This window comes from Triticum urartu, chromosome 1A, assembly GCF_056163025.1.
Source record: "Triticum urartu cultivar PI428250 chromosome 1A, HENAU_Tu73, whole genome shotgun sequence".
NCBI lineage: Eukaryota > Viridiplantae > Streptophyta > Magnoliopsida > Poales > Poaceae > Triticum > Triticum urartu.
Genome location: NC_141873.1, coordinates 463499317 through 463571405, shown reverse-complemented (window position 1 = coordinate 463571405; position 72089 = coordinate 463499317).

The following is a 72089-nucleotide window of genomic DNA, read 5'->3' as shown; positions in this document are numbered from 1 at the left end:
TTGAAGTTCCCCTTCTTCCCTTTACCTTTTTACTTGAAACTAGTGGTCTTGCCAACCATCAACACTTGATGCTTTTTCTTGATTTCTAGCTTCGCCGATCTCAGCATCGCGAAGAACTTGGGAATTGTTTCCGTTATCCCTTGCATATTATAGTTCATCACAAAGTTCTAGTAACTTGGTGATAATGACCAGAGAACTCTGTCAATCACTATCTTATCTGGAAGATTAACTCCCACTTGATTCAAGTGATTGTAGTACTCAGACATTCTGAACACATGCTCACTAGCTGCGTGCTCTATTCTCCTCCATCTTGTAGACAAAGTGTTGTCAGAGGTCTCCTACCTCTCTACACGGGCATGAGTCTGAAATACCAGTTTCAACTCTTGGAACATCTTATATGCTCTGTGGTGTTCAAAACATTTTTTAAATCCCAGTTCTGAGCCGTAAAACATGGTGCACTAAACTATCAAGTAGTCATCATACCGAGCTTTGCCAAACGTTCATAACGTCTGCATCTGCTCCTGCAATAGGTCCGTCACCTGGCGGTGCATCAAGGACATAATCCTTCTGTGCAGCAATGAGGATAATCCTCAGGTCACGGACCTAGTCCGCATCATTGCTACTATCATCTTTCAACTTATTTTTCTCAAGGAACGCATTAAAATTCAATGGAACAATAGCACAGGCCATCTATCTACAACAACATAGACATGCAAAATACTATCAGGTACTAAGTTCATGATAAATTAAAGTTCAATTAATCAAATTACTTAAGAACTCCCACTTAGACAGACATCCCTCTAATCATCTAAGTGATCACGCGATCCATATCAACTAAACCATGTCCGATCATCACGTGAGATGAGTAGTTTTCAATGGTGAACATCACTATGTTGATCATATTTACTATATGATTCATGCTCGACCTTTCGGTCTCAGTGTTCTGCCATATCTGCATATGCTAGGCTCGTAAAGTTTAACCCGAGTATTCCGCGTGTGCAAAACTTGCTTGCACCCGTTGTATGTGAACGTAGAGCTTATCACACCCGATCATCACGTGGTGTCTCGGCACGACGAACTTTCGCAACGGTGCATACTCAGGAAGAACACTTATACCTTGAAATTTAGTGAGAGATCATCTTATAATGCTACCTTCGATCTAAGCAAAATAAGATGCATAAAAGATAAACATCACATGCAATCAATATAAGTGATATGATATGGCCATCATCATCTCGTGCCTTTGATCTCCATCTCCAAAGCACTGTCATGATCACCATCGTCACCGGCTTGACACATTAATCTCCATTGAAGTATCGTTGTCGTCTCGCCAACTATTGCTTCTACGACTATTGATACGTCTCCAATGTATCAATAATTTTTGATTCCTCCAAGCTATTATATTATCTATTTTGGATGTTAATGGGCTTTATTTTACACTTTTATATCATTTTTGGGACTAACCTACTAACCGGAGGCCCAGCCCAAATTGTTGGTTTTTGCCTATTTTAGGGTTTCGAAGAAAAGGAATATCAAATAGAGTCCGAACGGAATAAAACCTTCAGGAACGTGATTTTCTCAACAAACGTGATCCAGGAGACTTGGAGTGGGCGTCAAGAAACAAGGGAGGAAGGCAAGGGGCGTGCCTACCCCCCTGGGCGCGCCCTCCACCCTCGTGGGCCCTCCGTTGCTCCACCAACGTACTTCTTCCTCCTATATATATCCACGTACCCCCCAAACATCCAGGAGCACCACGAAAACCTAATTCCACCGCCGCAACCTTCTGTACTCGAGAGATCCCATCTCGGGGCCTTTTTCGGAGCTCCGCCGGAGGGGGCATTGATCACGGAGGGCCTCTATATTAACCCCATGGCCTCTCCGGTGATGTGTGAGTAGTTTACTTCAGACCTACGGGTCCATAGTTATTAGCTAGATGGCTTCTTCTCTCTCTTTGGATCTCAATACAAGGTTCTCCTTGTCTTCTTGGATATCTATTCGATGTAATCTTCTTTTGCGGTGTGTTTGTCGAGATCCGATGAATTGTGGGTTTATGATCCAGATTATCTATGAACAATATTTGATTCTCCTCTGAATTCTTTAATGTATGATAGGTTTATCTTTGCAAGTCTCTTCGAATTATCAGTTTGGTTTGGCCTACTAGATTGATATTTCTTGCAATGGGAGAAGTGCTTAGCTTTTGGTTCAATCTTGCGGTGTTTGATCCTAGTGACAGAAAGGGAACCGACACGTATTGTATTGTTGCCATCGAGGATAAAAATATGGGGTTTATATCATATTGCATGAGTTTATCCCTCTATATCATGTCATCTTCCTTAAAGCATTACTCTGTTCTTATGAACTTAATACTCTAGATGCATGCTGGATAGCGGTCGATGTGTGGAGTAATAGTAGTAGATGCAGAATCGTTTCGGTTTACTTGTCGCGGACGTGATGCCTATATACATGATCATACCTAGATATTCTCATAACTATGCTCAATTCTATCAATTGCTCGACAGTAATTCGTTTACCCACCGTAATACTTATGCTCTTGAGAGAAGCCACTAGTGAAACCTATGGCCCCCGGGTCTATCTTTCATCATATTAATTGTAGCGACTCGACCTCAGACAGTCAAGTCTCTGTGCTTCAGTGTCATCCCTAGATCGGTAATGCTGACACACACAGTACTCGAAGGATTTATAACAGAGTAGCAATCACACACTTATTACATCGACTATCTCAAAAGAGAACTTATTATAGTAAATATGGCTTAAGGCCATCTAATACGATAACAGTGGAAGGCTTGGAAGATAAAGTGAGTCCATCAACTCCAACGGCATAGCTGAGCTGCATGACAACGACCTAACGAACCTTACTCCTCGTCTGAAAAGTCTGCAACATAATACGCTGCAGCCCGAAAACGGGTCAGCACATGGAATATGCTGGCAATATCACACAATAGAGCAAGAACAGAATAATGCTATCACTACATGCATATTTGGCTGGTGGAAAGCTCTATGGTTATAATTTTTGCGAAAAGCCATTTTTTCCTACAATAAAGGAATAAATTTTATTTTAACTATCATGGTGGTTGAAACATCATTGAGAAGGTTCCTCCAACTCAATCCCAATTAAAGTAATTAACAACCCAACAATATTAAATTAGAGTGATGAGATACTTAGGATACTCCAAGTACTAGATATTCAAGATTGTCCATAACCGGGGACACGGCTAACCATGATTAGATTGTACACTCTGCAGAGGTTTGTGCACTTTCCCCCACAAGACTCGATCGCCTCCGCTGGATTTCTCGCACTACATGGTGTTTGAGAAACGGATGATCGAGACACAGTCTTTTAGAAATATTAACTCTTTACTCCGGGCAGACCATACCAAAGCTACATCCCTCTACCTGCTGATCCACCTCTTCAAGAGCTCATGTAACTTAACTATGCTAGAGCACATAATAGCTTGTGGCTGCACGCGGAAGTTTATAGCATGAAAATATCTCAGTTCCCTTTGAGCCTAGGTGGCGGACCTTAGGATGATCACACGGGTACTCCGGGATATCCTAGGACAACACTGGATTCTCCAGGTGCCCGACAAGCAATCCACCCAGATGTGTATTTAAGTTGCCACCTTAAGTTGAACCATTAATTAACAATCTCACATCTGTCATGGATACACTCAAACCCAGTCCACGTCTACGAGCATAGCATAGGAATATAAGCAATACGTAGAAATAACTCCCAAGGTTTGAATATAACAGGGCAATAGGTTCTACCTCATCAACTACTTCCCAACCCACAAGTTAATCACAACCTAATCATGCAGTGTTTGAGGATTGAAACTAATGCATAAAAACTGGGTATGGAAGGAGTATGATCAATGTGTTACTTGTCTTGCTGACGATCCACAAAACCTAGGGACTCGTAGTAGCACGCTTCGCACTCCGGGAATTCTATCGCAAATAGAAAATAGCATATATAAGCAATCAAGCAAAGAAACACGGCTAAATCTCAAATAAGAAGATCTAACCAGAAATTTCAACTTAAGAACTCCGGTTTGCGAAGAGAATCAAATTAAACGGAGCAACGAAACTCAAACTATGAAAGAAACAAGATCCGTTTACTAATCTGGACTAAAGTCAAATTTTACATTACCAAAATCATGTTCAAGTTGGTTAAACAGAAAGAGGGTTTTGAGACGAAGATCTAGGCGCTTGAATCGCCTGATTCCGATAAACGAGCGAAAAGATAAACTAAAATGAAAATCGGATCAGAAATCACGATCGAAAATAATCGCGGAAAAATCCGAGAAAAAGAAAACTGACGAACAGGCTAACGAACGAACGTTCGTTGTCTGTAACTAACGAGTGAAAACCGTTCGTTAAAACGAACGTACGGACGAACGTCCGCTATATAAACTAAACCGAGAAAACTGGTGAACCAATCTAAAAAAATGAACTAGGGTTTCTAAAAAACCGGATCGGTTTTAAAAAAACGAACGACGGTGAGGCGTATACCTCCGGTGAGGTCCGGCGAGGCGGGCTGCGGCGGCGGGGTGCGCGGGCGGCGGCGGCGTGGCAACGGGCCGCGGCGGCGGTAGAGGCAGCGGCGCGGCGCGGGGGAGGAGGCGGCGGCGCTACAGGCGGGGCGGGCAAGCGGCGGGGTTGGTGGCGGGGGGGGCGGTGGCGGGGTATTTAAGGAGGGGGGTTGCTTGGGGGAGGGGGCAAGCGGCGCGGGAAGGTGGAGTCCCGGCCAGACTCGGGGTCGGGGCGGCGGCGGCCTCCTGGTCTCCTAGAGGGAGATGGCGGTGCTGGGCTAGCAGGCCGGCTCGGCTGGGCTTCGGCCCAGTCGGGCGCTGAGAGATTTTTTTTTAAAAAAAATACTTTCACCGGAACTTAAATAAATCCTAGAAAATAAAATAAAAATCTAAAAAATACCAAAACAAATTTTCGCCATCTAAATAAAAGATTTAGAACGAGATGAAGATTAATGCAATTTTGAAAAACATGCAATTTTTCTAATGCAAATAAAATTAGCAATAAAATCAGAATAAAAGCAAATATTTGATTTTAATATTTTTCCTCCAATATTTCAATTATTTTGGAGAAGTCATATTATCTCCTCTCATATATTTTAATATGAAATATTTTCGGAGAGAAAAATAATGAAAATCAATAATCCTTGTTTCAATATTTGATAAAATTCAAATATGAAAACAATGAAATCCCCAACTCTCTCCGAGGGTCCTTGAGTTGCTTAGGATTTCGAGGATCGTGAAACGAAATGCAATAAAATATGATATGCATGAATGATCTATGTATAACATTCCAAATTGAAAATTTGGGATGTTACATTAATCTTCCAATACTTAGTTATTTCCTTTTCCATTTATTTTTACTTTGCATCTTTATTCCTCTTTATCATAAAAATACAAAAAATATTATCTTATCATATCTATCAGATCTCACTCTCGTAAGTGACCGATAAGGGCTTGACAACCCCTTTATCGCGTTGGTTGTGATGTTCTTATTTGTTTGTGTAGGTGTGTGGGACTTGAGCGTGATCTCCTACTAGATTGATACCTTGGTTCTCAAAAACTGAGGGAAATACTTACGCTACTTTGCCGCATCACCCTTTCCTCTTCAAGGGAAAACCAACGCAGTGCTCAAGAGGTAGCAAGAAGGATTTCTGGCGCCGTTGCCGGGGAGATTCGCGCCAAGTCAAGTCAAGATTTGACTCCCACAACGAGTCATTCCTGGCGCCATTACCAAGTCAAAATATACCAAGTACCCATCACAAACTCTTATCCCTTGCATTACATTATTTGCCATTTGCCTCTTGTTTTCCTCTCTCCCACTTCACCCTTGCCATTTTATTCGCCTTCTTTTCCTCTCTCCCTCTCTCTCTGTTCCCCTTCTCTTTTTCTATTTGCCTTCTTTTGCCCGCTTCTTGTTTGCTTGTGTGTTGGATTGCTTGCTTGTCATGATGGCTCAAGATAATACTAAATTGTGTGACTTTGCCAATACCAACAACAATGATTTTCTTAGCACTCCGATTGCACCTCTTACCGATGTTGAATCTTGTGAAATTAATGCTGCTTTGTTGAATCTTGTCATGAAAGATCAATTCGCCGGCCTTCCTAGTGAAGATGCCGCTACCCATCTAAACAACTTTGTTGATTTATGTGATATGCAAAAAAAGAAAGATTTGGATAATGATATTGTTAAATTGAAGCTATTTCCGTTTTCTCTTAGAGATCGTGCTAAAGCTTGGTTTTCGTTTTTGCCTAAAAATAGTATTGATTCATGGAATAAGTGCAAAGATGCTTTTATCTCTAAGTATTTTCCTCCCGCTAAGATCATCTCTCTTAGAAACAATATTATGAATTTTAAGAAACTTGATCATGAACATGTTGCGCAATCCTGGGAGAGGATGAAATTAATGATATGTAATTACCGTACACATGGTTTGAATCTTTGGATGATTATACAAAACTTTTATGCCGGATTGAATTTTGCTTCTAGAAATCTTTTAGATTTGGCCGCGGGAGGCACTTTTATGGAAATAACTTTAGGATAAGCTACTAAACTCCTAGATAATATTATGGTTAATTATTCTCAATGGCACACCAAAAGATCTACTAATAAAAAAATGCATGCGATAGAAGAAATTAATGTTTTGAGTGGAAAGATGGATGAACTTATGAAATTGCTTGATAATAAGAGTGCTCCTACTGATCCTAATGATATGCCTTTGTCCACTTTGATTTATAATAATAATGAATCTATGGATGTGAATTTTGTTGGTCGGAACAATTTTGTTAATAACGCGTATAGAGGTAATTTTAATTCTATGCCGTTTCCTAGTAATTCCTCTAATAATTATGGTAATTCCTACAACAATTCTTATGGAAATTTTAATAATATGCCCTCTTATTTTGAATCTAATATTAAAGAATTTATTACTTCGCAAAAGAATTTCAATGCTTTGATTGAAGAAAAATTGCTTAAGATTGATGAGTTGGCTAGGAACGTTGATAGGATTTCTCTTGATGTTGATTCTTTGAAACTTAGATCTATTCCACCTAAGCATGATATCAATGAGTCTCTCAAAGCCATGATAATTTCCATTAATGAGTGCAAAGAAGGAACCGCTAGGATGAGTGCTAAGAAAGATTGCTTTATAAAAGCGTGTTCTTCTAGTTTTCATGAAAATAAGGATGAAGATCTAAAAGTTATTGATGTGTCCCCTATTAAATCTTTGTTTTTCAATATGAATCTTGATAATGATGGGGCTAAAGATGAGCCACCTTTACCTAGAAGGCGTTCCAAAAATTCGGAGTCTTTAGATCTTGATGCTAAAATTGTTAAAGGTGGGATTGAAGAGGTCAAAACTTTAAATAGTAATGAACCCACTATTTTGGATTTCAAGGAATTTAATTATGATAATTGCTCTTTGATAGATTGTATTTTCTAGTTGCAATCCATGCTAAATTCTCCTCATGCTTATAGTCAAAATAAAGCTTTTACTAAACATAGCGTTGATGCTTTGATGCAATCTTATGAAGAAAAACTTGAGTTGGAAGTTTCTATCCCTAGAAAACTTTATGATGAGTGGGAACCAACAATAAAAATTAAAATTAAAGATCATGAGTGCTATGCTTTGTGTGATTTGGGTGCTAGTGTTTCCATGATTCCAAAAACTTTGTGTGATTTGCTAGGTTTCCGTGATTTTGATGATTGTTCTTTAAACTTGCACCTTGCGGATTCCACTATTAAGAAACCTATGGGAAGAATTAATGAAGTTCTTATTGTTGCAAGTAGGAACTATGTTCCCGTATATTTCATTGTTCTTGATAGAGATTGCAATCCTTCATGTCCTATTATTCTTGGTAGACCTTTCCTTAGAACGGTTGGTGCAATTATTGATATGAAGGAAGGGAATATTAGATTCCAATTTAGTTAAGGAAAGGCATGGAAAACTTCCCTAGAAAGAAAATTAAATTACCATATGAATCTATTATGAGAGCCACCTATGGATTGGCTACCAAAGATGGCAATACCTAGATCTATCTTCGCTTTTATGCCTAGCTAGGGGCGTTAAACGATAGCACTTGTTGGGAGGCAACCCAACTTTATTTTTATTCCTTCCTTTTTGATCATGTTTAGTAATAAATAATTTACCTAGCCTCTGTTTTGGTTGTGTTTTTTTGTTTAATTAGTGTTTATTCCAAGTAGAACCGTTGGGAAGACTTGGGGAAAGTCTTTTTGATCTTGCTGTAAAAAATAGAAACTTTAGCGCTCACGAGAATTGTTGCCATTTTTATTTTGAAGGTGCTATTTAGTTAATTCTGTTGAAGATGATTAATAGATAAATTCCTCACGTCCATAAATTTATTTTAGAATTTTTGGGGTTCCAGAACTTGCGTTAGCTACAGATTACTACAGACTGTTCTATTTTTGGCAGATTCTGTTTTTCTTGTGTTGTTTGCTTATTTTGATGAATCTATGGCTAGTAAAAGAGTTTATAAACCATAGAGAAGTTGGAATACAGTAGGTTTAACACCAATATAAATAAAGAATGAGTTCATTACGGAGCTCACGAGATTTTCTATTTTGAGTTTTGTGTTGTGAAGTTTTCAAGTTTTGGGTAAAGATTTGATGGATTATGGAACAAAGAGTGGCAAGAGCCTGAGCTTGGGGATGCCCATGGCACCCCAAGGTAAAACCAAGGACACCAAAAAGCCTAAGCTTGGGGGTGCCCCAGAAGGCATCCCCTCTTTCGTCTTCGTCTATCAGTAACTTTACTTGGAGCTATATTTTTATTCACCACAAGATATGTGTTTTGCTTGGAGCGTCTTGTATGATTTGACTCTTTGCTTTTTAGTTTACCACAATCATCCTTGCTGTACACACCTTTTGAGAGAGACTCACATGATCTGAAATTTATTAGAGTACTCTATGTGCTTCACTTATATCTTTTGAGCTATATAGTTTTTGCTCTAGTGCTTCACTTATATATTTTAGAGCACGGTGGTGGATTTGTTTTATAGAAACTATTGTTCTCTCATGCTTCACTTATATTATTTTGAGAGTCCTTTAGAACAACATGGCAATAATAAAACTTTCATATAAGTGCATTGAATACTATGAGAAGTTTGGTACTTGATAATTGTTTTGAGATATGGAGATGGTGATATTAGAGTCATGCTAGTTGAGTAGTTATGAATTTGAGAAATACTTGTGTTTAAGTTTGTGATTCCCGTAGCATGCACGTATGGTGAACCGTTATGTGATGAAGTCGGAGCATGTTTATTTATTGATTGTCTTCCTTATGAGTGGCGGTCGGGGACGAGCGATGGTATTTTCCTACCAATCTATCCACCTAGGAGCATGCGCGTAATACTTTGTTTCGATAACTAATAGATTTTTGCAACAAGTATGTGAGTTCTTTATGACTAATGTTGAGTCCATGGATTATACGCATTCTCACCCTTCCACCATTGCTAGCCTCTCTAGCATCGTGCAACTTTCCCTGGTACCATAAAGCCACCATATACCTTCCTCAAAATAGCCACCATACGTACCTATTATGGCATTTCCATAGCCATTCCGAGATATGTTGCCATGCAACTTTCCACCATTCCGTTATTATGACATGCTTCATCATTGTCATATTGCTTGCATGATCATGTAGTTGACATCGTATTTGTGGCAAAGCCACCGTTCATAATTCTTCTTACATGTCACTCATGCATCATTGCACATCCCGGTACACCACCGGAGGCATTCACATAGAGTCATATTTTGTTCTAAGTATTGAGTTGTAATTCTTGAATTGTAAGTAAATAAAGTGTGATGATCATCATTATTAGAGCATTGTCCCAAGTGAGGAAAGGATGATCCAGACTATGATTCCCCCAAAAGTCGGGATGAGACTCCGGATGAAAAAAATAGAAAAGAGGCCAAAAAAAGAAAAGAAAGATGGCCCAAATAAAAAAATGAGAGAAAAAGAGAGAAGGGACAATGTTACTATCCTTTTTCCACACTTGTGCTTCAAAGTAGCACCATGTTCTTCATATAGAGAGTCTCTTATGATATCACTTTCATATACTAGTGGGAATTTTTCATTATAGAACTTGGCTTGTACATTCCAATGATGGGCTTCCTCAAAATGCCCTAGGTCTTCGCGAGCAAGCGAGTTGGATGCACACCCACTTAGTTCCTTTTGAGGTTTCATATACTTATAGCTCTAGTGCATCTGTTGCATGGCTATCCCTACTCACTCACATTGATATCTATTAATGGGCATCTCCATAGCCCGTTGATACACCTAGTTGATGTGAGACTATCTTCTCCTTTTTGTCTTCTCCACAACCACCATTCTATTCCACCATAGTGCTATATCCATGGCTCACGCTCATATATTGCGTGAAGATTGAAAAAGTTTGAGAACATCAAAAGTATGAAACAATTGCTTGGCTTGTCATCGGGGTTGTGCATGATTTAAATATTTTGTGTGGTGAAGATAGAGCATAGCCAGACTATATGATTTTGTAGGGATAACTTTCTTTGGCCATGTTATTTTGAGAAGACATAATTGCTTAGTTAGTATGCTTGAAGTATTATTATTTCTATGTCAATATTAAACTTTTATCTTGAATCTTTTGGATCTGAACATTCATGCCACAATAAATAAAAATTACATTGAGAAATATGTTAGAAAGCATTCCACATCAAAAATTCTTCTTTTATCATTTACCTACTCGAGGACGAGCAGGAATTAAGCTTGGGGATGCTTGATACATCTCCAATGTATCTATAATTTTTTATTGCTCCATGCTATTATATTATCTATTTTGGATATTCATGGGCTTTATTTTACACTTTTATATCATTTTTGGGCTAACCTACTAACCAGAGGCCCAACCTAAATTGTTGTTTTTTTCTATTTTAGGGTTTTGAAGAAAAGGAATATCAAACGGAGTCCAAACGGAATGAAACCTTCGGGAACGTGATTTTCTCAACAAACATGATCCAGGAGACTTGGAGTGGCCGTCAAGAAACAAGGGAGGAAGGCACGAGGCAGGGGGCGTGCCTACCCCCCTGGGCGTGCCCTCCACCCTCGTGGCCCTTCGTTGCTCCACCGACATACTTCTTCCTCCTATATATATCCACGTACCCCCAAACATCCAGGCGCACCACGAAAACCTAATTCCACCGCCACAACCTTCTGTACTCGAGAGATCCCATCTTGGGGCCTTTTCCGGAGCTCCTTCGGAGGGGGCATTGATCACAGAGGGCCTCTACATTAACCCCATGGCCTCTTCGGTGATGTGTGAGTAGTTTACTTCAGACCTACGGGTCCATAGTTATTAGCTAGATGGTTTCTTCTCTCTCTTTGGATCTCAATAAAAAGTTCTCCTTGATCTTCTTGGAGATCTATTCGGTGTAATCTTCTTTTACGGTGTGTTTGTCGAGATCCGATGAATTGTGGGTTTATGATCCAGATTATCTATGAACTATATTTGATTCTCCTCTGAATTATTTTATGTATGATTGGTTTATCTTTGCAAGTCTCCTCGAATTATTAGTTTGGTTTGGCCTACTAGATTGATCTTTCTTGCAATGGAGAAGTGCTTAGCTTTGGGTTCAATCTTGCGGTGTCCGACCCAAGTGACAGAAAGGGAACCGACACGTATTGTATTGTTGCCATCGAGGATAAAAATATGGGGTTTATATCATATTGCATGAGTTTATCCCTCTATATCATGTCATCTTCCTTAAAGCATTACTCTGATCTTATGACATTAATACTCTAGATGCATGCTGGATAGCGGTCGATGTGTGGAGTAATAGTAGTAGATGCAGAATCGTTTCGGTCTACTTGTCACAGACGTAATGCCTATATACATGATCTTACCTAGATATTCTCATAACTATGCTCAATTCTATCAATTGAGCATATAACATCTTTGCGTTCTACTTGTGTTCTACTTTGTGTTCTACTTGAGCATATAACCATGCCCACAACTCCTTTGTGTTCTACTTGTGCATATAACATCTACGCATAAACCTGGCTCGGATGCCACTGTTGGGGAACGCAGTAATTTCAAAAAAAATCCTACGCACACGCAAGATCATGGTGATGCATTACAACAAGAGGGGAGAGTGTCATCCACGTACCCTCATAGACCGTAAGCGGAAGCGTTATGACAACGCGGTTGATGTAGTCGTACGTATTCATGATCGATCGAACCTAGTACCGAACATACGGCACCTCCGCGATCTGCACACGTTTAGCTCGGTGACGTCCCATGAACTCACGATCCAGTAGAGCGTCGCGGGAGAGTTCCGCCAGCACGACGGCGTGATGACAGTGTTGATGAAGCTACCGACACAGGGCTTCGCCTAAGCACCGCTACGATATGACCGAGGTGGATTATGGTGGAGGGGGGCACCGCACACAGCTAAGACATCAATGATCAACTTGTATGTCCATGGGGTCCCCCTGCCCCCGTATATAAAGGAGCAAGGGGGGAGCCCGGCCGGCCCTAAGAGGGTGCGCCAAGAGGAGGAGTCCTCCTCCTAGTGGAGTAGGACTCCCCTTTCCTAGTCCCACTAGGAGGGGTGAAGGAAATATGCCCTAGAGGCAATAATAATGTTATTATTTTATTTCCTTATATCATGATAAATGTTTATTATTCATGCTAGAATTGTATTATCCGGAAACATAATACTTGTGTGAATACATAGACAAACCAAACGTCACTAGTATGCCTCTACTTGACTAGCTCATTAATCAAAGATGGTTATGTTTCCTAACCATAGACATGTGTTGTCATTTCATTAACGGGGTCACATTATTAGGAGAATGATATCATTGACATGACCCATTCCATTAGCTTAGCACCCGATCGTTTAGTATGTTGCTATTGCTTTCTTCATGCCTTATACATGTTCCTATGACTATCAGATTATGCAACTCCCGTTTGCCGGAGGAACACTTTGTGTGCTACCAAACGTCACAACGTAAATGGGTGATTATAAAGGAGCTCTACAGGTGTCTCCAAAGGTACATGTTGGGTTGGCGTATTTCGAGATTAGGATTTGTCACTCCGATTGTCGGAGAGGTATCTCTGGGCCCTCTCGGTAATGCACATCACATAAGCCTTGCAAGCATTTCAATTAATGAGTTAGTTGCGAGATGATGTATTACGAAACGAGTAAAGAGACTTGCCGGTAACGAGATTGAACTAGGTATTGAGATACCGACGATCAAATCTCGGGCAAGTAAAATACCGATGACAAAGGGAACAACGTATGTTGTTATGCGGTCTGACCGATAAAGATCTTCGTAGAATATGTAGGAGCCAATATGAGCATCCAGGGTCCGCTATTGGTTATTGACCGGAGACGTGTCTCGGTCATGTCTACATTGTTCTCGAACCCGTAGGGTCCGCACGCTTAAGGTTTCGATGACAGTTATATTATGAGTTTATGAGTTTTGATGTACCGAAGTTAGTTCGGAGTCCCGAATGTGATCACGGACATAATGAGGAGTCTCGAAATGGTCGAGACATAAAGATTGATATATTAGACGGCTATATTCGGACACCGGAAGTGTTCCGGGTGATTTCGGAGAAAACCGGAGAGCCGAAGGGTTTCTGGAACCCTACCGGGAGAAGTAATGGGCCATATGGGCCTTAGTGGAGAGAGAGAGAGGGCCAGCCAGGGTGGGCCGCGCGCCTCCTCCCCCCTGGTCCGAATTGGACTAGGAGAGGGGGGGCGGCGCCCCCCTTTCCTTCTCCCTCCCCACTTCCTTCCCCCTCCTAGTAGGAGTCCTACTCCTACTAGGAGGAGGACTCCTCCTGGCGCGCCAATAGGGGCCGGCCGGCCTCCTCCCCTTGCTCCTTTATATACGGGGGTAGGGGACACCCCTAGACACACAAGTTGATCCACGTGATCATATTCTTAGCCGTGTGCGGTGCCCCCTTCCACCATAATCCTCGATAATATTGTAGCGGTGCTTAGGCGAAGCCCTGCGACGGTAGTACATCAAGATCGTCACCACGCCGTCGTGCTGACGGAACTCTACCCCGACACTTTGCTGGATCGGAGTCCGGGGATCATCATCGAGCTGAACGTGTGCTAAAACTCGGAGGTGCCGTAGTTTCGGTGCTTGATCGGTCGGGCCGTGAAGACGTACGACTACATCAACCGCATTGTGCTAACGCTTCCGCTGTCGGTCTACAAGGGTACGTAGATCACACTCTCCCCTCTCGTTGCTATGCATCACCATGATCTTGCGTGTGCGTAGGAAAATTTTGAAATTACCACGTTCCCTAACAGTGGCATCCGAGCCTAGGTTTTATGTGTTGATGTTATATGCACGAGTAGTACACAAGTGAGTTGTGGGCGCTATAAGTCATACTGCTTACCAGCATGTCATACTTCGGTTCGGCGGTATTGTTGGACGAAGCGGCCCGGACCGACATTACGCGTACGCTTACGCGAGACCGGTTCTCCCGAAGTGCTTTGCACAAAGGTGGCTAGCGGGTGACAGTTTCTCCAACTTTAGTTGAACCGAGTGTGGCTACGCCCGGTCCTTGTGAAGGTTAAAACAGCACCAACTTGACAAACTATCGTTGTGATTTTGATGCGTAGGTAAGATTGGTTCTTGCTTAAGCCTGTAGCAGCCATGTAAAACTTGCAACAGCAAAGTAGAGGACGTCTAACTTGTTTTTGCAGGGCATGTTGTGATGTGATATGGTCTAGACATGATGCTAAATTTTATTGTATGAGATGATCATGTTTTGTAACCGAGTTATCGGCAACTGGCAGGAGCCATATGGTTGCCGCTTTATTGTATGCAATGCAATTGCGCTGTAATGCTTTACTTTATCACTAAGCGGTAGCGATAGTCGTGGAAGCATAAGATTGGCAAGACGACAACGATGCTACGATGGTGATCAAGGTGTCGCGCCAGTGACGATGGTGATCACGACGGTGCTTCGAAGATGGAGATCACAAGCACAAGATGATGATGGCCATATCATATAACTTATATTGATTGCATGTGATGTTTATCTTTTATGCATCTTATCTTGCTTTGATTGACGGTAGCATTTTAAGATGATCTCTCACTAATTATCCTGAAGTGTTCTCCCTGAGTATGCACCGTTGCGAAAGTTCTTCGTGCTGAGACACCACGTGATGATCGGGTGTGATAGGCTCTACGTTCAAATACAACGGGTGCAAAACAGTTGCACACGCAGAATACTCAGGTTATACTTGACGAGCCAAGCATATACAGATATGGCCTCGGAACACGAAGACCGAAAGGTCGAGCGTGAATCATATAGTAGATATGATCAACATAGCGATGTTCACCAATGAAACTACTCCATCTCACGTGATGATCGGACATGGTTTAGTTGATTTGGATCACGTTATCACTTAGAGGATTAGAGGGATGTCTATCTAAGTGGGAGTTCTTTAGTAATATGATTAATTGAACCTAAATTTATCATGAACTTAGTACCTGATAGTATCTTGCTTGTTTATGTTTGATTGTAGATAGATGGCCCGTGTTGTTGTTCCGTTGAATTTTAATGCGTTCCTTGAGAAAGCAAAGTTGAAAGATGATGGTAGCAATTACACGGACTGGGTCCGTAACTTGAGGATTATCCTCATTGCTGCACAGAAGAATTACATCCTGGAAGCACCGCTGGGTGCCAGGCTTGCTGCTGGAGCAACACCAGATGTTATGAACGTCTGGCAGAGCAAAGTTGATGACTACTCGATAGTTCAGTGTGCCATGCTTTACGGCTTAGAATCGGGACTTCAACGACATTTTGAACGTCATGGAGCATATGAGATGTTCCAGGAGTTGAAGTTAATATTTCAAGCAAATGCCCGGATTGAGAGATATGAAGTCTCCAATAAGTTCTATAGCTGCAAGATGGAGGAGAACAGTTCTGTCAGTGAGCATATACTCAAAATGTCTGGGTATAATAATCACTTGATTCAATTGGGAGTTAGTCTTCCAGATGATTGCGTCATTGACAGAATTCTCCAATCACTGCCACCAAGCTACAAGAGCTTCGTGATGAACTATAATATGCAAGGGATGAATAAGACTATTCCCGAGCTCTTTGCAATGCTGAAAGTTGTGAAGGTAGAAATCAAAAAGGAGCATCAAGTGTTGATGGTCAATAAGACCACTAGTTTCAAGAAAAAGGGCAAAGGGAAGAAGAAGGGGAACTTCAAAAAGAACAGCAAGCAAGTTGCTACTCAAGAGAAGAAACCCAAACCTGGACCTAAGCCTGAAACTGAGTGCTTCTACTGCAAGCAGACTGGTCACTGGAAGCGGAACTGCCCCAAGTATTTGGCGGATAAGAAGGATGGCAAGGTGAACAAAGGTATATGTGATATACATGTTATTGATGTGTATCTTACTAATGCTCGCAGTAGCACCTGGGTATTTGATACTGGTTCTGTTGCTAACATTTGCAACTCGAAACAGGGACTACCGATTAAGCGAAGATTGGCTAAGGACGAGGTGACGATGCGCGTGGGAAATGGTTCCAAAGTCGATGTGATCGCAGTTGGCACGCTACCTCTACATCTACCTTCGGGATTAGTATTAGACCTAAATAATTGTTATTTGGTGCCAGCGTTAAGCATGAACATTATATCTGGATCTTGTTTGATGCGGGACGGTTATTCATTTAAATCAGAGAATAATGGTTGTTCTATTTATATGAGTAATATCTTTTATGGTCATGCACCCTTAAAGAGTGGTCTATTCTTATTAAATCTCGATAGTAGTGACACACATATTCATAATGTTGAAACCAAAAGATGTAGAGTTGATAATGATAGTGCAACTTATTTGTGGCACTGCCGTTTGGGTCATATCGGTGTAAAGCGCATGAAGAAACTTCATACTGATGGGCTTTTGGAACCACTTGATTATGAATCGCTTGGTACTTGCGAACCGTGCCTTATGGGTAAGATGAAAAAAACACCGTTCTCCGGTACTATGGAGAGAGCAACAGATTTGTTGGAAATCATACATACAGATGTATGTGGTCCGATGAATGTTGAGGCTCGTGGCGGATATCGTTATTTTCTCACCTTCACAGATGACTTAAGCAGATATGGGTATATCTACTTAATGAAACATAAGTCTGAAACATTTGAAAAGTTCAAAGAATTTCAGAGTGAAGTTGAAAATCATCGTAACAAGAAAATAAAATTCCTGCGATCTGATCGTGGAGGAGAATATTTGAGTTACGAGTTTGGTGTACATTTGAAACAATGCGGAATAGTTTCGCAACTCACGCCACCTAGAACACCACAGTGTAATGGTGTGTCCGAACGTCGTAATCGTACTTTACTAGATATGGTGCGATCTATGATGTCTCTTACTGATTTACCGCTATCGTTTTGGGGTTATGCTCTAGAGACGGCCGCATTCACGTTAAATAGGGCACCATCAAAATCCGTTGAGACGACGCCTTATGAACTATGGTTTGGCAAGAAACCAAAGTTGTCGTTTCTGAAAGTTTGGGGTTGCGATGCTTATGTGAAAAAGCTTCAACCTGATAAGCTCGAACCCAAATCGGAGAAATGTGTCTTCATAGGATATCCAAAGGAAACTATTGGATACACCTTCTATCACAGATCCGAAGGAAAGACTTTTGTTGCTAAATTCAGAAACTTTCTAAAGAAGGAGTTTCTCTCGAAAGAAGTGAGTGGGAGGAAAGTAGAACTTGATGAGGTAACTGTACCTGCTCCATTATTGGAAAGTAGTACATCACAGAAACCAGTTTCTGTGACCCCTACACCAATTAGTGAGGAAGCTAATGATGATGATCATGAAGCTTCAGAACAAGATACTACTGAACCTCGTAGATCAACCAGAGTAAGATCCGCACCAGAGTGGTACGGTAATCATGTTCTGGAAGTCATGCTACTAGATCATGATAAACCTACGAACTATGGAGAAGCGATGGTGAGCCCAGATTCCGCAAAATGGCTTGAAGCCATGAAATCTGAGATGGGATCCATGTATGAGAACAAAGTATGGACTTTGGTTGACTTGCCCAATGATCGGCAAGCAATTGAGAATAAATGGATCTTTAAGAAGAAGACTGACGCTGACGGTAATGTTACTGTCTACAAAGCTCTACTTGTCACAAAAGGTTTTCGACAAGTTCAAGGGATTGACTACGATGAGACCTTCTCACCCGTAGCGATGCTTAAGTCTGTCCGAATCATGTTAGCAATTGCCGCATTTTATGATTATGAAATTTGGCAAATGGATGTCAAAACTGATTCCTGAATGGATTTTTGCAAGAAGAGTTGTATATGATGCAACCGGAAGGTTTTGTCGATCCAAAGGGAGCTAACAAAGTGTGCAAGCTCCAGCGATCCATTTATGGACTGGTGCAAGCCTCTCGGAGTTGGAATAAACGCTTTGATAATGTGATCAAAGCATTTGGTTTTGTATAGACTTTTGGAGAAGCCTGTATTTACAAGAAAGTGAGTGGGAGCTCTGTAGCATTTCTGATATTATATGTAGATGACATATTACTAATCGGAAATGATATAGAATTTCTGGATAGCATAAAGGGATACTTGAATAAGAGTTTTTCAATGAAAGACCTCGGTGAAGCTGCTTACATATTGGGCATTAAGATCTATAGAGACAGATCAATACGCTTAATTGGACTTTCACAAAGCACATACCTTGACAAAGTTATGAAAAAGTTCAAAATGGATGAAGCAAAGAAAGGATTCTTGCCTGTGTTACAAGGTGTGAAATTGAGTAAGACTCAATGCCCAACCAATGCAGAAGATAGAGAGACAATGAAAGATGTTCCCTATGCTTCAGCCATAGGCTCTATCATGTATGCAATGCTGTGTACCGGACCTGATGTGTGTCTTGCTATAAGTCTAGCAGGAAGGTACCAAAGTAATCCAGGAGTGGATCACTGGACAACGGTCAAGAACATCTTGAAATACCTGAAAAGGACTAAGGATATGTTTCTCATATATGGAGGTGACAAAGAGCTCATCGTAAATGGTTACGTTGATGCAAGCTTTGACACTGATCCGGACGATTCTAAATCGCAAACCGGATACCTGTTTACATTAAATGGTGGAGCTGTCAGTTGGTGCAGTTCTAAACAAAGCGTTGTGGCGGGATCTACATGTGAAGCGGAGTACATAGCTGCGTCGGAAGCAGCAAACGAAGGAGTCTGGATGAAGGAGTTCATATCCGATCTAGGAGTCATACCTAGTGCCTCGGTGAAGGAAATATGCCCTAGAGGCAATAATAAAGTTATTATTTATTTCCTTATATCATGATAAATGTTTATTATTCATGCTAGAATTGTATTAACCGGAAACATAATACTTGTGTGAATACATAGACAAACAAAGTGTCACTAGTATGCCCCTACTTGATTAGCTCGTTAATCGAAGATGGTTATGTTTCCTAACCATAAACAAAAGAGTTGTTATTTGATTAATGGGACCACATCATTAGGAGAATGATGTGATTGACATGACCCATTACATTAGCTTAGCACCCGATCATTTAGTATGTTGCTATTGCTTTCTTCATGACTTATACATGTTCCTATGACTATGAGATTATGCAACTCCCGTTTGCCGGAGGGACACTTTGTGTGCTACCAAACGTCACAACGTAACTGGGTGATTATAAAGGAGCTCTACAGGTGTCTCCAAAGGTACATGTTGGGTTGGCGTATTTCGAGATTAGGATTTGTCACTCCGATTGTTGGAGAGGTATCTCTGGGCCCTCTCGGTAATGCACATCACATAAGCCTTGCAAGCATTGCAACTAATGAGTTAGTTGTGAGATGATGTATTACGGAACGAGTAAAGAGACTTGTCAGTAACGAGATTGAACTAGGTTTTAAGATACCGACGATCGAATCTCGGGCAAGTAACATACCGATGACAAAGGGAACAACGTATGTTGTTATGTGGTCTGACCGATAAAGATCTTCGTAGAATATGTAGGAGCCAATATGAGCATCCAGGTTCCGCTATTGGTTATTGACCGGAGACATGTCTCGGTCATGTCTACATTGTTCTCGAACCGTAGGGTCCGCACGCTTAAGTTTTTGATGACAGTTATATTATGAGTTTATGAGTTTTGATGTACCGAAGGAGTTCGGAGTCCCGGATGAGATCGGGGACATACGAGGAGTCTCGAAATGGTCGAGACGTAAAGATCGATATATTGGACGACTATATTCGGACATCGGAAAGGTTCCGAGTGATTCGGGTATTTTTCGGAGTACCGGGTAGTTACGGGAGAAGCAATGGGCCTTGATGGGCTTTAGTGGGAAGAGGAGAAAGGGCCAAGGGGCTGCTGCGCCCCCCCCTCCCCTCTAGTCCGAATTGGACTAAGGAAAAGGGGGCCGGGCACCTTTCCTTCTCCCTTCCTCCCCTCTTGGTGGACTCCTACTAGGACTTGGAGTCCTAGTAGGACTCCACATCCTGGCCGCACCAATTGCCTTGGCCGGCCTCCTCCTCCTCCATCCTTTATATACTGAGGCAAGGGGCACCCCATGAACACAAGTTGATCTTCGTGATCGTTCCTTAGCCGTGTGCGGTGCCCCCCCTCCACCATATTCCACCTCGGTCATATTGTAGCGGTGCTTAGGCGAAGCCCTGCGACGATAGAACATCAAGATCGTCACCACGCCGTCGTGCTGACGGAACTCCTCCCCGACGCTTTGCTGGATCGGAGCCCGGGGATCGTCATCGAGCTAAACGTGTGCCAAGAACTCGGAGGTGCCGGAGTAACGGTGCTTGGATCGGTCGGATCGTGAAGACGTACGACTACATCAACCGCGTTGTCACAACGCTTCCGCTGTCGGTCTACAAGGGTACGTAGATCACACTCTCCCCTCTCGTTGCTATGCATCACCATGATCTTGCGTGTGCGTAGGAAATTTTTTGAAATTACTACGTTCCCCAACAGTGGCATCCGAGCCAGGTTTTATATGTTGATGTTATATGCACGAGTAGAACACAAGTGAGTTGTGGGCGATATAAGTCATACTGCTTACCAGCATGTCATACTTTGGTTCGGCGGTATTGTTGGACGAAGCGGCCCAGACCGACATTACGTGTACGCTTACGCGAGACCGGTTCTCCCGACGTGCTCTGCACATAGGTGGCTTGCGGGTGACAGTTTCTCCAACTTTAGTTGAACCAAGTGTGGCTACGCCCGGTCCTTGCAAAGGTTAAAACAGCACCAACTTGATAAACTATTGTTGTGGTTTTGATGTGTAGGTAAGATTGGTTCTTGCTTAAGCCCGTAGCAGCCACGTAAAACTTGCAACAACAAAGTAGAGGACGTCTAACTTGTTTTTGCAGGGCATGTTGTGATGTGATATGGTCAAGACATGATGCTAAATTTTATTGTATGAGATGATCATGTTTTGTAACCGAGTTATCGGCAACTGGCAGGAGCCATATGGTTGTCGCTTTATTGTATGCAATGCAATCGCGCTGTAATGCTTTACTTTATCACTAAGCGGTAGCGATAGTCGTGGAAGCACAAGCTTGGCGAGACGACAACGATGCTATGATGGAGATCAAGGTGTCGCGCCGGTGACGATGGTGATCACGACGGTGCTTCAGAGATGGAGATCACAAGCACAAGATGATGATGGCCATATCATATCACTTATATTGATTTCATGTGATGTTTATCTTTTATGCATCTTATCTTGCTTTGATTGACGGTAGCATTATAAGATGATCTCTCAGTAATTATCAAGAAGTGTTCTCCCTGAGTATGCACCGTTGCGAAAGTTCTTCGTGCTGAGACCCCACGTGATGATCGGGTGTGATAGGCTCTACGTTCAAATACAACGGGTGCAAAACAGTTGCACACGCAGAATACTCAGGTTATACTTGACGAGCCAAGCATATACAGATATGGCCTCGGAACACGGAGACCGAAAGGTCGAGCATGAATCATATAGCAGATACGATCAACATAGTGATGTTCACCAATGAAACTACTCCATCTCACGTGATGATCGGACATGGTTTAGTTGATTTGGATCACGTAATCACTTAGAGGATTAGAGGGATGTCTATCTAAGTGGGAGTTCTTAAGTAATATGATTAATTGAACTTAAATTTATCATGAACTTAGTCCTGGTAGTATTTTGCAAATTATGTTGTAGATCAATAGCTCGCGTTGTTGCTTCCCTATGTTTATTTTGATATGTTCCTAGAGAAAATTGTGTTGAAAGATGTTAGTAGCAATGATGCGGATTGGATCCGTGATCTGAGGTTTATCCTCATTGCTGCACAGAAGAATTATGTCCTTGATGCACCGCTAGGTGACGGACCTATTGCAGGAGCAGATGCAGACGTTACGAACGTTTGGCTAGCTCAATATGATGACTACTTGATAGTTTAGTGCACCATGCTTAATGGCTTAGAATCGGGACTTCAAAGACGTTTTGAACGTCATGGAGCATATGAGATGTTCCAGGAGTTGAAGTTAATATTTCAAGCAAATACCCGAGTTGAGAGATATGAAGCCTCCAACAAGTTCTATAGCTAAAAGATGGAGGAGAATCGCTCAACTAGTGAGCATGTGCTCAGATTGTCTGAGTACTACAATCGCTTGAATCAAGTGGGAGTTAATTTTCCAGATAAGATAGTGATTGACAGAATTCTCTAGTCACCATCACCAAGTTAGTAGAACTTCGTGATGAACTATGATATGCAAGGGATAACGGAAACGATTCCCAAGCTCTTCGTAATGTGGAAATTGACGAAGGTAGAAATCGAGAAAAACATCAAGTGTTGATGGTAGACAAGACCACTAGTTTCAAGAAAAGGGCAGAGGGAAGAAGGGGAACTTCAAGAAGAACAGCAAGCAAGTTGCTGCTCAAGTGAAGAAGCCCAAGTCTGAGACTAAGTGTTTCTACTGCAAAGGGACTGGTCACTGGAAGTGGAACTACCCCAAGTGATTGGCAGATAAGAAGGATGGCAAAGTGAAATACATGTTATTGATGTGTACTTTACTAGTGTTTATCGCAACCCCTCAGTATTTGATACTAGTTCAGTTGCTAAGATTAGTAACTCGAAACAGGAGTTGCAGAATAAACAGAGACTAGTTAAGGGTGAAGTGACGATGTGTGTTGGAAGTGGTTCCAAGATTGATATGATCATCATCGCACACTCCCTATACTTTCGGGATTAGTGTTGAACCTGAATAAGTGTTATTTGGTGTTTGCGTTAAGCATGAATATGATTTGATCATGTTTATTGTAATACGGTTATTCATTTAAGTAAGAGAATAAATTGTTGTTCTGTTTACATGAATAAAACCTTATATGGTTACACACCTAATGAAAATAGTTCATTGGATCTCGATCATAGTGATACACATAATCATAATATTGAAACCAAAAGATGCAAAGTTAATAATGATAGTGCAACTTATTTGTAGCACTGCCGTTTAGGTCATATTGGTGTAAAGCGCATGAAGAAACTCCATGCTGATGGGATTTTGGAATCACTTGATTATGAATCACTTGATGCTTGCGAACCATGCCTCATGGGCAAGATGACTAAGACTCCGTTCTCCGGAGCGAGCAACTGACTCATTGGAAATAATACATACTGATGTATGCGGTCCGATGAGTGTTAAGGCTCACGGCAAGTATCGTTATTTTCTGAACTTCACAGATGATTTGAGCAGATATGGGTATATCTACTTGATGAAACATAAGTCTGAAACATTTGAAAAGTTCAAAGAATTTCAGAGTGAAGTGGAAAATCATCGTAACAAGAAAATAAAGTTTCTACGATCTGATCACGGAGACAAATATTTGAGTTACGAGTTTGGTCTTCAATTAAAACAATGTGGAATAGTTTCACAAACTCATGCCACATGGAACACCACAGCATAATGGTGTGTCCGAACGTCATAACCGTACTTTGTTGGATATAGTGCAATCTATGATGTCTCTTACCGATCTACCACTATCGTTTTGGGGTTATGCATTAGAGACAGCTGCATTCACGTTAAAAGGGCACCATCTAAATCTGTTGAGACGACACCATATGAACTGTGGTTTGGCAAGAAACCAAAGTTGTCGTTTCTTAAAGTTTGGGATTGTGATGCTTATATGAAAAAGTTTCATCCTGATAAGCTCAAACCCAAATCGGAGAAATATGTCTTCATAGGATACCCAAAGGAGACTGTTGGGTACACCTTCTATCACAAATCCGAAGGCAAGACTTTTATTGCTAAATTCGGAGTTTTTCTAGAGAAGGAGTTTCTCTCGAAAGAAGTGAGTGGGAGGAAAGTAGAACTTGATGAGGTAATTGTACCTGCTCCCTTATTGGAAAGTAGTTCATCACAGAAATCTGTTCCTGTGACTACTACACCAATTAGTGAGGAAGCTAATGATGATGATCATGTAACTTTAGATCAAGTTACTACCGAATCTCGTAGGTAAACCAGAGTGAGCTCCGCACTAGAGAGGTACAGTAATCCTGTTCTGGAAGTCATGTTACTAGACCATGACGAACTTGCGAACTATGAGGAAGCGATGATGAGCCCAGATTCCGCGAAATGGTTTGAGGCCATAAAATCTGAGATATGATCCATGTATGAGAACAAAGTATGGACTTTGATGGATTTGCCCGATGATCGGCAAACCATAGAAAATAAATGGATCTTCAAGAGGAAGACGGACACTGATAGTAGTGTTACTATCTACAAAGGTAGAATTGTCGCAAAAGGTTTTCGACAAGTTCAAGGTGTTGACTACGATGAGATTTTCTCACTCGTATATATGCTTAAGTCTGTCCAAATCATGTTAGCAATTGCCGCGTTTTATGAAATCTGGCAAATGGATAAACAAAACTGCATTCCTTAATGGATTTCTTAAAAGAAGAGTTGTATATGATGCAACCAGAAGGTTTTGTCAATCCTAAAGGTGTTAACGAAATATGCAAGCTCCAACGATCCATCTATGGACTGGTGCAAGCATCTCGGAGTTGGAATATACGCTTTGATAAGTTGATCAAAGCATATAGTTTTATACAGACTTACGGTGAAGCCTGTATTTACAAGAAAGTGAGTGGGAGCACTACAACATTTCTGATAAGTATATGTGAACAACATATTGTTGAACGGAAATAATGTATAATTTTCTGGAAAGCATAAAGGAATATTTGAAAGGAGTATTTCAAAGAAAGACCTCGGTAAAGCTGCTTACATATTGAGCATCAAGATCTATAGAGATAGATCAAGACGCTTGATAAGTTTTTCAAAGAGTACATACCTTGACAAGATTTTGAAGTAGTTCAAAATGGAACAGTCAAAGAAAGAGTTCTTGCCTGTGTTGCAAGGTGTGAAATTGAGTAAGACTCAAAGCCCGACCGCGGCAGAAGATAGAAATAGAATGAAAGTCATTCCCTATGCCTCAGCCATAGGTTCTATAAAGTATGCCATGCTGTGTACCAGATCTATTGTATACCCTACACTGTGTTAAGCAAGCGAGTACAATAGTGATCTAAGAATAGATCACTGGACAGCGGTCAAAATTATCCTTAGGGGAATAAGGAAATATTTCTCAATTATGGAGGTGACAAAAAGGTTCGTCGTAAAAAGTTACGTCGATGCAAGTTTTGACACAGATCTAGATGACTCTAAGTCTCGATCTAGATACATATTGAAAGTGTGAGCAATAAGCTAGAGTAGCTCCGTGCAGAGCATTGTTGACATAGAAATTCGCAAAATACTTACGGATCTGAATGTGACAGACCCGTTGACTAAAATTATCTCACAAGCAAAACATGATCACACCTTAGTACTCTTTGGGTGTTAATCACATAGCAATGTGAACTAGATTACTGACTCTAGTAAACCCTTTGGGTGTTGATCACATATCGATGTGAACTATGGGTGTTAATCACATGGTGATGTGAACTATTGCTGTTAAATCACATGGCAATGTGAACTAGATTATTGACTCCAGTGCAAGTGGGAGACTGAAGGAAATATGCCCTAGAGGCAATAATAAAGTTATTATTTATTTCCTTATATCATGATAAATGTTTATTATTCATGCTAGAATTGTATTAACCAGAAACATAATACTTGTGTGAATACATAGACAAACAAAGTGTCACTAGTATGCCTCTACTTGACTAGCTCGTTAATCGAAGATGGTTATGTTTCCTAACCATAAACAAAAGAGTTGTTATTTGATTAACGGGATCACATGATTAGGAGAATGATGTGATTGACATGACCCATTCCATTAGCTTAGCACCCGATCGTTTAGTATGTTGCTATTGCTTTCTTCATGACTTATACATGTTCCTATGACTATGAGATTATGCAACTCCCGTTTGCCGGAGGAACACTTTGTGTGCTACCAAACGTCACAACGTAACTGGGTGATTATAAAGGAGCTCTACAGGTGTCTCCAAAGGTACATGTTGGGTTGGCGTATTTCGAGATTAGGATTTGTCACTCCGATTGTTGGAGAGGTATCTCTGGGCCCTCTCGGTAATGCACATCACATAAGCCTTGCAAGCATTGCAACTAATGAGTTAGTTGTGAGATGATGTATTACGGAACGAGTAAAGAGACTTGTCAGTAACGAGATTGAACTAGGTATTAAGATACCAACGATCGAATCTCGGGCAAGTAACATACCGATGACAAAGGGAACAACATATGTTGTTATGCGGTCTGACCGATAAAGATCTTCGTAGAATATGTAGGAGCCAATATGAGCATCCAGGTTCCGCTATTGGTTATTGACCGGAGACATGTCTCGGTCATGTCTACATTGTTCTCGAACCGTAGGGTCCGCACGCTTAAGGTTTCAATGACAGTTATATTATGAGTTTATGAGTTTTGATGTACCGAAGGAGTTCGGAGTCCCGGATGAGATCGGGGACATGACGAGGAGTCTCGAAATGGTCGAGACGTAAAGATCGATATATTGGACGACTATATTTGGACATCGAAAAGGTTCCGAGTGATTCGGGTATTTTTCGGAGTACCGGTAGTTACGGGAGAAGCAATGGGCCTTGATGGGCTTTAGTGGGAAGAGGAGAAAGGGCCAAGGGGCTGCTGCGCCCCCCCCCTCCCCTCTAGTCCGAATTGGACTAAGGAAAAGGGGGCCGGCCACCTTTCCTTCTCCCTTCCTCCCCTCTTGGTGGACTCCTACTAGGACTTGGAGTCCTAGTAGGACTCCACATCCTGGCCGCACCAATTGCCTTGGCCGGCCTCCTCCTCCTCCATCCTTTATATACTGAGGCAATGGGCACCCCATGAACACAAGTTGATCTTCGTGATCGTTCCTTAGCCGTGTGCGGTGCCCCCCCCCTCCACCATATTCCACCTCGGTCATATTGTAGCGGTGCTTAGGCGAAGCCCTGCGACGATAGAACATCAAGATCGTCACCACGCCGTCGTGCTGACGGAACTCCTCCCCGACGCTTTGCTGGATCGGAGCCCGGGGATCGTCATCGAGATGAACATGTGCCAAGAACTCGGAGGTGCCGGAGTAACGGTGCTTGGATCGGTCGGATCGTGAAGACGTACGACTACATCAACCATGTTGTCACAATGCTTCTGCTGTCGGTCTACAAGGGTACGTAGATCACACTCTCCCCTCTCGTTGCTATGCATCACCATGATCTTGCGTGTGCGTAGGAATTTTTTTGAAATTACTACGTTCTCCAACAATCGGGTCCAATGAAAATATTTTGTGACAATACTGGTGCAATTGCCTTGGCAAAGGAATCCAGATTTCACAAGAGGACCAAGCACATCAAGAGATGCTTCAATTCCATCCGGGATCTAGTCCAGGTGGGAGACATAGAGATTTGCAAGATACATACGGATCTGAATGTAGCAGACCCATTGACTAAGCCTCTTCCACGAGCAAAACATGATCAGCACCAAAGCTCCATGGGTGTTAGAATCATTACTGTGTAATCTAGATTATTGACTCTAGTGCAAGTGGGAGACTGAAGGAAATATGCCCTAGAGGCAATAATAATGTTATTATTTTATTTCCTTATATCATGATAAATTTTTATTATTCATGCTAGAATTGTATTATCCGGAAACATAATACTTGTGTGAATACATAGACAAACCAAACGTCACTAGTATGCCACTACTTGACTAGCTCATTAATCAAAGATGGTTATGTTTCCTAACCATAGACATGTGTTGTCATTTGATTAACGGGATCACATTATTAGGAGAATGATGTGATTGGCATGACCCATTCCATTAGCTTAGCACCCGATCGTTTAGTATGTTGCTATTGCTTTCTTCATGACTTATACATGTTCCTATGACTATGAGATTATGCAACTCCCGTTTGCTGGAGGAACACTTTGTGTGCTACCAAACGTCACAACGTAACTGGGCGATTATAAAGGAGCTCTACAGGTGTCTCCAAAGGTACATGTTGGGTTGGCGTATTTCGAGATTAGGATTTGTCACTCCGATTGTCGGAGAGGTATCTCTGGGCCCTCTCGGTAATGCACATCACATAAGCCTTGCAAGCATTTCAACTAATGAGTTAGTTGCGAGATGATGTATTAGGAAACGAGTAAAGAGACTTGCCGATAACGAGATTGAACTAGGTATTGAGATACCGCCGATCAAATCTCGGGCAAGTAAAATATCGATGACAAAGGGAACAACGTATGTTGTTATGCGGTCTGACCGATAAAGATCTTCATAGAATATGTAGGAGCCAATATGAGCATCCAGGTTCCGCTATTGGTTATTGATCGAAGACGTGTCTCGGTCATGTCTACATTGTTCTCGAACCCGTAGGGTCCGCACGCTTAAGGTTTCGATGACAGTTATATTATGAGTTTTGATGTATCGAAGTCCCGGATGTGATCACGGACATAACAAGGAGTCTCGAAATGGTCGAGACATAAAGATTGATATATTAGATGGCTATATTCGGACACCAAAAGTGTTCCGGGTGATTTCGGAGAAAACCGGAGAGCCAGAGGGTTACCGGAACCCTACCGGGAGAAGTAATGGGCCATATGGGCCTTAGTGGAGAGAGAGGGGCAGCCAGGGTGGGCCGCGCGCCTCCTCCCCCCTGGTCCGAATTGGACTAGGAGAGGGGGGGCGGCGCCCCCTTTCCTTCTCCCTCCCCACTTCCTTCCCCCTCCTAGTAGGAGTCCTACTCCTACTAGGAGGAGGACTCCTCCTGGCGCGCCAATAGGGGCCGGCCGGCCTCCTCCCCTTGCTCCTTTATATACGGGGGCAGGGGGCACCCCTAGACACAGAAGTTGATCCATGTGATCATATTCTTAGCCGTGTGCGGTGCCCCCTTCCACCATAATCCTCGATAATATTGTAGCGGTGCTTAGGCGAAGCCCTGTGATGGTAGTACATCAAGATCGTCACCACGCCGTCATGCTGACAGAATTCTACCCAGACACTTTGCTGGATCAGAGTCCGGGGATCGTCATCGAGCTGAACGTGTGCTAAAACTCGGAGGTGCCGTAGTTTCGGTGCTTGATCGGTCGGGCCGTGAAGACGTACGACTACATCAACCGCGTTGTGCTAACGCTTCCGCTGTCGGTCTACAAGGGTACGTAGATCACACTCTCCCCTCTCGTTGCTATGCATCACTATGATCTTGCGTGTGCGTAGGAAAATTTTGAAATTACTACGTTCCCCAACAGGGGGAAGGAAGGAGTGGGAGAGGGGAAAGGCAAGGGGGCGCCCCCCTTCCTTGTCCTATTCGGACTCAAGGGGAGGGGGCGCGCGGCCTGCCCTGGCCAGCCCCTCTCTCTCTCTCTCCACTAGGGCCCATCAAGGCCCATTAGTCCCCCGGGGGGTTCCGGTAACCCCTCCGGCACTTCAGTTTTCTCCGATCACCCGAAACCCTTCCGGTGTCTGAATATAGCCGTCCAATATATCAATCTTTATGTGTCGACCTTTTCGAGACTCCTCGTCATGTCCGTGATCACATCTGGGACTCTGAACTACGTTAGGTACATCAAAACACATAAACTCATAATACCAATTGTCACGTAACGTTAAGCGTGCGGACCCTACGGGTTCGAGTACTATGTAGACATGAACAAGACTCATATCTGGTCAATAACCAATAGCGGAACCTGGATGCTCATATTGGCTCCCACATATTCTACGAAGATCTTTATCTGTCAAACAGCATAACAACATACGTTGTTCCCTTTGTCATCAGTATGTTACTTGCCCGAGATTCGATCAACGGTATCTCAATACCTAGTTCAATCTCGTTACCGGCAAGTCTCTTTACTCGTTCCGTAATGCATCATCCCGCAGCTAACTCATTAGTCACATTGCTTGCAAGGCTTATAGTGATGTGCATTACCGAGAGGGCCCAGAGATACCTCTCTGATACGCGGAGTGACAAATCCTAATCTCGATCTATGCCAACTCAACAAACACCATCGGAGACACCTGTAGAGCACCTTTATAATCACCCAGTTACATTGTGACGTTTGGTAGCACACAAGGTGTTCCTCCGGTATTCGGGAGTTGCATGATCTCATAGTCATAGGAACATGTATAAGTTATGGAGAAAGCAGTAGCAACAAACTAAACGATCATCGTGCTAAGCTAACGGAATGGGTCAAGTCAATCAAATCATTCTCTAATGATGTGATCCCGTTAATCAAATGACAACTCATGTCTATGGCTAGGAAACTTAACCATCTTTGATTCAACGAGCTAGTCAAGTAGATGCATACTAGTGACACTCTATTTGTCTATGTATTCACACATGTACTAAGTTTTTGGTTAATACAATTCTAGCATGAATAATAAACATTTATCATGATATAAGGAAATATAAATAACTTTATTATTACCTCTAGGGCATATTTCCTTCACGAACCTCGTAGGTCAACCAGAGTAAGATCCGCACCAGAGTTGTTGGGGATATTACTACCAGTATGACCCGCCCAGGAGGGGCCGAGTCAGCCTTAATGGCGGGTTACATAAGAAGCCCAATATACATTCAAGATGATAGTTTATGAAACATATAGAAGGCCCAAAGGCATGGGGCCGGCTTAAGGCCCGATATTGTAAACCTCCGTATGTAAGGAAAGACTTGTAAACAAAGGCATGTAAAGGAAGTCACCGAGCCAGACACGATTCTAAGCCGGCCGGGACTCTGTAGGCCATCAGGCGTCAACCCACGTATATAAGGGGATGACCCGGTGGCGGTTTAGGGCAAGAAACAACCAAGTCGATACAAGCCGGCGAGTTGAACCTCTTGGAGATCGAAACCTCAGCAATACCAATCCCAACTAGACGTAGGCTTTTACCTTCGTCGTAAGGGGCCGAACTAGTATAAAAACTGTCTCGTGTGTCCTTTGTCCCGATCAACCCCTTTAAGCTTCCTAGTGCGATGGCCCTATGACTAAGTCCTTGCTCTAGGACATCTGTCGTGTCAACTCCACCGTGGGGCCAGTGCACGGTGGATTTGAGTTCTTGAAGGGCAGCTTCGAAGGGCTCAAGGGATACGCTGTGGGCCGGATGACCAAGAGTCGTCGCGGCAAACTCTACATCGACAACGAAGCTGGGGCCCTGGGGCCGGCTCGATCGAGTACGGGTACCGGGTCCCCTTCGGCAGAATTCACGTCTTCATCAGCCGGATCGGCGAGTCAGGCCCTGAGCCGGACGTCCACACCAACCTCATTGAAACGGCTCAGCATGCAGGGTTCGCCCGTATTCAATCTGTTGAGAAGCATGCCTTCGTAGGCTGCGTCCATGGCGGTGAATACTCCGAAGGATCGATGGAAGGCGGGGAGACGACCATCTGCTCTGATACTGCATCATCAACAGGTGAGATGGACTCGTTGTAGCAACTGCAAGACGGAATGCTCGGGGGCTGTTCCGATGGCAGCAGTATTCTGGACCCCCTCGAGCTGCCGAATTGGGCCGGAGTCTTCATGGAGGGACGCAGCCCGGGCAAAACACCACCGCAGCGACAGCAGCAGCCACCGGGTCGGTAGCTGCCAGGTCAGGAGACCCCGCGCGCCCCCTGGCTCAGGTTCTAATGGACCTCATGGATAAACTGACGGTTCTGTTAACCGCTGTAGTAGAACTGGCGGATAAATCCCAGCATGATGCAGAAAGTGGCACGCGTGCGGGAGGAGATGGTGCAAGCAAAGGAAAATCTAGCCGTGGAGGAAACCCGGATGGGAGCAGAACGAGCAGCTCTGGATGTTCGTGCCCAGCAGCTTCAAGCAGAAACTTTTCGGCTCTCGGTGGATCTTAATGCATCGAACGTGGTCATGAGGAGGAGGCATCAGAAAACTCAGCCGCGTCTGCCTCTAACGCTGGATCCAAGGAACCTGTTCCATACACCCGGAGCTGGGGGGAGCAACCCGCCGAAAGCAAACCGGGTCGCGACACCCGGTGCACCAGTTCAGCCACGGACCATGGAGCCGCCTCGCATAAATACAGCTCCTCCTTGTTATGTAGCGACACCTCCGGGTCACTTCTCCAACCCCATGGAAAACGTCATCACAGCGTCGGCTCGTTTGGCAGCTCTCCCAATGGAAGGCAACTCGCCAGCAGCCATTGAAACCCAGAGGGTAAGAGAACTACTTCAGACAGCTTTGGCCCAGCAGGATGCATACTCTTACAGTCGAGACAGGATTCATTCAACCCCTCGCCCAAGCCGGAGCCCGAGCTACAGTAGGCACATGGAGTCCGCAGAAATGTCAAGTAACGCTCAACGCCACAACTGGTCGTATAGGCATGAGCCGGTGCGGGCTGGAGCCCTTAACTTGGCGGATTAGGAGAGGATTCGTCAAGAGGTGGAACGGGCGGCTCAGATAGCAGCGAAGCAGGCGGCTCACCAAACCTTTCCGGCTTATCTAGCAACCTCGATTCAGGCAGGAGTGGCCACAAGAACCGGAGGCGTACCTTGCTTGGTCCCAGCCATACGCAATGAGCGGTTGCCCAAGGATTTCAAGGGGCCTCGTAAGGTGCCTAATTACACGGCTGACTTACAGCCGGGGCCTTGGATTGAGAGTTATGAGATGGCTATGGAGCTGTTGGAGGTTAGTGATGCTGCAATGGCCAAATATTTTACCATGATGTTAGATGGAACGGCTCGGACCTGGTTGAAAGGATTGCCACCCAATTCTATCGGCTCATGGGCAGAGTTAAAGGCACGGTTCATCCAGAACTTTAAGGATACATGTAAGCAGCCAATGTCGATTGTGGACCTGACCAATTGCAAGCAAGAGGATGGAGAATCTACAACCCATTGGGTCCGCCGGGTCAAGGAGATAATACATTCATCTGATAAGATGGATGCCGGCTCAGCAGTTTTGATGTTGGAGAAAAATTGCCATTTTGAACCTCTGAAGCAGAAGTTGGGGCGGCTTAAACGTGACTGTAATGACATGGGAACGTTGATGGCGTCTCTTGTCAAGTATGCTAACTCTGATACAACCAAAGACCCGGTGTCTGACGAAGAAAAGGCAACGAAGGGAAAGAAGAACGGCAATGGCAAGGGTCACCAGCATAACCCGACGAATCAAGGAGGTAATAAACTTAAGGCTGATGAGTTTGTTGCCAATACCAATGCGCAGGGTGGTAATCAGCGGTGCAAGGGTAGACAACCCCCTCGATCGGGCGGGTCAGGCCCCACCCTTGAGCAGTTGTTGAATGAACCTTGTCCAAAACACGGCACCCGGGAGAAACCAGCCACCCACTTGTGGAAAGATTGCATGATCATGAAGGCATTTAAAAATTCAAATGCATTTGATGGAGGTCATGGCCCAGGTGGCGGCTCAGGTGGAGGCGGCTTTCAGGGCCCGGGCGCCGGTTCAAGCGGAGGAGGTTTTCATGGTCAGGGTTATCCTAGTCGCCAAGGAGGATATAATCAGCAGCACAGCCAAGGGAGTCAGCAGCAACAGCAATCCGGTTATCAGAGCAACCCGAAGTAGTTGAGTAGCGGACGGTATCATGTCTTTACTACCAGTTTATGTAAGAGGGGCCAGAAGCTCAACAAGAGGGCCGTCAATGCCGTTGAGCCGGCAATTCCCCGTTATTTACGTTGGTCAGAGCAGCCTATTGTGTGGAGCAGAGAGGAACACCCGCCCTGGGTTGATAATCCGGGTCACTTAGCTTTGGTAGTGGCACCTCAGGTTGGTGGGTATAAGTTTACTAAGGTACTCATGGATGGAGGCAGCAGCATCAACATCCTTTACTATGAGACGTTCCACCGGATGGGATTGACCGACAAAAATCTTAAACAATCCAACACTGTTTTTCATGGTATGGTACTTGGTAAGTCGGCATACCCGGTTGGTAAGATCGAACTGGAAGTAGCCTTTGGGGATGAGTATGACTCCAGAGCAGAAAAATTAACCTTTGAAGTGGTTAAGATCAAAAGCCCATATCATGCTCTGTTTGGGCGGGCGGCTTATGCCAAATTCATGGCTCGGCCATGTTACGTATATTTGCAGCTCAAGATGGAAGGTCACAAGGGCACCATTACAGTCCATGGGAGCTGGAAGATAGCTTTGGAATGTGAAGAAGGTGATGATGCCTATGATGAATCTGTTTGTGCAACAGAGGAGTTGAAATTCTACAAGGATCACGTTGACCCGGCGGACATGACGTCATTAAAGAAACCAACAACAGAGCATGAGCCGGAGTTAAAATTCAAATCAGCTGATGACACTAAGAAGGTTGACTTTGTGCCTGGCGATTCATCCAAATAGTTCATCATCAGCGCAAACTTGGATCCGAAATAGGAAAGCACGCTCATCGAGTTCATCCGTGAGAACCGGGACATCTTTGCATGGAAACCTTCAGACATGCCGGGTGTCCCGAGGAAACTCGCTGAGCACACTCTTAATATCGATCCAAAGTTTAAACCTGTCAGACAGTTTCTCCGGCGGTTCAATGAAGAAAGGCGCAAGGCCATCGGAGAAGAGGTTGCCCGGCTCTTGGCAGCCGGGTTCATTGTGGAGGTATTTCACCCAGAATGGTTAGCTAACCCGGTGCTTGTACTCAAAAAGAATGGCACCTGGCGTATGTGTGTGGATTACACAAATTTGAACAAGGCTTGTCCGGCTAATCCTTTTGCTCTTCCCCGTATTGATTAGATCATTGATGCTACGGCGGGTCGCGCACGGTTGAGTTTCTTAGATGCTTACTCCGTTTATCATCAGATTAAGATGGCAGTCAAGGATCAAGAGAAGACAGCTTTTATAAGTCCTTTTGGGGCTTTCTGTTATGTGTCTATGCCTTTTGGGCTTAAGAGTGCTCAGGCAACTTACCAGCGGTGTGTGCAAAATTGTCTTCACAATCAAATTCGGCACAATGTTCATGCCTATGTGGATGATATAGTGGTGAAATCCAGGGAAGAGGAAACCTTGGTCACAGACCTGAAAGAAACTTTTGATAATCTTCGGGTTTACAAGATGATTCTTAACCCGGCCAAATGTGTTTTTGGAGTGCCAGCCGACAAACTCTTGGGTTTTCTGGTGTCTAACCAAGGTATTGAAGCTAACCCGGAGAAAATCAAGGCAATTACATCTCTAGCCAAACCAACCTGCGTCAATGATGTTCAACGACTAGCGGGTCGTGTGGCTGCTTTGAGCCAGTTCATAAGCCGGTTAGGGGAAAAGGCTATGCCTCTATATCAGTTGATGAAGAAAATGGATGTTTTTGTCTCAAGCGATGCTGCAAACGCTGCTTTTGAGGATCTGAAGGCACAACTGGCTGAGCCACCAGTTCTAGTCGCTCCAATTGAGAAAGAGCCGCTATTGTTATACGTGGCTGCCAACTCACAGGCTGTTAGTGTGGCTATGGTGGTAGAGCACAAGGAGGCTGGCAAAGAGCATCCGGTTCAGCGGCCGGTTTATTATGTCAGTGAAGTGCTAATTGAATCTAAGCAACGGTATCCACATTGACAAAAGCTTGTTTATGGGGTGTTCATGGCAAGCGGGAAGCTTAAACATTACTTTCAGGGACATCCAATCACTATGGTTAGCTCTGCTCCTTTGGGAGACATTATTCAAAACAGAGAAACCACGGGGCGAGTTGCCAAGTGGGCAATTGAGCTTGGGTCTCATGGGCTGAAGTATGTTCCACGTACTGCAATTAAGTCTCAAGCTCTGGTTGATTTCATCAATGACTGGACAGAGATGCAGATGCCAGAAGAGAAGCCGGACAACACATATTAGACTATTCATTTTGATGGATCCAGGCAATTGGAAGGCTCAGGGGCTGGAGTCGTATTAACTTCCCCGCGAGGGATAAATTTTGTTATGTGTTAAGGTTGATGTTTCCATGCACAAACAACGCAGCAGAGTATGAAGCTTTGCTCCATGGTCTTCGAGTGGCAAAGGAGATGAGCTTGAGCCGGGTCAGATGTCTTGGTGACTCGGATATAGTGGCTCAACAGGTATCTGGAAAGTGGGATTCCAAAGACCCTCTCATGGCGGCTTATTGCCGAGAGGTCGATGCTGTTGCAGGATATTTTAAAGGTTATCAGGTGGAACACAATGACCGTCGAAAGAACGAAGCAGCTGATGCGATAAGCCGGCTGGGGTCTCAGCGTAAGCCGGTACCACCCAACACCTTTCTGGATGTTTTGCATAACCCCTCTGTCAAGTTGCCCATAGAAGAAGATTTAGCTGTTCCTGACCCGGAGGCGCAATTGGTGACGGCTCTTCATGTCATCCCAGATTGGACGGTGACATTCTTGGCTTACATGACCCGGGGAGAGTTGTCAGCGGATGAGACCCTGGCTTGGCAGATAACCCGACGGTCTAAGTCCATGACGATTTCGGATGGAGAGTTATTCCATCGTAGTGTTTCTGGAGCTTTTCAACGGTGTGTTTCCCCCGAAGAAGGTCAAGAAATCCTTCGTGAGATCCATGAAGGAGATTGTGGTCATCACGTCAGGTGTCGGTGTCAAAACCGGCGGATCTCGGGTAGGGGGTCCCGAACTGTGCGTCTAGGCGGATGGTAACAAGAGACGAGGGACACGATGTTTTTACCCAGGTTCGGGCCCTCTCGATGGAGGTAAAACCCTACGTCCTGCTTGATTGATATTGATGATATGGGTATTACAACAGTAGATCTACCACGAGATCAAGGAGGCTAAACCCTAGAAGCTAGCCTATGGTATGATTGTATGTTCTTGTATATCATCTATCGACTAGCCTGGCCTCGGTTTATATAATGCACCAGAGGCCTAGGATAACAAGAGTCCTAGCCGAATACGCCGGTGGGGAGGAGTCCTTGTCTTGATCGCCAAGTCTTGTGGAATCTTCCTTGTATGCGGTAGCTGTCCGAACTGCCCCATGAGTATATGGCCATGGGGGTCCTCAGCCCAATCTAACAGATCGGGAGATGACGTGGTGAGTACCTCCTAGTCCAAGACACCGTCAGTAGCCCCCTGAACCGGTCTTCAAGTTAGGGACGCTCCTCGATTCTTCCGAACCGTTCTTCATCTTCGGTCGTTGGTCTTGAAAACTGGTTCAACAAATCTTCCCATCTTCGATCTTGAGGATCGCCGAAATGCATTCGATGAGTTTACACGTTGGGTATCCGAGGAGCCCCTTTAAGTTTCCGGCCTTTATTAATGCCTTGTTATTTTTATGCCACACCTCGGGTTTGAAATTGTTCCTGGGCGGCAGCGTCCTCTTGCGTTCGAGCTCCAACGCCGGACTGCATTCGAGGTATCTTTTGCAGCCGAGCACCAATGCCGGACCGCTTCCCAGCTCTAACGCTGGAATGTATCTGAGCTCCAACACCGGACTATGTATCCGAGCCCCAACGCCAGACTGTATCCGAGCTCCAACGCCGGACTATGTATCCGAGCTCCAACGCCGGATTGTATCCGAGCTCCAATGCCGGACTGTATCTGAGGCGTCGTAAATCACCTTGGTTCAAAGAAGTTTGAAGGAGTTTAGCCGAGATTAATGCCGGAAATGCCCTCTATGGAGCCAGCCACTAGCGCCCGAGCTTTATGCCGGACTGCTTCTGAGGTGGTGCACCACCCCGAATGCGGGTCGATTTTTGTCAATATTTTTGATTGGTGCAATTTATTCTCTGCCGAGATATATAGCCAGTAGCCCTCAAGGTGGGTATCGGTCTAAAATCCGAGATGCACATGAAGGATGACATAAGACCGCAGATCCTAGTAGCCGCTGAGACTCAGGTTGATTTGCAAAATCGGTCTGAGGATCAAGTCCTAGCTCGGCAGAATACTTCGGGACACAAAAAGCGGCGTGCTCAGTCCTCAAGACTCAGGTTGGGTGCGGCTGACCAACCTGAGGATCAAAATCTCCTCGGAAACTGTATTACACTTAAAATTTTCTGCATTGGACAGGCAATGCAGTAGCCCCCGAGACACTGGTCGGGTGGCAACACCAAATTAGGGGATCGATGTGCCCCTTTAATATTTGTAAATAATATGCCCGAAGCCCAGTAGCCCCCGAGCCTTAATGCGGGCACGGGTGCCCGAATTAAGGATTGATATCCATAGTAAAATCACAAATTATGTGTAATGACTCTATGTATCCAAGTACTTTACGTCATTAATGCTCGGATCCGCATTGTACAAAACTTTGTTGACTGACCATCGGCTTCCACCTCCTCGGCCAATAGCCGAGGAGTGTTTGTCCTACTTTATAAAGCCTTTATGAGGGCAAAGATTTACAACAAACAAGGCAATCTAGCCATATGGTTTTATAAACAAAGGTACGCAGAGAGATATGTTATATTACTGTTTAACAGAAGAAATGTCTTCCAAAGAAAATAGTCCCGCTATCGGTTCCTTTCTTTGGGTTGTCATGCTAAGCATGATCATGAAACCTCAGCTCCAATGTAAGAGCAAAATATCGAGGATTTAGTTTGGGAGGCCAGTTAATAGCCCCCGGTAGTGTTCGGCGACAGTCGAGGTCAAGCCGTAAACACTTCGGCCATTGTTATGAATGACCCGTCATTTAACACCGTCATAGGATCGCTGACCAGTTTATGCTTATTGTGACAGTCAGTTTTTGGCTTTCTCCACTGAGGTGCTTAACCATGTGAGCTGGAAGCACAATCGCAGTGGTTCTCCCTTTGCACATCTAGCCAAACAAAGCAGAACGTAGGAGGCAAGCGCAGGAGCCGGGCAACCCAACTATTGACCGAAGACACAATTCGAAACCGATGCATATATAGCAATATCCGAGAATGTTTTTGCCGAATCTCTAAAGGTGTCCGGCGTTGCACTGCGAGACTTGTGCTGAAAACACACAAATAGTTTAAAAGTGCCACAATCTTGGAAACCAAAAACCGTCAGTAAAAACTTGACGTCCGAACAAGATCAAGTGTTCGGTGCCAATCCAAAAATTGGCCTTAGAAAAAAGTGCTTCTGTCGTGCTTTAACATGACACATCCTATCTCAAGACTTCAAGCGGGTCAGCCTACGGCTTCAACCTCCTATCCCGAAGGCGGACTACTTCTCGTTAGGCCAGCTTAGCAAACTAAACTCTAGCGGCTTTGAGAGAGAAATTAGGCTTCCTGGCTAGTGACCACACACTCGTGTCGAAAAAAGGAGTTATAAATAATAATAATAATAATAATAATAATAATAATAATAATAAAACTTTGCAACGACAAAGAAGAAGAACACTTATTATAAAACGGCTCAAATAAATTTAAGAGCCCTCAAGTGACTTGGGTAAAAGAATGATTGCATGTACCGAAGTACTTATATCATATCTATGTTCAACCGAACTTTAAACACGTCTTAACCGACCGTCGGCTTCTCCTTCTTCGGTCACGGACCGAAAAGTGTTATGTACTCCATCTTTCGAGAATATCGACTGTGTTTCCAATAACCAGGCAATCAGGCCATAAGGTTGTAACAGACAAAGCGCGCTCAGGGAACTTATGTTATATTACTGCGAAGTGTAAGAAGCATCTTCGGCGAAAATAGTACCCCCACCGATACCTTTCTTCGGTGCTCATTGTTATTATGAGACTTGTGCAATAGATTTTTTGTACTCATGAGTTTCGTTGTGTGCCGACCATAATTGAAAACAATAAGAGCGCTAGCTTTCGGCTTCATCCAGTCTGAGGTCCGGCTCGGGTGACCCGATCGTGAAAATCGCAGAGGTGCTCCCTTTACTCCCTAGCCGAACAATCGGGAACGTAGGGGTAAACACAGGAGTGAGGCAACCCAGCTTGCAAATCGCTTAAGTCAATATGGTGCATATTCTGGCGTAATACACGAACAAGGAACGAAGCCGTAAAAGTATAATCATACGCAAGAGGAAAAAGCTTCATGAAGGAAGCCCCCAAATGAATTGGGTATTTGAATTTATGCGTCACAAACAAAGTTTGGACAAGGAAATGTTTTACAAGCAACTTTTTTCCAAAAAAGTCTAATGCTTGGTCGAACCGAACACAAGTTAGAAATTAAAGCTTTGAGCATGAAAGCAACTTAGCTGGTTAATGTGTTCGGTATTGATGACGCGGTCCGAGCTTGATGCTGGACAAGGTTACATCCCCCAAGCCGGTCCCGAATGTCGGTGCAGGGCGTCGGCGTGATGCGGTGAAGGCGTGACAAAGCCTGAATTCACAGGTCGGTCCGAGCTCCGGATGCGGCAATCACCGGACTATGTACGGAAACTGACCGAACCACCATGCGACTGTCGTTAATGCGGCCACCATTTGATAGACCTGTGTACATATGATGGACAAACCAGAGTAATAATTCCTTGGGAAAGATGAACCAAACAAGCAAAAAATACTGGGATTAATAGCACCTGGTTTATTTGTTGTAGAAATCCGAAGGAAGGTGATTCCCAAAATTGGGACTCGATCCGCACACCCATTTCCCGATGGGCGATAAAACGACAGCACGGTAATGCTGGCAAAAGTTGGCTCGCATGTGACGTCGATGGGCTAACATGACGGAGCTGGTCGGCTAGTGACGTTGAAGTGTCCGGAGTAGGTTGATGAAGAGATGGCGAAGCCCCCGGTCTAGCCGAGATGTCGAAGCCTCAATGTCAGCCGATGAGTCGAAGTAGGTCGGCGTGATGGACACCAGCTTGAAGAAGCAATAGTGCGGCCCTGCCGATGCAGGTCGTGACGTGGTCGATGCCGGCTTGATGAAGCGACCGTGCGGCGGTGCCGGTATGCCCACTCCGTGTAATCCGTGGGGCGGCGATGTTGGTGATGATTTATCATTCGCGATGCCGGACTCTTGTTCGGCTTGCGAGATGATGATCCGAAGAAGTTGAGCTCGGCTCAACAAAGTGACGACGTGTCTAGCGCAGGTCGGCAGCCGTGGAGCAATATTGCCGGACTGGTTTGACACCAGCATGATGTTGAAGATCATGTTCAAAAGATCTTAAAGTCAGTGGGATGTGTTCGGGAAGAAAACACAATACCCCATACAAAACTTCCTTCAAAAGGGATGTCCGAAATCCCGTTCATAAAAAAGACGAACTCGGGTCGGATTCATTTTCGTGCATAAAACAGATCCGAAAAGTGATGCACTAATCGGAAGGTTCCCGGAGTTTGGACGGTCGGATCGAGCTGAAATTTTGAGATGGTAGATATAGGAATTCCGTAGCCGATCAACGGCTGGATCTTCCAAAGGACGTCTGAGCTAGAAGCTGGACACCACGCCCTAAACTCATCCAGATTCTAGTCTAGATTTGACAGGGCTCCGGTATATCATGGTTTGCCAGAGATTCCTCCATCGGAACTCGACGAAATTTTCCAGGGTTGTTGTAGACTCAATTCCGCACAATTCCACCAAAGCGATCGTTAAAAAGACACTTGAGGAGGCGATGGCGGCGGACACAAGTTTGCTGCCCAAAAAAACAGCACGGTCGCCCGAGGGCAATGTTGACGTTGAGCACCCGGGCTCCCTGGATGATTCCCCCATGATCTTGATAGAGATCGGAGTTGATGTTTATAAAGGCCCTCATCCGAACATGACGATCGGAGGTAGGGCGCAGTCCTTGGTCAAACCAAGGTGACCAGTCGAGCTGGTGACGAAGATGCCGAAGTCGCAGTTGATCTGTAGGCGAGCCATCAACCTTTTGTCGAACACATAGCGGAGCTCTCAATGAAAGCACCAATGTCGGTGTCAAAACCGGCGGATCTCGGGTAGGGGGTCCCAAACTGTGCGTCTAGGCGGATGGTAACAGGAGACGAGGGACACAATGTTTTTACCCAGGTTTGGGCCCTCTCGATGGAGGTAAAACCCTACGTCCTGCTTGATTGATATTGATGATATGGGTATTACAACAGTAGATCTACCACGAGATCAAGGAGGCTAAACCCTAGAAGCTAGCCTATGGTATGATTGTATGTTCTTGTATATCATCTATCGACTAGCCTGGCCTCGGTTTATATAATGCACCAGAGGCCTAGGATAACAAGAGTCCTAGCCGAATACGCCGGTGGGGAGGAGTCCTTGTCTTGATCGCCAAGTCTTGTGGAATCTTCCTTGTATGCGGTAGCTGTCCGAACTGCCCCATGAGTATACGGCCATGGGGGTCCTCGGCCCAATCTAACAGATCGGGAGATGACATGGTGAGTACCCCCTAGTCCAGGACACCGTCACCGGGTCAAAATCTTTAGTGGCCAAGGCGTTTCGTCACGGTTTTTACTGGTTGACGGCTCACGCTAATGCAAAAGATCTGGTCAGTAGATGTGATGGATGTAAAAAATTTGCACGACGAGCGCATGTGCCGGCTCAAGAACTCTGGATGATTCCAATCACTTGGCCGTTTGCGGTCTGGGGGCTTGACATGGTGGGACCTTTCAAAAGGTCTAAGGATAAAAAGACACATCTCTTGGTGGCTGTTGATAAGTTCACCAAATGGGTTGAGGCGGAGCCTGTGAGTAAGTGTGATGCAGCCACGGCGGTTCAGTTCATGAAAAAATTAATCTTCCATTTTGGTTTTCCACACAGTATTATCACAGACAATGGCACTAATCTGTCCCAAGGGGCTATGGAAAAATTTTGTCAGCGAGAGCACATCCGGCTTGATGTTTCTTCTATAGCTCATCCTCAATCCAATGGTCAAGCTGAGAGAGCCAATCAGGAAATTCTGAAAGGGCTAAAACCCCGGCTTATGGTTCCTTTACAGCGAACGCCGGGTTGTTGGATAGAGGAATTGCCTTCAGTGTTATGGAGTATCAATACTACACCCAACAGGTCTACGGGTTACACACCCTTCTTCATGGTTTATGGAGCAGAAGCAGTGTTGCCTAGTGACATCTGTCATGACTCGCCCCGTGTGGCGGCTTATGTTGAAGCTAACAATGAAAAAGCCAGACGGGATGCGCTTGACTTGTTGGATGAAAAAAGAGACTTAGCAGCAGCGCGGTCAGCAATTTATCAACAGGACCTGCGTCGTTATCACAGCCGCCGGGTTAAGTCCAGGACTTCTCAGGAAGGCGACTTGGTGCTCTGGCTCGTCCAAGATCTTTCAGATGCACACAAGTTATCCCCACCTTAGGAAGGACCCTTTGTGGTCAGTAAAAATTTAAACAATGGGTCCTACTACCTCATTGGCGTTCGAGAGCATGCAGACTCACGTAAGTCGAAAGAGGAGACCCGCCAGCCATGGAACATTGCTCAACTTTGGCCATATTACACTTGATCCACCGGCTCTCAACATGTACATACATTCACGTTGTATATACTATGATAAGCAATAAAGTAAGACCATCGGTCTCCTTTCTTTTCACAGATTATACATCTTTATTATTTACTTACAAATGACTATTAAGGAACTGATCATATTTGAATCAAGTTTAATATTTTTAGTCCGGCTTATGATCATATCCGAATCTAGCTGCAAATCTCAAGGTCACTTGGGGGCTTCCTGTTCAAACATAGGTCATATTCGAACCAAAGAGAACATAGCTGTCGTAACCCTCTTGATTGGCTCAAGGCCAAACTCACTTGGGGGCTTCTTGATCGTATCCGAATCATAGCTTAACCCCTTTTGAGTCTGACTTGGATCGTATTCAAATCAGGGTCGTTAAAAACCTCTCAAGGTCATTTGGGGGCTTCATGTTCAAACATAGGTCGTATTCGAACAAAAGAGAACATAGCTGTCGGTACCCTCTTGATCGGCGCAACGCCAAAGCCACTGGGGGCTATATGGTCGTATTCGAACCTTAGCTTAACCCCTTTGGTCCGGTTTACTGATTGCATTCGAATCAGAAACCCCCGACTTTTTGAATACATAGTTAAAATTATGTTTCTTATCTGTTGCTTGCTTTTTAGCTTTTGTTGTTTCAATATTACAAATAAGATAGCCTGGTTTTCTTCACCGGCTCAATTATTGAACAACACAGCAGCCCGGGTTACTCAAACCGATGGTTCAAGGATCCAAAGTTCACCACCCAGATTATTAAACCCGGTGATCCAAGAATCAATAAGGGTAAGGTATGATTTCAACTTATACACGCTACCCGCTGCGTAGTAACCCTTATCCTTTCTTTATATTTGTCTCTGTTCTTTATTGAGGTAAATATATTGGCTGTGAATTAGGGTGTCTACACACGTTTGGTTCTAAACCGCCTTGCTAGTCTTTTTCTTGTATTCACAGAAACAGAGTTCAAATATCGCAGAGACAAACATTAAACAATACATACATTGACATCAAGGATTTATAAGCAAAGACAAACATTATTGACATCAAGGATATATAAGAAACAGAGTTCAAATATCGCAGAGACAAACATTAAACAGAAGCCGATTCACATAGAAGTATTTTATGCACGATGGCATAAGCAAACATGCGGTGTTTTAGCAACTAAAGTTATTACAAGGATTTATAAGCCTATGAAGATGATCACTATCCCTCCCTCGCCGGTTCACCACCTTCTGTTTGCTGGAAATTGGATTTTGACCAATCAAAGCCGTTCATGGCGACAAATTCGGCTTCGTCGTCAATCAGGCCGACCGGGTAAATTTCCGGAGCAAAGGTATCTTCTCTCACAGGTGGGATCAGGTCTGCTACTTTGTATGAAGGAGTGGCCATCTTCTTATTTTCATTATCAAAACCCGGCTGGTACTTGTCAACATTGGTGTCTTCTCCAAGACTAGTCGCCTGAGGCCGGACTTCGCGTACACACGCTATGAAATCATCCTGATCAAATGGAGACCCGTCCTCCTTCACAGTAGGGTAACCTCTTGCCACGTCCGCCAGGTCTAGGTCTGGCACCCAAGCCTTGGAGCGGCTTAGGGCAGTCAAAGCTCTGGCTCGCGCGCAGGAGCGTTTTACTTCTTGGAATCTCGCCGGAAGGATGGACAACTTCTTCAGGACATCGCTAAGCCGGTTGGATCCTTGATTTGTAGGAGAGATAGCAGCCAGAGCCCGTTTTGCACCAATGTACAATTGTTCAACCAAGGTGTATACGGCCTTCATTTTAATCAACGGGTCTTGGCTCAGATTTTTACTTCGCGGACCTACATATATTTAACAGAGTAAGTTGGCGGATCATATTCCGGTTTGGCAAAAAATTATACGAAAGGTCAATTCAGGTAGCTTACCGAAGATAGCGGCAACCATCTGAGACACCCGGCCCTTCAAACTGTTCAGCTCTGTTGAAATTTCTTTCAAAGCCGTTTCGGCTGTCTTAGCTCGTCGGGTCAGGAGTGTTTTCTCATTTTCCCAAGCCTTCTCCTTGGTAGCAAAGCTGGTCTTCAACTTTTCCATTGCAGAAAGGCTCATTTGCAGTTTGGAAGTGGAAGATTTGATTTCAGACTCTTGACTTGCTAGCCGGGTCTTTGCATCAGATAATTGAGCATTCAATTCAGAAAATGCATTCTGTGAAATGTTCAGATAAGTCAAGACTTGGTTTTAAATTCTAGTATCCAAATTCAAGATTCAAGTCCCAAGTACTTTATGAATAAACCACTTGGCACTTGGGGGCTAATGTATGCCAAATCAATTTTTTATGACTCTACCAACATTTTGAAGTCCCAAGTCCTTTACAAAGTAACAACACCTGGCACTTGGGGGCTAATGTACGCAGTTCAGCAAGTTTATCAAGGATAAACCGGAATGTTAAGTACTTTGCAGATGGTTTTAAATTCTGAAGTACCAATTCATTAATGATCAAAATAAACCGGTCCTTGGGGACTATGGGTGAAGTCTTGTTCTATCAATATCAGGCAACGGTTCAGAGGTAAAGGTCTCGGCCTATATTTTAAGTCTACAAGTTATTCCGTTTCTCTCATAATCTACAGACTTGGGGCTGAAGGAATATTCGTAAACCGGAAACAATGTACCTCATATTTCAACTGAAGCTGCTTGACCATCTCGATCTCAGACTCACGACTGGGGAGTGTACATGACTGAATAGCCGGATAAGATATCACTGGCATTAAGACGGTCGTAGTTGGCAACATCAAAGCGAACCTTTTGCCTCTCCAATGCTTCTTGCTTAGCTGTGCACCGAGCCAACACCATTGGGTTCCCCGGCTCAACAAAACGGCTCCCAGTAATTTGAACATCTTGAACACGTGGAGACGGCGGGTCAGTTGAGATTGACAGTCCAACTGTGGAAGGATTCATAGTGGCTTTGTCAAGGGTCGGCTCCAAAGGATTTGCTTCATTGATAATAGGAGGGTCTTCTGGGGCGGCAGTTAATGGAGAAGGCGGCCTAGCCGGCTCAGATGCTAGTACTGGCGGGTCTTCCGCCGGTTTTGTTACTTTCGCCTTCTTGGATTTAGCCTGGCCGCTAAAGAAAAAATATATATTATAGGATAGTCAACATCAAGATACAATTGATCAACCCGGAAGAAAAAAGAATTTCTGATTACCCAGGAGCAGTCTTGAAAGCCGGAAACTGTGTTTGTGATGAGTCGCCTGAAGAACGAGACACCTCCTGAAAAGGTAAAAGAAAGGAGTTAAAAGGAATACAATGAGCAGGATTCATTAAAACAAGTTAAGGACAGTAAAAGTAAACCTCGTTCGGGCGTTTCCAAGGGGTCCGTTGAAGGTCGACAGTCGGTTCATCTTCAATCTCAGCTTCACGGCGGCTTTCATGTTGTTGCTTTTTCAAATGAAAGTTGGGATCCAAGTAAGCTAGGGGGTTAGAAAACCTTACTTTACGGATCACTCGTCGAACTTTGTGTCTTGGTAAGGGCTCTGAGTCGGAGGAAATGATAGTTACCTCTGCTTCCCCGGCCTGACTGGCCCTAGTGTCATCCTGGTAAGGATCAATGTCAATAAGATTGTTAAAAATTTGGCCAAGGGAATCAAGGGCTACCTCCGTCAGATGTGTCATCAAGTTTCATTAAATCTTCAACAGTGTTTTTCTTCTTCTTCTTCGATTTCCGGGTCATCTTCTTGGTGTTCATGGCAGCGGCTTTCGCCTTCTTGGCAGCTTCGTGGTCATATTTCACCTTCCAAAAGTCAGAATTGGCCTGCAAAGACAAGAAGAAAGATCAGTGTTAAAATAGTGTAGCTAGGCAAAATACAAAGTAAAAGAGATCAGAATGTACTTACTTCTGGCACCGGGTTAAGCTTGCAGAAGGGATTTAACCCAACAATACTGCAATCTTCATATTTCCCATTTACCAAAAGGGTTGACATTGAAACAATGTCTTCTTTGGTGAGTTCAACTGGGCTGTGACGAAGAGAGTTGTCCGGGCTTCCGTCATATTCATACATCAGTTTGGATCGATGGCTTAATGGAATAACCCGCCATGAGATCCAGCAGCGGGTCAGATCTACTCCGGTTAAACCATTGCCCAACAAAGCGTTGATTCTTCTGATGGAGGGAAGTAGCCTCTTGCGTTCAGCAACGGTGAGCTTATCCGGATGGGTGAACTTGGAGTCAAGACGACCGGGGCGGTAACCCGACAGAGGCTTCTCATTTGCTGGAGAAATATCCTAACAATAAAACCAAGTTTGGTTCCAGTCCTTTGGGTGACTTGGTAAGACGATGAGAGGGAAGACAGCACCCTGACGACGCTGAATTGAGATGCCTCCAAGTTCTAAGATAGGACCGTTGGTGCATTCGTTCTGCCGGTTCAGATAAAAGTACTCCCTAAACAGCTCTACGGTGGGCTCTTGCTGAAGATACACCTCATAGAGTACTTGGAAGTTACAAATGTTGGAAATGGAATTGGGTCCAAGGTCCTGAGGATGGAGTTTGAAAAAATGAAGGACCTCTCTGAAGAATTTTGAGCTGGGCGGTGAGAAGCCACGGTTCATGTGGTCAGTGAAGACAATCACTTCTCCGTCTTATGGATTGGAGTGTTCTTCCTCCGGGTCAGGAGCATGATAAGACATGACATTCTTTGAAGGCAGAAACCCAACGATGAAGAACTCTTTTAACCGTTCCTTAGTTATGGATGAAGGGACCCAGTTACAGATGGTGGGTGTCTTTGACGGCATGATGTGCGGAGAACTGGAAAATAAATAACAACATGTCGGTTCAGTCTACGGTCAGTTATAAAACAAGTAATGGCGGTTTAACTAAGGGCTAATGACATATAGGGAAAAGAAAGCCGTAGCAGTAAGCCGCCATGACTACAGATTTTATCAGAAAGCAGATTCAGCTAAGTGTTGGCATAAACATGTTTTACCAAACTGTCATGATTAGGTTCAAATGGCTGTTCTGAAAAGAAAAATAATCCAAACCTAAATATCTAGTACAGATGAGTTCATCAGCGATAACGAAGCATTTGTACAGAGAAAAAGGGATCTACGGCTATCAAAATGGATGCCAAACAACTACTGCGCGAGTTATATCTCCTTTTTGAATCCCTAGAGGCTGCGGAGGAAGAACTACCAGGAAAGTTCATGAAGAACGATGAAGAACACCGACGAACTCGCAAAGCCCTAATGCAGATCTAAAAAGATTGAGAAGGCGAGACTTACGAGTGCGGATTCGCTGCGGAGGTTCGTCGCGTTTCTCTGGACAAGTCAGGTTGATGCAACTGCCTGAGGTGGAGACGAGGAGATCTGCGGCGGCAGAGCTCGAGCGGCAGCGAAGCAGTGGGAGAAGGAAGACGACCGAAGGAGGAGAATGAAAAAGACCTAAGTGGTACCTATTTATAAGGGAGTAAGCGAACAGGTGGGCGCGAAAATCAAGGAGACCCGAATAATGATTATCCAAAATAAACGGACGCCTCGTTTCTCGGAAGGCATTAAAAAATGAAAGATTCATTGAAAGATGGCGTCATGAAGGTTTTTTGTGTTTTCAAAAGATGACGTCACGGTGGGTTACAGAAGTTTTCAGACAGAGGATGGATTCCACCTAAGTATTGAAGATTGACAGAGAACAAATTTCAAAGTCAATCTGGGGCCTAATGTTGGGGATATTACTACCAGTATGACCCGTCCAGGAGTGGCCGGGTCAGCCTTAATGGCGGGTTACATAAGAAGCCCAATATACATTCAAGATGATAGTTTATGAAACATATATAAGGCCCAAAGGCCTGGGGCCGGCTTAAGGCCCGATATTGTAAACCGCTATATGTAAGGAAAGACTTGTAAAGAAAGGCATGTAAAGGAAGTCACCGAGCCGGACACGATTATGAGCCGGCCGGGACTCTGTAGGCCATCAAGCGTCAACCCGCGTATATAAGGGGATGACCCGGTGGCGGTTTAGGGCAAGAAACAACCAAGTCGATAACCAAGCCGGTGATTTGAGCTCTTGGAGATCGAAACCTCAGCAATACCAATCCCAACTAGATGTAGGCTTTTACCTTCGTCGTAAGGGGCCGAACTAGTATAAAAACTCTCTTGTGTGTCCTTTGTCCCGATCAAGCCCTTTAAGCTTCCTAGTGCGATGGCCCTACGGCTAAGTCCTTGCTCTAGGACATCTCCCATGTCAACTCCATGACAAGAGTGGTGCGGTAATCCTGTTCTGGAAGTCATGTTACTTGACCATGACGAACCTATGAACTATGAGTAAGCGATGATGAGCCCAAATTCCGCAAAATGGCTTGAGGCCATGAAATGTGATATGGGATCCATGTATGAGAACAAAGTATGGACTTTGGTTGACTTGCCCAATGATCAGCAGGCCATAGAGAATAAATGGATCTTCAAGAAGAAGACTGGCGATGATGGTAATGTTACTGTCTACAAAGCTCGACTTGTTGCAAAAGGTTTTCGACAAGTTCAAGGAGTTGACTACGATGACACCTTCTCAGCCGTAGCGATGCTTAAGTCCGTCCGAATCATGTTAGCAATTGCCGCATTTTACGATTATGAAATTTGGCAAATGGATGTCAAAACTACATTCCTTAATGGATACCTTAAAGAAGAGTTGTATATGATGCAACCAGAAGGTTTTGTCGATCCAAAAGGTGCTAACAAAGTGTGCAAGCTCCAGCGATCCATTTATGGACTGGTGCAAACCTCTTGGAGTTGGAATATATGCTTTGATAGTGTGATCAAAGCATATGGTTTTGTACAGACTTTTGGAGAAGCCTGTATTTACAAGAAAGTGAGTGGGAGCTCCATAGTATTTCTGATGTTATATGTAGATGACATATTGTTGATCGGAAATTATACTGAATTTTTGAATAGCATAAAAGGATACTTGAATAAGAATTTTTCAATGAAATACCTTGGTGAAGTTGCTTATCTATTGGGCATCAAGATCTGTAGAGATAGATCAAGACGTTTGATTGGACATTCACAAAGCACATACCTTGATAAAGTTTTGAAGAAGTTCAAAATGGATCAGGCAAAGAAAGGGTTCTTGCCTGTATTACAAGGTGTGAAGTTGAGTCAGACTCAATGCCTGACCACTGCAGAAGATAGAGAGAAAAATGAAAGGTGTTCCCTATGCTTCAGCCATAGGCTCTATCATGTATGCAATGGTGTGTACCAGACCTAATGTGTGCCTTGCTATAAGTTTAGCAGGGAGGTACCAAAGTAATCCAGGAGTGGATCACTGGACAGTGGTCAAGAACATCCTGAAATACCTGAAAAGGACTAAGGATATGTTTCTCGTATATGGAGGTGATAAAGAGCTCGTCGTAAATGGTTACGTCGATGCAAGCTTTGACACTGATCCCGGTGACTCTAAGTCACAAACCGGATACATGTTTTTATTAAATGGTGGAGCTGTCAGTTGGTGCAGTTCCAAGTAAAGCGTCATGGCGGGATCTACGTGGGAAGCGGAATACATAGCTACTTCGGAAGCAACAAATGAAGGAGTCTGGATGAAGGAGTTCATATCCGATCTAGGTGTGCTACCTAGTGCATCGGGTCCAATGAAAATCTTTTGTGACAATACTGGAGCAATTGCCTTGGCAAAGGAATCCAGATTTCACAAGAGAACCAAGCACATCAAGAGACGCTTCAATTCCATGCGCGATCAAGTCAAGGAGGGAGACATAGAGATTTGCAAGATACATATGGATCTGAATGTTGCAGACCCGTTAACTAAGCCTCTCTCACGAGCAAAACATGATCAGCACCAAGACTCCATGGGTGTTAGAATCATTACAATGTAATCTAGATTATTGACTCTAGTGCAAGTGGGAGACTGAAGGAAATATGCCCTAGAGGCAATAATAAAGTAGTTATTTATATTTCCTTATATCATGATAAATATTTATTATTCATGCGATAATTGTATTAACCGGAAACTTAGTACATGTGTGAATACATAGACAAACAGAGTGTCACTAGTTTGCCTCTACTTGACTAGCTCGTTGAATCAATGTTGGTTATGTTTCCTAACCATAGACATGAGTTGTCATTTGATTAACGGGATCACATCATTAGATAATTATGTGATTGACTTGACCCATCCGTTAGCTTAGCATGATGATCGTTTAGTTTGCTGCTATTGTTTTCTCCATAACTATACATGTTCTTATGACTATGAGATCATGCAACTCCCGAATACCGGAGGAACACTTTCTGTCTACCAAACATCACACGTAACTGGGTGATTATAAAGGTGCTCTACAGATGTCTCCGATGGTGTTTGTTGAGTTGGCATGGATCAAGATTGCGATTTGTCACTCTGATTGTCGGAGAGGTATCTCTGGGCCCTCTCGGTAATGTACATCACTATAAGCCTTGCAAGCAATGTAGCTAATGAGTTAGTTACGGGATGTAGCATTATGGAACGAGTAAAGAGACTTGCCGGTAACGAGATTGAACTTGGTATTGAGATACCAACGGTTGAATCTCGGGCAAGTAACATACCGATGACAAAGGGAACAACGTATATCGTTATGCGGTTTGACCGATAAAGATCTTCGTAGAATATGTAGGAACCAATATGAGAATCCATGTTCCGCTATTGGTTATTGACCGGGGACATGTCTCGATCATGTCTACATAGTTCTCGAACCCGTAGGGTCCGCACGGTTAACGTTCGGTGACGATCGGTATTATGAGTTTATGTGTTTTGATGTACCAAAGGTAGTTCGGAGTCCCGGATTTGATCACAGACATGACGAGGAGTCTTGAAATGGTCGAGACATAAAGATCGATATATTGGACGACTATGTTTGGACATTGGAAGGGTTCCGAGTGAAATTCGGGCATATATCAGAGTACCGGGGGGTTACTGGAACCCCCCGGGGAGTTTAATGGGCCTTATGGGCCTTATTGGAAAGATAGGAGGGGCTTCCAGGGTAGGCCACACGCCCCCTCCCCCTCTGGTCCGAATTGGACTAGGAAGGGGGGCGCCCCCCTTTCCTTCTCCCACTTTCCTCCTTCCTTCTCCTACTCCTACTACATGGAAAGGGGGGAATCCTACTCCAAGTGGGAGTATGACTCCTCATGGGGCGCGCCATAGGAGGGCCGGCCCTCCCCCTCCACCACTCCTTTATATATGGGGGAGGGGGCACCCCATAGACACACAAGTTGATCATTGATCTTTAGCCGTGTGCGGTGCCCCCCTCCACCATAATCCACCTCGGTAATATCGTAGCGGTGCTTAGGCGAAGCCCTGTTCCGGTAGCAACATCATCACTGTTATCACATCGTCGTGCTGATGAAGCTCTCCCTCGAAGCTCTACTGGATCGTGAGTTCGCAGGACGTCACCGAGCCGAACGTGTGCAGATCGCGGAGGTGCCGTATCTTCGGTAATAGATCGGTCGATCGTGAAGACATATGATACGTCTCCAACGTATCTACTTTTCCAAACACTTTTGCCCTTGTTTTGGACTCTAACTTGTATGATTTGAATGTAACTAACCCGGACTGACGTTGTTTCCAGCAGAATTGCCATGATGTTGTTTTATGTGCAGAAAACAAAAGTTCTTGGAATGACCGAAACTCCACGGAATATCTTACAATAAATAATAAAAAATCCTCGCCAAAGATGAAGACCAGGGGGGCCACACCCTTCTCACGAGGGTGGGGGCGCCCCCCCCCTAGGGCGCGCCCCCTACCACGTGGGCCCCCTGGAGACCTCCCGACTTCAACTCCAACTCTATATAACTGCTTTCGGGGAGAAAAAAATAAGGGAGAAGAAATCATCGCGTTTTACCATACGGAGCCGCCGCCAAGCCCTAAAACCTCTCGGGAGGGCTGATCTGGAGTCCGTTCGGGGCTCCGGAGAGGGGGATTCGTCATCGTCATCATCATCAACCATCCTCCATCACCAATTTCATGATGCTCACCGCCGTGCGTGAGTAATTCCATCGTAGGCTTGTTGGACGGTGATGGGTTGGATGAGATTCACCATGTAATCGAGTTAGTTTTGTTAGGGTTTGATCCCTAGTATCCACTATGTTCTGAGATTGATGTTGCTATGACTTTGCTATGCTTAATGCTTGTCACTAGGGCCCGAGTGCCATGATTTCAGATCTGAACCTATTATGTTTTCATCAATATATGAGAGTTATAGATCCTATCTTGCAAGTCTATAGTCACCTATTATGTGTTATGATCCGTTAACCCCGAAGTGAAAATAATCGGGATACTTACCGGTGATGACCGTAGTTTGAGGAGTTCATGTATTCACTATGTGCTAATGCTTTGTTCTGGTTCTCTATTAAAAGGAGGCCTTAATATCCCTTAGTTTCCATTAGGACCCCGCTGCCACGGGAGGGTAGGACAAAAGATGTCATGCAAGTTCTTTTCCATAAGCACGTATGACTATATTCGGAATACATGCCTACATTACATTAACGAATTGGAGCTAGTTCTGTGTCACCCTAAGTTATGATTGTTACATGATGAACCGCATCTAGCATAATTATCCATCATTGATCCAATGCCTATGAGCTTTCCATATACTGGTTTACGCTTATTTACTTTCTCGTTGCTATTGCTACAATCACTACAAAATACCAAAAACATTAATATGCTTTCGTTACTCTTTTGTTACCGTTACCATCACTATCATATTACTTTGCTACTAAACACTCTGCTGCAGATACTAAGTTTCCAGGTGTGGTTGAATTGACAACTCAGCTGCTAATACTTGAGAATATTCTTTGACTCCCCTTGTGTCGAATCAATAAATTTGGGTTGAATACTCTACCCTTGAAAGCTGCTGCGATCCCCTATACTTGTTTATCAAGACTAATTTCTGGCGCCGTTGCCGAGGAGCATAGCTCTATTCTTTGAGTCACTTGGGATTTATATCTGCTGGACACTATGAAGAACTTGAGAGATCCAAAAACCAAGATCTATCCTCAACTACGAGGGGAGGTAAGGAACTGCCATCTAGCTCTGCACTTGATTCACCTTCTGTTATGAGTAAGCTTGCGACACCTAAACATGCTTCTGCTATTCGTTCTAATATGTCGCATGTTATTGATGATGCTACTTCTGCTATACATGATACTTATGATGAAACTACCTCTATGCCTGATACTACTATGCCACTTAGTGATTGTCTCGAGGAACGAATTGCTAGGGCTAGAGAGATTGAAAATATTGAATCTGATTTTGAAGATGAAAGTGATGATGAAGAATCACTTGTTATTCCTGAGGGTTATTTATTTGATGAAGATGCTTCTTTAGCTATTTTAGCTTGCAGAGATAGATATGAACTCAAAAGGTTATTAGCTAAATGGAATAAGCAATCTCTAAATGCTAGGATGAGACCTGACCCTGCTTTTGCTACTTCACCTATATGTGTTACTGATAAGGATTATGAATTCTCTGTTGATCCCGATATAATCACTTTGGTTGAATCTGATCCTTTTTATGGCTATGAATCTGAAACTGTTGTAGCACATCTTACTAAATTAAATGATATAGCCACCCTGTTCACTAATGATGAGAGATCTCGCTAGTTTTATATCCTTAAAATATTTCCGTTATCATTAAAGGGTGATGCTAAGATATGGTTTAATTCTCTTGATCCTGGTTGTGTGTATAGTCCCCAGGATATGATCTATTACTTCTCTGCTAAATATTTCCCTGCTCATAAGAAACAAGCTGCTTTAAAGGAAATATATAAGTTTGTGCAAATTAAAGAAGAGAGTCTCCCACAAGCTTGGGGGAGGCTTCTCAAGTTACTTAATGCTTTGCCTGATCATCCTCTTAAGAAAAATGAAATACTAGATATCTTTTATAATGGACTAACCGATGCTTTCAGAGATTACCTGGATAGTTGTGCTGGTTCTCTTTTCAGGGAAAGAACACCGGATGAAGCTGAAATCTTATTGAATAATATGTTGACAAATGAAAATAATTGGGCACCTCCTAAGCCAGCTCCTGCTCCAATTAATGATCCTATTCCTAAACCAACTCTGAAGAAGAGAGGTATTCTATTTCTCAGTCCTGAAGATATGCAAGAGGCAAAGAAATCTATGAAAGAAAAAGGTATTAGAGCTGAAGATTTTAAGAATTTACCTCCTATTGAAGAAATACATGGTCTTAATTTACCGCCTGTTGAAGAAACATATGATCTTAATCCTTTATTTATTGAAGAACCTCCAGACCCCGATAACCCGACACAGGTAGTAAAGGTAAATTCTCTCTATAGATATGGTAAAGCTGAAATCCCTCCTACTAAAATTGCTAGTCAATGCTTGGATGAGTTTGATAATTTTATGTCTAAGCAAGAAGACTTCAATGCTTATTTTGGTAGACAATTAAAACAAGATGCTGATATGATTAAATACTTGGGTGATTATATGGCTAATATTAGAGGTGAACTTAAACTTGTTAGCAAACATGCTTCTATGGTTACCACTCAAGTAGAACAAGTACTTAGAGCTCAAAAAGAATTGCTCAATGAGATGAATAGTAAGAAAAATAATTATGTTGTTAAAGTGGCTACTAGAACTGGTAGAATGACTCAGGAACCTTTGTATCTTGAAGGCCACCCTAAGAGAATTGAGCAAGATTCTCATAGAAATAAAATTGATGCACCTAGTTCTTCTAAAAGGAAGAAAAAGAAAAATGATAGAACTGTGCAAACTTCTAGTCATAATGTTAATGATATCTCTATTTCTGATGCTGAAACACAATCTGGTAATGAACATGAACCTAATGAAAATGTTAATGATGATGTTCATAATGATGCTCAACCTAGTAATGATATTGATGTAGAAATTGAACCTGATGTTGATCTTGATAACCCACAATCAAAGAATCAACGTTATGATAAGAAAGACTTTGTTGCTAGGAAACATGGTAAAGAAAGAGAGCCTTGGGTTCAGAAACCCATGCCTTTTCCTCCCAAACCATCCAAGAAAAAGGATGATGAGGATTTTGAGCGCTTTGCTGAAATGATTAGACCTATCTTTTTGCGTATGTGATTAACTGATATACTCAAAACCAATCCTTATGCTAAATACATGAAAGATATTATTACAAATAAAAGAAAGATACTGGAAGCTGAAATTTCCACCATGCTTGCTAATTATACTTTTAAGGGTGGAATACCAAAGAAACTTGGAGATCCAGGAGTACCTACTATACCATGCTCCATTAAAAGAAACTATGTTAAAACTGCTTTATGTGATCTTGGAGCCGGTGTTAGTGTTATGCCTCTCTCTTTATATCGTAGACTTGATTTGAATAAGTCGACACCTACTGAAATATCTTTACAAATGGCTGATAAATCAACTACTATACCTGTCGGTATTTGTGAGGATGTGCCTGTTGTGGTTGCAAACGTTACTATTTTGACGGACTTTGTTATTCTTGATATTCTCGAGGACAATAGTATGTCTATTATTCTTGGAAGACCTTTTCTTAATACTGCAGGGGCTGTTATTGATTGCAACAAAGGCAATGTCACTTTTCATGTTAATGGTAACGAGCATATGGTACACTTTCCGGGGAAACAACCTCAAGTTCATAGTATCAATTCTATCGGAAAAATTCCATCAATTATATTTGGAGGTTTTGAATTTCCTCTTCCTACTGTCAAGAAGAAATATGATATACTTATTATGGGGATGTGCATATCCCCGTTGAGGTAACCTAGTGTTATTCGAAATTTCTCCGGTTTCATGTTAATCGGAATGAGTTTGTTAACAAGACTTGATCAACCTTGTTAGTGGATTCCTTTTGACGAGCATGAGATGGATGAAACTAGAAGCACAACCTTCTGTACCCTCTCTATAATTTCTGTTATTTAGTTGAAATAAAGTGAAAATAAATAATTTTCTGTCTGTTATCTGATTATCCGTGCAATATAAAAATACCTCAAAAATAAAAGTTCTCCAAACGCCCTGAAAATTAAATATGATTTTTTCTAGAATATTTAAGGATTTATGGAACAAAATACACACCAGGGGGGCCAACCACCTTGCCACGAGGGTGGAGGGCGCGCCCGCCTGCCTCGTGGGCCCACGGTGGCCCTCCTCCACTTATTCTTTCAGCCACACACTTCATCTTCCTCCCCCAAACACGAAAAACCAGCTCAAACCCGAGTCCAAGCCCTCTTTGCTGCCATTTTCGATCTCCTTGCTCAAAGCACCTCTCACAAAACTGCTTGCGGAGATTGTTCCTGTTGGGGAATGTAGCAGAATTTAAAATTTTCTACGCATCACCAAGATCAATCTATGGATTATTCTAGCAACGAAGGGAATAGGAGTGCATCAACATACCCTTGTAGATCGCGAGCGGAAGCATTCAAGTGAACGGGGTTGATGGAGTCGTACTCGTCGTGATCCAAATCACCGATGACCAAGTGCCGAACGGACAGCACCTCCGCGTTCAACACACGTACGGTTGGGAAGACGTCTCCTCCTTCTTGATCCAGCAAGGGGGAAGGAGAGGTTGATGAAGATCCAGCAGCACGATGGCGTGGTGGTGGATGCAGCAGGATCCCGGCAGGGCTTCGCCAAGTGCAAGCGGGGAGGAGAGGTGTTACGGAGGGAGAGGGAGGCGCCAAGAGCAAGGGTGCGGCTGCCCTCCCTCCCCCCCCTCTTTATATAGGGGCCTTGGGGGGCGCCGGCCCTAGGAGATGCAATCTCCAAGGGGGGGCGGCCAAGGGGCGGCTTCCCCCCCAAGCCAAGTGGGGGGCGCCCCCACCCCTAGGGTTTCCCAACCCTAGGCGCACGGGAGGCCCAAGGGGGGCGCACCAGCCCACCAGGGGCTGGTTCCCCTCCCACTTCAGCCCATGGGGCCCTCCGGGATAGGTGGCCCCACCCGGTGGACCCCCGGGACCCTTCCGGTGGTCCCGGTACAATACCGGCGACCCCCGAAACCCTCCCGATGGCCGGAACTGGACTTCCTGTATATAAATCTTTACCTCCGGACCATTCCGGAACTCCTCGTGATGTCCGAGATCTCATCCGGGAATCCGAACAAATTTCGGGTTACTACATACTAATATCTCTACAACCCTAGCGTCACCGAACCTTAAGTGTGTAGACCCTACGGGTTTGGGAGACATGCAGACATGATCGAGATGCTTCTCCGGTCAATAACCAACAGCGGGATCTGGATACCCATGTTGGCTCCCACATGCTCCACGATGATCTCATCGGATGAACCACGATGTCAAGGATTCAATCAATCCATATACAATTCCCTTTGTCAATCGATACGTTACTTGCCCGAGACTCGATCGTTGGTATCCCAATACCTCGTTCAATCTCGTTACCGGCAAGTCACTTTACTCGTACCGTAATGCATGATCCCGTGATCAACCACTTGGTCACATTGAGCTCATTATGATGATGCATTACCGAGTGGGCCCAGAGATACCTCTCCATCATACGGAGTGACAAATCTAAGTCTCGATTCGTGCCAACCCAACAGACACTTTTGGAGATACCTGTAGTGTACCTTTATAGTCACCCAGTTACGTTGTGACGTTTGGCACACCCAAAGCACTCCTACGGTATCCGGGAGTTGCACAATCTCATGGTCTAAGGAAATGATACTTGACATTCGGAAAAGCTACAGCAAACGAACTACACGATCTTTGAGCTATGCTTAGGATTGGGTCTTGTCCATCACATCATTCTCCTAATGATGTGATCCCGTTATCAATGACATCCAATGTCCATAGTCAGGAAACCATGACTATCTTTTGATCAACGAGCTAGTCAACTAGAGGCTCACTAGGGACGTGTTGTGGTCTATGTATTCACACATGTATTACGATTTCCGGATAAAACAATTATAGCATGAACAATAGACAATTATCATGAACAAAGAAATATAATAATAACCATTTTATTATTGCCTCCAGGGCATATTTCCAATAGTCTCCCACTTGCACTAGAGTCAATAGTCTAGTTACATTGTGATGAATCGAACACCCATGCAATTCTGGTGTTGATCATGTTTTGCTCTAGGGAGAGGTTTAGTCAACGGATCTGCCACATTCAGGACCGTATGTACTTTACAAATCTCTATGTCTCCATTTTGAACACTTCCACGAATGGAGTTGAAGCGACGCTTGATATGCCTGGTCTTCCTGTGAAACCTGGGCTCCTTGGCAAGGGCAATAGCTCCAGTGTTGTCACAGAAGAGAGTCATCGGGCCCGGCGCATTGGGTATGACTCCTAGGTCGGTTATGAACTCCTTCACCCAGACTGCTTCTTGTGCTCCCTCCGAGGCTTCCATGTACTCCGCTTCACATGTAGATTCCGCCACAACGCTTTGCTTGCAACTGCACCAGCTTACTACCCCACCATTCAAAAGATACATGTATCCGGTTTGTGACTTAGAGTCATCCAGATCTGTGTCGAAGCTAGCATCGACGTAACCCTTTACGACGACCTCTTCGTCACCTCCATAAACGAGAAACATATCCTTAGTCCTTTTCAGGTACTTCAGGATATTCTTGACCGTTGTCTAGTGTTCCATGCCAGGATTACTTTGGTACCTTCCTACCAAACTTACGGCAAGGTTTACATCAGGTCTGGTACACAACATAGCATACATGATAGACCCTCTGGCCGAGGCATAGGGGACGACACTCATCTTTTCTCTATCTTCTGCCATGGTCGGGCATTGAGCCGTGCTCAATCTCGTACCTTGCAATACAGGCAAGAACCCCTTCTTTGACTGATCCATTTTGAACTGCTTCAATATCTTGTCAAGGTACGTACTCTATGAAAGACCAATGAGGCGTCTCGATCTATCTCTATAGATCTTGATGCCTAATATATAAGCAGCTTCTCCAAGATCCTTCATTGAAAAACACTTGTTCAAGTAGGCCTTTATGCTTTCCAAGAATTCTATATCATTTCCCATCAACAGTATGTCATCCACATACAATATGAGAAATGCTACAGAGCTCCCACTCACTTTCTTGTAAATGCAGGCTTCTCCATAAGTGTGCGTAAACCCAAACGCTTTGATCATCTCATCAAAACGAATGTTCCAACTCCGAGATGCTTGCACCAGCCCATAAATCGAGCGTTGGAGCTTGCACACCTTGTCAGCATTATTAGGATCGACAAAACCTTCCGACTGCATCATATACAATTCTTCCTTAAGGAAACCATTAAGGAATGCCGTTTTGACGTCCATTTGCCATATCTCATAATCATAGAATGCGGCAATTGCTAACATGATTCGGACGTACTTCAGCTTCGCTACGGGTGAGAAAGTCTCATCGTAGTCAACCCCTTGAACTTGTCGATAACCCTTAGCGACAAGCCGAGCTTTATAGATGGTTACGTTACCATCCGCGTATGTCTTCTTCTTAAAGATCCATTTATTTTCTATGGCTCGTCGATCATCGGGCAAGTCAGTCAAAGTCCATACTTCGTTTTCATACATGGATACTATCTCGGACTTCATGGCTTCCAGCCATTTGTCGGAATCCGGGCCCGCCATCACTTCTTCATAGTTCGAAGGTTCACCGTTGTCTAACAACATGATTTCCATGACAGGGTTGCCGTACCACTCTGGTGCGGAACGTGTCCTTGTGGACCTACGAAGTTCAGTAGCAACTTGATCTGAAGTTTCATGATCATCATCATTAACTTCCTCTCTAGTCGGTGCAGGCACCTCAGGAACATTTTCTTGAGTTGCGTCACTTACCGGTTCAAGAGGTAATACTTCATCAAGTTCTACTTTCCTCCCACTTATTTCTTTCGAGAGAAAATCTTTCTCTAGAAAGTACCCATTCTTGGCAACAAAGATCTTGCCTTCGGATCTGAGGTAGAAGGTATACCCAATAGTTTCTTTAGGGTATCCTATGAAGACGCATTTTTCCGATTTGGGTTCGAGCTTTTCAGGTTGAAGTTTCTTGACATAAGCATCGCATCCCCAAACTTTTAGAAACCACGGCTTAGGTTTCTTCCCAAACCATAATTCATATGGTGTCGTCTCAACGGATTTCGACGGAGCCCTATTTAAAGTGAATGCGGCAGTCTCTAAAGCATAGCCCCAAAATGACAGCGGTAAATCGGTAAGAGACATCATAGATCGCACCATATCCAATAGAGTGCGATTACGACGTTCGGACACACCATTACGCTAAGGTGTTCCAGGCGGCGTGAGTTGTGAAACTATTCCACATTTGCTTAAGTGTGTGCCAAATTCGTGACTCAAGTATTCTCCCCCATGATCTGATCACAAGAACTTGATTTTCTTGTCACGTTGATTCTCAACCTCACTCTGAAATTCCTTGAACTTTTCAAAGGTCTCAGACTTGTGTTTCATTAAGTAGACATACCCATATCTACTCAAGTCATCAGTGAGGGTGAGAACATAACGATAGCCACCGCGAGCCTCAACACTCATTGGACCGCACACATCAGTATGTATAATTTCCAACAAGTTGGTTGCTCGCTCCATCGTTCATGAGAATGGAGTCTTGGTCATTTTACCCATGAGGCATGGTTCGCACGTGTTAAATGATTCGTAATCAAGAGACTCCAAAAGTCCATATGCATGGAGCTTCTTCATGCGTTTGACACCCATGTGACCAAAGCGGCAGTGCCACAAGTATGTGGGACTATCATTATCAACCTTACATCTTTTGGTATTCACACTATGAATATGTGTAACATTACGCTCGAGACTCATTAAGAATAAACCATTCACCATCGGAGCATGACCATAAAACATATCTCTCATATAAATAGAACAACCATTATTCTCGGATTTAAATGAGTAGCCATCTCGAATTAAACAAGATCCTGATACAATGTTCATGCTCAAAGCTGGCACTAAATAACAATTATTGAGGTTTAAAACTAATCCCGTAGGTAAATGTAGAGGTAGCGTGCCGACGGCGATCACATCGACCTTGGAACCATTCCCGACGCGCATCGTCACCTCGTCCTTCGCCAGTCTCCACTTATTCCGCAGCTCCTGCTTTGAGTTACAAATGTGAGCAACCGCACCGGTATCAAATACCCAGGAGCTACTACGAGTACTAGTAAGGTACACATCAACTACATGTATATCACATATACCTTTAGTGTTGCCGGCCTTCTTGTCTGCTAAGTATTTGGGGCAGTTCCGCTTCCAGTGACCACTTCCCTTGCAATAAAAACACTCAGTCTCAGGCTTGGGTCCATTCTTTGGCTTCTCCCCGGCAGCTTGCTTAACGGGCGCGGCAACTCCCTTGCCGTCCTTCTTGAAGTTCTTTTTACCCTTGCCTTTCTTGAACTTAGTGGTTTTATTCACCATCAACACTTGATGTTCCTTTTTGATTTCCACCTCTCCTGATTTCAGCATTGAATACACCTCAGGAATGGTCTTTTCCATCCCGTGCATATTGAAGTTCATCACAAAGCTCTTGTAGCTCGGTGGAAGCGACTGAAGGATTCTGTCAATGACCGCGTCATCCGGGAGATTAACTCCCAGCTGAGTCAAGCGGTTACGCAACCCAGACATTTTGAGTATTGCTCACTGACAGAACTATTTTCCTCCATCTTACAACTGAAGAACTTGTCAGAGACTTCATATCTCTCGACCCGGGCATGATCTTGGAAAACCATTTTCAGCTCTTCGAACATCTCATATGCTCTGTGTCTCTCAAAACGCTTTTGGATCCCCGGTTCTAAGCTGTAAAGCATGCCGCATTGAACGAGGGAGTAATCATCAGCACGTGACTGCCAAGCATTCATAACGTCTTGGTTCTCTGGGATGGGTGCGTCACCTAGCGGTGCTTCTAGGACATAATCTTTCTTGGCAGCTATGAGGATGATCCTCAGGTTCCGGACCCAGTCCGTATAGTTGCTGCCATCATCTTTCAGCTTGGTTTTCTCTAGGAACGCGTTGAAGTTGAGGACAACGTGGGCCATTTTATCTACAAGACATATTGTAAAGATTTTAGACTAAGTTCATGATAATTAAGTTCATCTAATCAAATTACTCAACGAACTCCCACTCATATAGACATCCCTCCAGTCATCTAAGTGAAACATGATCCGAGTTAACTAGGCCGTGTCCGATCATCATGTGAGACGGACTAGCCAACATCGGTGAACATCTTCATGTTGATCGTATCTTCTATACGACTCATGCTCGACCTTTCGGTCTTCCGTGTTCCGAGGCCATGTCTGTATATGCTAGGCTCGTCAAGTCAACCTAAGTGTATTGTGTGTGTAAATCTGGCTTACACCCATTGTATTCGAACGTTAGAATCTATCACACCGATCATCACGTGGTGCTTCGAAACAACGAACCTTCGCAACGGTGCACAGTTAGGGGGAACACTTTCTTGAAATTATTACGAGGGATCATCTTATTTAAGCTACCGTCGTTCTAAGCAAATAAGATGTAAAACATGATAAACATCACATGCAATCAAATAGTGACATGATATGGCCAATATCATTTGCTCCTTTTGATCTCCATCTTCGGGGCTCCATGATCATCGTTGTCACCGGCATGACACCATGATCTCCATCATCGTGTCTTCTTGAAGTTGTCTTGTCATCACAAAGCTCTTGTAGCTCGGTGAAAGCGACTGAAGGATTCTGTCAATGACCGCGTCATCCGGGAGATTAACTCCCGGCCGAGTCAAGCGGTTATGCAACCCAGACATTTTGAGTGTGTGCTCACTAACGGAACTATTTTCCTCCATCTTACAGCTGAAGAACTTGTCGGAGACTTCATATCTCTCGACCCGGGCATGAGCTTGGAAAACCATTTTCAGCTCTTCGAACATCTCATATGCTCCGTGTCTCTCAAAACGCTTTTGGAGCCCCGGTTCTAAGCTGTAAAGCATGCCGCACTGAACGAGGGAGTAACCATCAGCACGTGACTGCCAAGCGTTCATAACGTCTTGGTTCTCTGGGATGGGTGTGTCACCTAGCGGTGCTTCTAGAACATAATCTTTCTTGGCAGCTATGAGGATGATCCTCAGGTTCCGGACCCAGTACGTATAGTTGCTGCCATCATCTTTCAGCTTGGTTTTCTCTAGGAACGCGTTGAAGTTGAGGGCAACATTAGCGTGGGCATAGTGTAAAGATTTTAGACTAAGTTCATGATAATTAAGTTCATCTAATCAAATTATTCAATGAACTCCCACTCAGATAGACATCCCTCTAGTCATCTAAGTGAAACATGATCCGGGTCAACTAGGCCGTGTCCGATCATCATGTGAGACGGACTAGTCAACATCGGTGAACATCTTCATGTTGATCGTATCTTCTATACGACTCATGCTCGACCTTTCGGTCTTCTGTGTTCCGAGGCCATGTCTGTACATGCTAGGCTCATCAAGTCAACCTAAGTGTATTGCGTGTGTAAATCTGGCTTACACCCGTTGTATTCGAATGTTAGAATCTATCACACCCGATCATCACATGGTGCTTCGAAACAACGAACCTTCGCAATGGTGCACAATTAGGGGGAACACTTTCTTGAAATTATTACGAGGGATCATCTTATTTAAGCTACCGTCGTTCTAAGCAAATAAGATGTAAAACATGATAAACATCACATGCAATCAAATAGTGACATGATATGGCCAATATCATTTGCTCCTTTTGATCTCCATCTTCGGGGCTCCATGATCATCGTTGTCACCGGCATGACACCATGATCTCCATCATCATGATCTCCATCACCGTGTCTTCTTGAAGTTGTCTCATCATCCATTACTTCTACTACTATGGCTAACGCTTTAGCAATAAAGTAAAGTAATTACATGACGTTTATGTTGACACGCAGGTCATAAATAAATAAAGACAACTCCTATGGCTCCTGCCGGTTGTCATACTCATCGACATGCAAGTCGTGATTCCTATTACAAGAACATGATCATCTCATACATCACATATATCATTCATCACATCCTTTGGCCATATCACATCACAAAACACTTGCTGCAAAAACAAGTTAGACGTCCTCTAATTGTTGTTGCAAGTTTTACGTGGCTGCTATAGGTTTCTAGCAAGAACGTTTCTTACCTACGCCAAAACCACAACGTGAATTGCCAATTTCTATTTACCCTTCATCAGGACCCTGTTCATCGAATCCGATCCGACTAAAGTGGGAGAGGCAGACACCCGCCAACCACCTTGTGCAACTAGTGCATGTCAGTCGGTGGAACCAGTCTCACGTAAGCGTACGTGTAAGGTCGGTCCGGGGCGCTTCATCCCACAATGCCGCCGAATCAAGATAAGACTAGTAACGGCAAGATAATTGACAATATCGACGCCCACAACTACTTTGTGTTCTACTCGTGCATAGAAACTACGCATAAACCTGGCTCTGATACCACTGTTGGGGAACGTAGTAGAATTTAAAATTTTTTACGCATCACCAAGATCAATCTATGGAGTATTCTAGCAACGAAGGGAATAGGAGTGCATCTACATACCCTTGTAGATTGCGAGCGGAAGCATTCAAGTGAACGGGGTTGATGGAGTCGTACTCGTCGTGATCCAAATCACCGATGACCAAGTGCGAACGGACAGCACCTCCGCGTTCAACACACACGTACGGTTGGGAAGACGTCTCCTCCTTCTTGATCCAGCAAGGGGGAAGGAGAGGTTGATGAAGATCCAGCAGCACGACGGCGTGGTGGTGGATGCAGCAGGATCCCGGCAGGGCTTCGCCAAGCGCAAGCGGGGAGGAGAGGTGTTACGGAGGGAGAGGGAGGCGCCAAGAGCAAGGGTGTGGCTGCCCTCCCTCCCCCCTCTTTATATAGGGGCCTTGGGGGCGCTGGCCCTAGGAGATGCAATCTCCAAGGGAGGCGGCGGCCAAGGGGTGGCTTCCCCCCAAGCCAAGTGGGGGGCGCCCCCACCCCTAGGGTTTCCCAACCCTAGGCGCAGGGGAGGCCTAAGGGGGGCGCACCAGCCCACCAGGGGCTGGTTCCCCTCCCACTTCAGCCCATGGGGCCCTCCGGGATAGGTGGCCCCACCCGGTGGACCCCCTGGACCCTTTCGGTGGTCCCGGTACAATACCGGCGACCCCCGAAACCTTTCCGATGGCCGAAACTGGACTTCCTATATATAAATCTTTACCTCCGGACCATTTCGGAACTCCTCGTGATGTCCGGGATCTCATCCGGGACTCCAAAAAACTTTCGGGTTACTGCATACTAATATCTCTACAACCCTAGCGTCACCGAACCTTAAGTGTGTAGACCCTACGGGTTCGGGAGACATGCAGACATGACCGAGATGCTTCTCCGGTCAATAACCAACAGCGGGATCTCGATACCCATGTTGGCTCCCACATGCTCCACGATGATCTCATCGGATGAACCACGATGTCGAGGATTCAATCAATCCGTATACAATTCCCTTTGTCAATCGATATGTTACTTGCCCGAGACTCGATCGTCGGTATCCCAATACCTCGCTCAATCTCGTTACCGGCAAGTCACTTTACTCGTACCGTAATGCATGATCCCGTGATCAACCACTTGGTCACATTGAGCTCATTATGATGATGCATTACCGAGTGGGCCCAGAGATACCTCTCCGTCATACGGAGTGACAAATCCCAGTCTCGATTCGTGCCAACCCAACAGACACTTTCGGAGATACCTATAGTGTACCTTTATAGTCACCCAGTTATGTTGTGACGTTTGGCACACCCAAAGCACTCCTATGGTATCCGGGAGTTGCACAATCTCATGGTCTAAGGAAATGATACTTGACATTCGGAAAAGCTACAGTAAACAAACTACACGATCTTTGAGCTATGCTTAGGATTGGATCTTGTCCATCACATCATTCTCCTAATGATGTGATCCCGTTATCAATGACATACAATGTCCATAGTCAGGAAACCATGACTATCTTTTGATCAACGAGCTAGTCAACTAGAGGCTCACTAGGGACGTGTTGTGGTCTATGTATTCACACATGTATTACGATTTCCGGATAACACAATTATAGCATGAACAATAGACAATTATCATGAACAAAGAAATATAATAATAACCATTTTATTATTGCCTCTAGGGCAGATTTCCAACAGTTCCTTGGTAGATGACTCCTCCATTGGTCCAATTAGTTTTTGTTCTAGTGCTTTATTCATTGCAAATTTGCGTTGCTTAGGTGACCCTGTTCTTGAGCTTGCATATCAAATTTATATGGTCAAAAGTAGTTTTGATGCATGATATAGGCTCTAGGCACTTGTAGAAGTAGTTGCTATCAATATTATTGAGTTTGGTTTACTTTTATTTTCAAGTTACTAAAAAAATTCAGAATTTTTTAGAAGAAGAAATATGTTTAGGAAAATGTTCCAAGGTGGTTCTTCAAGGAAGCAAGGACCCAGGCTTGCAATGCGTGATGCTAACGAAGAGCCACCAAGAGACGCTCCAGTGCGTCCTTGTGAGTGGACGTCTGAAAATTTTATCGATCGAGCGGGAATTAAAGAAGAATTTAACGCATATGTGCGTAATGCCGGTCTTGAGGACTTTGAGGCAGACAAATGCCCCCAGTATCATGAGCTCACAAGCTTTTTTGTGAGGAGGTTTGAGTATTCATCTTCGCATAATTCTCCTTCGGTCATGTTTGATCTTTATGACAAATCTTATGGACTTAGAGGATTTCACATTTGCTTGCAAACTTCCACAATGGGGTAGTGTTAGGGATCCCCCTAAATCTAAATTTAGAAACTTTCTTGCTAGTATAACTGTAGGGGAATCTAGAGATATAACGCAAGCTACCATAGGGAGCATTCACTTTCCTGCTATACATTATTTTGCTCTCTTCATAGGTAGGTGCATAAATGATAAGGATGAAGCATGTCACATGTGTGTCCTTGACCTTAGCATTCTCAGGAGTGCTGTGTCAGGAGACCAATCTTATCATATGGGAGCCATTGTAGCTCGTAGGTTGCATCATAATAGACATAATGGAGATTTCTTTGGAGGAATTTATGCAACCCGCTTAGCTAAATTTCTTGAGATAGACGTTCGTGAAGGAGACATGGAGTTGCCTCCTGATTATTTAGATTTTGATTCTATGGTTTCCCACCATTTTGTCAAGAGGAACGAATCGCCTCTCCAGTACTGACTAATCTTTGACAGACGCCGTGTTGTCCATATTACTCTCCCTGCTCCTGCTTTCTTTGATTATCAGGCAAGAGGAGGATATGCTATTACCAGAGAGGAGGCAGATGAGTACGAGAGGAGAGCGGAGGCCGCTCGTCGCCACACTGCAGCTCAGGAGGCGATAGTCGCTGCATCACAGTACGACCCCAACAACTATTATTATGGATATCAGCCAGGCCAGCCGTGGCCATAGACCAACTTAGGCCAAAAGCCTAAGCTTGGGGGAGTACGTATTTCTCACGGACATTACATTTATGTTCACACACACTCATTGCTAGATGTCGGTGCTCATACTTTTTCATTGTATCATCCATGCTAGTTTATTTCCTTTTATGCTTTCTTCTTGTGTGTTTAATAAACCTTAAGAAAAACCAAAAAAAATTATTTGTAGCTTTTAATCAATTTATTTTCCATGCTTGTAGTTGTAATTAAAAAGAAAACCCAAAAATATTTCATGTTCTTCTTTTGCTTGTTGGGAGTTTTCCCGTGTAAATAGTTTTATTTCTTTTCTTTTCTTTGGGGGTCAGTAGGACAAGACCATAATTAAATTGTTGAAGTGGCTCTTATATGCATTATTGTTTATCTAACAAAAGAGCCCATATTGCTTTGTCTTCTCCTGTTTATTGAATGCTCGCAGATTCAAGCTTAGTCCAATGCACGTGCACTCTTATTATTATTCACATCGTTTGGTCATGCAAGTGAAAGGCAATTATGATGATATATGATGGACTGGCTGAGATGAGAAAAGCTGGTACGAACTCGACCTCTTTTTTTGTAAATATGATGAGTTCATCGTTCTTGATTCAGCTTGTTATGAATAAACATGTTTGCAATGACAATTAGAGATCATAGTTGCTTGTGCCATGCTTGATTAGCTATGAGTTATAATGGTTTACCTTGCGTGCCAACATGCTATTAAAATGGTTATGATGTGGTATGATAGGGTGGTATCCTCCTCTGAATGATTTAAAGTGACTTGACTTGGCACATGTTCACGCATGTAGTTGAAACAAATCAACATAGCCTTCACGATATTTATGTTCATGGTGGATTATATCCTACTCATGCTTGCATCCAATGTTTATTAATTTTAATGCATGTGCATGGCTGTTGTCGCGCTCTAGTTGGTCGCTTCCCAGTCTTTTGCTTGCCTTCACCTGTACTAAGCGGGAATACTGCTTGTGCATCCCATCCCTTAAACCCCAAAGTTAATCTAGATGAGTCCACTATACCTTCCTATATGTGGTATCTACCTGCCGTTCCAAGTAAATTTGTATGTGCCAAACTCTAAACCTTCAAATAAATATCATATTTTGTATGCTCGAATAGCTCATGTATCAACTAGGGCTGTCTATATCTTCCATGTTAGGCGGGTTATTCTCAAGAGGAGTGGACTCCGCTCCTCACTCACGAGATAAATGGCTGGTCACTGGGATGCCCAGTCCCATGCTTTATGCAAACTAAATCAAAATAATTGCAAACAAAACTCCCCCTGGGACCTGATGTATGTTGGAGGCACTCGTTGTTTTGAGCAAGCCATGGATTGATGTTTTTGGTGGAGGGGGAGTATAAACTTTACCATTCTGTTTGGGAACCGCCTATAATGTGTGTAGCATGGAAGATATCGCCATCTCTTGGTTGTTATGTTGACAATAAAAGTATACCGCTCAAAATATTATTCACCTCTATTTCAAAACCAAGCTCTGGCACCTCTACAAATCCCTGCTTCCCTCTGCGAAGGGCCTATCTATTTCCTTTTATGTTGAATCATCACCCTCTTATTAAAAAGCACTAGCTGGAGAGCGCAGCTGTCATTTGCATTCATTATTGTTAGTTTACATTGGGTGTGACTATGACTGGATCTCTTTTACCATGAATTACAATGTCTAGTCAGTCCTTGATCTTTAAAGGTGCTCTGCACTTATGTTTTGCGGTCTCAGAAAAGGCTAGCGATATACCATCTTGTTATATCATATCGTGATTGTTTTGAGAAAGTGTTGTCATCCGAGTCTTATTATTATGGCTCGCTAGTTGATTATGCTATTGATATGAGTAAACATGAGACCTGAGAATTATTGCAAATGTGGTTAGTTATAATCTTTGCTGAAAACTTTGAACGCTAGCTTGACATATTACAACAACAAGAGCAAACAGAGTTTGTAAAAGTTTTTCTTTATTTCTTTCAGTTTATCAACTGAATTGCTTGAGGACAAGCAAGCGTTTAAGCTTGGGGGAGTTGATACGTATCCAACGTATCTACTTTTCCAAACACTTTTGCCCTTGTTTTGGACTCTAACTTGTATGATTTGAATGGAACTAACCCGGATTAACGTTGTTTTCAGCAAAATTGCCATGATGTTGTTTTATGTGCAGAAAACAAAAGTTCTTGGAATGACCTGAAACTCCACGGAATATCTTACAATAAATAATAAAAAATCCTCGCCAAAGATGAAGACCAGGGGGCCCACACCCTTCTCACGAGGGTGGGGGCGCCCCCCTAGAGCACGCCCCCCTACCTCGTGGGCCCCCTGGAGACCTCCCGACTCCAACTCCAACTCTATATAACTGCTTTCGGGGAGAAAAAAATAAGGGAGAAGAAATCATCGCGTTTTACTATACGGAGCCGCCGCCAAGCCCTAAAACCTCTTGGGAGGGCTGATCTGGAGTCAGCTCGGGGCTCCGGAGAGGGGGATTCGTCGTCGTCATCATCAACCATCCTCCATCACCAATTTCATGATGCTCACCGCCGTGCATGAGTAATTCCATCATAGGCTTGCTGGATGGTGATGAGTTGGATGAGATTCACCATGTAATCGAGTTAGTTTTGTTAGGGTTTGATCCCTAGTATCCACTATGTTCTGAGATTGATGTTGCTATGACTTTGCTATGCTTAATGCTTGTCACTAGGGCCCGAGTGCCATGATTTCAGATCTGAACCTATTCTGTTTTCATCAATATATGAGAGTTCTAGATCCTATCTTGCAAGTCTATAGTCACCTATTATGTGTTATGATCCGTTAACCCCGAAGTGACAATAATCGGGATACTTACCGGTGATGACCATAGTTTGAGGAGTTCATGTATTCACTATGTGCTAATGCTTTGTTCTGGTTCTCTATTAAAAGG